The following is a 72,089-nucleotide window of genomic DNA, read 5'->3' as shown; positions in this document are numbered from 1 at the left end:
TTGCAACAAGATGCATTATTTTTATTATTTAAATTTTTTTTTTTCTTCATGTGCACACCTCTTGAGGTTGAAATGATCAATTGGGGAGTTCTCCAACATCAAAACACACTTCTAGAGACTTTTGAGGTGCATTGTACTTCAGTAGTATAATTTCCAATTGTTGATTACTTAAGCGAGTCAGCTCGGACTCACCCAAGTAACTCCAGCCAGCGAGTCCACGTATCTTCCCAATTTGGGTGCCGAACTCGGGGATTTTTAAAATATATATATATATATAAAAGAAATTTTTTGTAATAGGTTTTCTTATGTTTCCTAATTCCTACCATTTTGGCAACTATTGGAAAGTGATTTGGCTATAAATACTTATGTTTATATTTTCCTTTTTCTTTAGATTTTTTCTAAAATACCCCTATCACAATTTCACAAATTAATTTCTTCAAAATCTATTTTTTTTACTATTTTGTAACTTAGAAGTGTTTTATTTAATTTTACTTTAAACAGATTTTTCCTAATTTTTTGAATTTTTTATTGTTTATTTTTTTTTACTATTTTTAGCTTGGCCAGAACTCGGGCTCACTACTCGGTCCAAGTCGTTCATTCCAACCATGGTAATGCAGCCTTATATATATATATGGTTTTTCCTCTGTTAATAGCACGTGGGGAAGGAATTTTGCTGCGACGAAGATAACTCTTTTAAGTTTCTAAGCGCTTCGGCACAAAGGATTTTTTAACATTCCTTGTCCATAGGGCTGAGGGTTCAAGCCAGACCAGCCTAGGTCCGAGCCCTACCCAAACCAATATAAGTTAGACTAGGGTCGGTCAGGACCATGCCCAGGGCAGCCCAGAATTCATGATAACGAAGCCCAACCTTGGTCCTACCCAAAAAACTTGCATCGGCCCCACTAAATATGGAAGAATATTACTTAATGGATGCGGTTTTTATAACGTTGCAACCTTAAACAATCCAATTAAGACGCACCTCCAAATTTTATCATAACATGTAATTTTGGCGTAAAACATTTTTAGGATTATCTAAAAATTTATTTTCATATCTACTTATAAAATTTTAAACTCCAAAAATATTTAAAATCAAGTAGATCTATAAACATATGAAAATTTGCAAAATGGGCGGTCCAAATAATGTGTGGCAAGATGCACTATTTTTGGAACTCAAAATCTTTTTTTTTTTTTTTCATATTTATACATATCGACGTCAAGATGATTAATTAGAGGGTTTTTAAAATTAAAATAATCTTTTCCAATGCAATTTTTAGGTGCATCTTTAATTTTACAGTTTAAGGTTACAACCTTATATAAACTTTTTCCTTAATACATGTAAAGTATATTTCAAAATATTCAGCCCGTGTTAGGATTTAAGAACCCTTCTAGATGCGGAAACATGCATCCCAAAAGTTGGATCACATTAAGATCGTATACTTATCCAGTTAGAAACAAAATAAGAGAGAGCATGAGCTATAATACGAAAAATAAAACATGAAACACACACGCCACAAGAACACAAAGATTTACGTGGTTCACCCCAAGAGGGCACAAAGAACACAAAGATTTATATGGCTCACCCCAAGAGGGCTACATCTACAGGCATGGCAAACTGAAATCCATTATACCAATGAAAGTTACATCATAGATTTTAGGACATAGAATTATCACTTTAACCCTCAACAAAACCCAGTCAAGCAAACCCTTTTAGACCCGCTCTCCTGATCGGCATGACTTGTTGATCCTTATCTCTATTCCACAGCTAAACTATTGTCCAGGAATAAACACATATCTATTCCATAGTTAAACCGTTGTCCAGGAAAAGACCCTTGAAAGCAACCGAGACTCTCTCACTAAAAAGAAAAACCATCCAAAATCTTTATGGGAACTGATTCTCTATAAAAAAAACTAGCCTCTCAATTTACAGGAGGTACATTCGTCTATGGTGTTTCCCTCCATGGGAAGCTCTATTATCTCCATGGTAGCCTCTCAATCTACAGGAAGTACATCCATCCATGGTATTTCAATCCATAAGAAGCTCTATTCTATTCGTGGTAGCCTCTCAATCTACACGAGGCACATCCATCCGTGGTGTCGTGGTGTTTCCTCCATAGGAAACTCTATTCTCTCTAACTATTCTCTCTAAGGGCAAGCCTCTGATGCAGAAGAGGGCCTGCTTCTCTCTTCTAAGGAAACCACATTTTCCAGTAACCCAAATAGGATACGCATAGTCTTTTATCTTTCATCCTATATATATAAAGTTAGGAGTCCACATTAAATAGGAAACTTCCTATTATATCTCAAGAGCCAACAGATATATATTAGAGACCTAATCTTTTTGGATTTGTATTTTTTTCGGGAAACTTATCAATATCAATCTTAATTTCAATCTGACACAATATGGGATTTTTTTATGTGGGTGATTTTGGATATCACCACATCCAACAGTTGGGTCCAAGCCAATGCAAACCCAGCCCCTACCTTAAGATATTTTGGGCCTACCAAGTTAAACCCACAGCCTTTACAATGTGGCCCAAATGCTTGACCTGGAAGCCCATGGGCCTGAAACTTCGAACGTGGACTCATTTGCATTTATTGAAAATTTGAAACCATTATCTCGTACGCACGCGCACTCACCCAACCACACCCATACCCAGGCCCACGCACACACGCACTCAAGTATGGCTCTGCCTGTGAGCTATTGCTTAAGATGGGTCCTAAACTTTGCAATTCTTCATTAAATTCCTCCTCAAATTTACTGCATTAACAAAAGACAAGATCCAATAAAATAAAAGGTAAGAGAAGAGAAAGGTATACATATTCAATGACTTCGTCCAATGGAATACAGTCTACAGTTCTCCAATGCTACATCCACATACTGTTACCTCTTATCAATGGTCGAAGATTCAATGTAGTATGTCATGCAGGGCCTTTGCCCAAACACAATAAGGGAAATTTATGAAAATGCATTTAAGAGATGAACTATTTAACATTTTTCCTATTTGTTTTATCTTAATTTCAAATCAAAATACACGTAATCATGAGCTGGAATAGCTGAAAATGGGTGAAATGTTAAATAGTTGATTAGTTATATTTTTATAAATTTACCATACATTTAATCTCCAGCCATCGTTAGTTTGGAAGGGACGGTGGATGAGGCATTAAGTACCATATACCATAGTCCATTGGGTTATCATTAGCTCTGCGAATGACAGGCTCTCAGCCGATGACTTTTGAGGCCAGGAATTTACTCTTTGATCTCCTGAGCTTAGATTTTCCAATACCGAATGAGCTTTCATTGCCATCCTCAGATATATATGGTAATGGCAACAACCATTGGAATGATGAGGCATATAGGAGACATATCAATTTCGGGTTTCCATCTTCTGCATTGAGACCATCAAATGTAAGACCATGGTGATGCAGCAAGAAATAAAGTAAAATAAAATAGAAAACATGTTTCACAATCGTATAGCCATCTTCGTGAAAACAAGCATCAGTAGGATTTGTTGGTCAAAAGATACAGACAGATCCTGAACATTAAGGAATAGTAAACCTTCAAATATGTTGGTCTTGTATTTCTTTATTTGCTCCTAATCAAGGAAGCAAAGAAACATGCAAACTCTTCTTTTGTTTCAAAAAAAAAAAGTTTCAAACTCTGCTGAGATCGATTTCCATTTTATATATAACTTATTTAGATCAGCACATGACACGAATTCATGTCAAATACACAAAATATACAAACAATATGTCCAGAACTACGAATATGAAACTGACCTTCAATTGGAAAGTCACACTAATGAGAAGTGAGAACAATAGTAACTGCGTGATGGCTTTCAAACTTTTCATTATACATGGAAAATATTATCAAAGCAGGTACCCATGATTATCTACTAACTCAAAAGTTAGATAATGTAGAAGGCTGTTTATGAATTTGATCATGCTGCAGCAGAGCACAGCAGATTACGATATGGCTGCTCCAAATGTGTTCAACATGCGAACCCCCTGTCGATGTCAAATAAATAACAGGCATTTAAGTGAAGCACTGCAAGACCCAAGACTAAGAAAATCATTGAGCACAAAACTACCTGATGAGCTTGCCATGCCCCACAAAGTTGGCAGTTGACATGAAAATTAATTGATATTCAAAATGATTTAGTTACCACGCAGCAGGTCAAGTCCTCATGGCAAGGATCAGATGCAGCAACTGCTGTGTGCAAAGCAGAGACTGTCAGGTTGCAGGGTATGAGCGATACAAACTGGTGCTCCCATCTTTCATAAGATCATAAATATTCCCCCCAAAAAAGAAAGAGCAAAAAAAACAGAAGACGAAGGAAACAAATGCTACATGGTTCATAGAAGTGCATGATAAGCCATTGAGAAAATAGGAGAACACTGAACCTGCAGCTTTTCTACAGAAATTGTATCTGGCTTTTTGGCTAACGCATCCTGAGCTCTGTCCATGAAATGATCCTAGAAATCACCTTGCATAAGAACAGAGTATGTTAAACAGCATAGTCAAAAACTGACAAGCATGTCACATAAAATCAGCGAAGCCAGAACACTAAACTCCATTGTTTAGAATTTGGATGGGGTTTCTCTTAGCCAGCTAACTCATACTGTACAAATGCAGACCCCACTTTAAACCATCTTAAAAATGGATTTTTAATCTCAAATTCTAGGGATTCATGATCTAGGTTAAGATGATCATGAACATCAAATATAAAGTAAAATTTTTTATATTTAAAATTTGATTTTTTTTTAAAAAAAAATTCTATACCGTATGGCACACAGAGTCAACTTTTCCAGCAAAGATCTCCTGAATTATCACCAGCAATTGCAAACAGAAATAAAATTAGCAGAACCATCTAACTTCTTCTCCAATGGTCAAGTTGCTTTTTCATAAAAGCACAAGACATGCAAGCAGCAACTGTTTTCATCAACAACTTTTGAACAGTACAAAAGCATTCTTACCTTCACAAAAAACAGATGCATTTTTTCTGTAAGCTACTCCCAAGTATTGAAAACCCCAAACTGATTCAAGGAAAATATGAACCTGGCAAAAGAACCTTAATCCTTGAATAGACAGTGGTCCTAGTCTGAATTGGTGTTTCAACTGAGCCACCAGAGTCTGGTAATCATGTAATTTGGAAAGATCCAAACAAAAAGGGTTTTACCTCCAAATTCAAACAAAATCAATGAACAAAAAATATAGGTGTTCTAAACAAAAAAAAAAAAAAGAGATAAAAAATTAGAAAGACAGGTAATTGGTAATTTTTAATGATACAACTTACAAAAAAAAGAAGTTTCACTTTTGCATTTTATGTTTTCAAATTTCTCATCAGGATCCAGGGAAATGTTTTTCTATTTATAATTTGCATTGGAAGCAATGTTTGCGAATAACAATATCACACTTCAGCACCTTATAAAGGCCTTCCAAGGCCCAACTTACTCTACTACAGGAAAACCAGTATTTGCTCAAAATGTATCAGCATACAAAATTAACAAGCCATCAATTCTTTTAGATTTGTTTGCAAAGTGAATCAGAGATGATGCAAAAATTTACACACAAAATATCCTTTTTATGTTCTTAGGAGAAATTTGCATAAGATGTTAACCTTAAACTATAAAAGTATGGGGCACCTCAAAACCACCAGAAAAGGTTGCTCCACTGGAAGAAACCTCCAAATGTACCTATGCATCTCAACATCAAGATGTACGGATATGACAAAAAGGGAGGGGGGGGCATCTTGTAATTGTAACACATATCAGTCGTCATTTTCAAGAGTTTCTAGAGTTTATAGATATGTTTGATCTACACTATTTTTAGAGCTTTAAATTTCATATTTAATGGTAAAAATAGATTTCTATGCCATAGCAAGAGTTTTCGGCATAAAATTACATCTTTTGGCAGGGTTTGGAGGTATTTCTTGCTTTGATTGTTTAAGATTAACGCCTTGTACAAGCCACAACCATATTTGTATGGGCCTAAACAACCAAATTAGGTGGTATAGTTGCATCCATATAAGGAAATAAATATTACTTAAAACTAATTCCCACTAAAAGAATTAGTTTCAACTAATCTTATTCACTTTGTGAACAAATCTAAAAGAATTAATGGCTTGTTAATTTTGTATGCTGATACATTTTGAGCAAACACTGGTTTTCCTGTAGTAGAAGTAAGTTGGTCCTTGGAAGGCCTTTATAAGGTGCTGAAGTGTGATATTGTTATTCACAAACATTGCTTCGAATGCAAATTATAAATAGAAAAACATTGCTCCGGACCTTGATGAGAAATTTGAAAACATAAAATGCAAAAGTGAAACTTCTTTTTTTTTGTAAGTTGTATCATTAAAAATTACCAATTACCTTTCTTTCTAATTTTTTATCTCTTTTTTTTTTTTTTTTTTAGAACACCTATATTTTTTGTTCACTGATTTTGTTTGAATTTGTTGGTAAAACCCTTTTTATTTGGATCTTTCCAAATTAAGCCCATACTCATAGCATCCAAGCCCATAACATCCAACACCAATCATAGCCGTCTTCGTGAAGGTCACCTTCAAGCCCATAATCACTTCACAACAAGTCAAAAAACTACCAATATTATTAACTTGAAAACTGTAAGAAAGAAATCATAAACTAATCCTTTTAAGAAAGAAATCATAAACTAATTCTTTTAGTGTCAGAAAACTTTGTGATAGCCTAAAAAATTGTTTTTGCTACTAATTGTGAAATTTTAAAGCTTTAAAAATAGTGCAAATTGAGTAAATCTATAAAACGTGTGGTTCGTAAAAGGCTGGGCCCTAAACCATCAAAGTAATGTGTACCATCAAATAGTACTGAAATATGTTGTTTTAGCATCGAAAATCTTATTGATGACTTGAAAATTTATTTTCATCTCTAATTATAAAATTTAGCTATTCAAATATAGTGTAGATCGAGTAGATTTATGAACACTTGAATAACTTGAAAATTCACGATCTAGATAATACATTACAAGATGCATTATTTCCAATACTTGAAATCTATTTTTTCTCATATCCATAAATCTTGAGGTTGAGATGATCGAATTGAAGGTTTTTCTTAATCAGAACAACCTCTTCTTGTGAATTTTTCAATGCATGCTTTAATTTGACTATTTAGGGCCTCACCCTTATATAAACTTTTTCCATCTATAAATACTTGATAATCTTGAAAATAGACAGTCGAGATGATACTCTAGTAGGTATATTATTTGCAAGACTTGAAATCAATTTTTTTTTTCATGTTCATACATCTTGCAGTCAAGATGATCAATTGGATGATTTTATAATGTCAGAACAATATGTTTTAGTGAATTTTTGAGGTGTGTCTTACTTTGTAGTATAAAGTTAACACCTTAAATAAACTCTTTTCATAATTGAATAATGAGAAATACGAGCACCTAAAAATACAATTATTAATAGAGAAAATTACACAAACATATATATATATATATATATATATATATATTTCATTGTTACATAATTACCTGAAAAATTTTGTTATTACATATGTACCCGTTCCCTCCCCTTCATAATAATATTTTTAAAAAATGATGAACTACCTTTTTCAACTTTTCAATAACCAAAGAATTCAAATTTTTGGATATTGAAGAACCAAAATTAATATATTTTTTACTTTTAAATAACGGAAATTTTCATATATTAGGTATTTCATGAATCGAAATTTTTTTTGGTAATTCAAGTACTGAAAATCTCTATCTTCCTCCACCCTCCCAAAACCCCTCTTCCCTGTGCTTTTATCCTGATGCAATCATAAAACAAACTATTAGATACCAATGGACCATAAACAAATTATATTGTTAGTACCATTTAGTGATTGCTGATGATGGTGAGAACGGATAATTGGGTGTTGAAAACTATGGTGTTAACTTGTGCAATAAAATGATTGATAATGATGGAAGATTGAACCCCCTAAAAATATGACATGACCTCAAGGTGCATTCACCTGTCTCCCCATTGGTGTCCATCATTTCATTATGTGTTCATAACAGTATGGGCCTTCAAAGTCTATTCGATTATGGTAAGAGGCGTTTCGGGCGGGAGGAGCAAGACAGAGATTTTCGGTACTTGAAGCGCCGAAAACAATTTTGGTTTTTGAAATATTGAATATATGATTTTTAAAAATTGAAAATGTAATAATTTTGGTTCTTCAATATTCAGAAATTTGAATTTTTTTTATTATTGAAAAACTGAAAATGATAATTGTGTTACTTTTTTACAATATTATTATGAAGGGAAAAAAAGGGTATAGATGTAATACCAAATATTTTATGATAATTTTGTAATTTGGTTTGTATAAAGCCGAGGCTCTAAACAATCAAAGTAAAGCGCACCTTCAAATAGTGTCGAGAAATGTGGTTTCAATACAAGAAATATTTGTGATAGCCTTAAAATATATTGTTTCTTTAATTATAAAATTTAAAGCTTCAAAAATAATGTAGATCGAGCATATCTATGAAAACTTGAAAATCTTGAAAATTGAAAGTCTAAAAATGCGTTACAAGATGTATTATTTCTAATACTTGAAATCCCTTTTTTTCTCATGTCCATGCATCTTGATGTTGAGATGAATTGTTTAGAGCCTCGGCTCTCTCTCTCTCTCTCTCTCTCTCATATATATATATATATATATATATATATATATATATATATATATATCTCTTTTAAATGAAGGATGTGGTTTATATAAGGTTGTAACCTTAAACAATTCAATTAAGGCGTACCTCCTAATTTTATTATGTAATTTTGGCATAAAAAATTCTTAGGATTGTCTACAAATCTATTTTTATATCTAATTATAAAATTTTAAACTCCAAAAATGGTTAAAATCAAGTAGATCTATAATTATATGAAAATTTTGAAAATGTACGGTCTAGATAATATGTTGGAAGATACAATATTATTGGAACTCAAAATCGTTTTTTGTTTTTTTTTCAAACTCATACATATCGATGTGGAAATGATCAATTAGAGGGCTTTTCAACATTAAAACAGCCTTTTCCAATGGATTTTTGAGGTGCATCTTTGATTCTACAGTTTAAAGTTGCAAACTTAGTTAAAATATTTCCGTAAATAAACCATAGATGTATTTTTGCCTTTACTTTTAAATTCTTAAATGAAAAACTAAAAAATACAGTTTAAAGTTGCAAACTTAGTTAAAATATTTCCGTAAATAAACCATAGATGTATTTTTGCCTTTACTTTTAAATTCTTAAATGAAAAACTAAAAAAAATCCTGTGGGCGTTAAAAGCCCCAGACCACTAGTACACAATGTGAAGTCTATGTTAAATGTTGCCTAATCAATTGGTTTGACTAAGACTTTTTTGTATTATAAAACATAATCCTTTTTTTTAACAACAATTATAAAATATAATCTTCCCAGATTCTTTTGGTCTCGTCATTACTTACCTTCACTAAGCCCTCCATATGTAGTTAATTAATCTTGCCTTTCCAAATACAATTATTGAGCTCGGACGGGGTCCTTTAAAAAGTGCTCGAGTATCTTTGTCATCCATCATTATCATTAGAGTTTTTTTTTTAATTATTTGGTATCGGTTCATCCAACAGCAAAAAAATCAATTTGGTTTTTGTTTTTAATTTTTATTTAAAACAATTTTAAGCTAAAATTTGGATTCTAGCTTTTTTTTATATAAGCATAATTGAATAAACAAATACAAAAATATTTTTGAATAAAAAATATTGATCAAAATAAATTTAGGTGTATTTTCGTTAATTTTTATTTTAATTATTTTAATTTAGCTATCTTGATAAAAATAAATCTATACCCCCAAAATTTAGATAAAATATAATATGTGAAAATAGTTTTTTGCCATTAGATTTGGCCTTATCAAATTTTAACCATTGGAAAGGTGCTTGTGCTCCTTTCCATCCAACTACATGATGCAAACTATAAGCTTACTCCCGCAGGAAAAAGAGGTACTTTGAAGGATTTTTATTTTAGTGCTCCACTTTGGAATAACGATATGGGTATTTAAAAAAAAAAAAACAAAAGGTCTTGAAGTTTTGAACACTTAGATGCGACCAATATTTCTAATATATGGATCAAGTGGCGGAATTTGTGGCCCGTTGGATCAATTTGGATTGCTGATTTGATCTAGATCAAACTGATTCTTCAGTGTGAGCATTTTGGTCCAAAACTTTTAAATAATGCTTTTGAACTTAAAAATAAGAAACTAAAAATAAATAAAAAATAAAATGTGTGGGAATCCGGCAATTCAGCTGGTCCGGACTGCCTATTTCCCTAGGAAAAATCACCTCATTTTCTGATAAACACGAGGAAGTAAGGCATTAAGTTTTTTCTTTGTTCTTTTTTTTTTTTTGGCTACATGATTTTTAAAATTTTTTGTTGAGATTGGTCTCTATCACTGTTATATTCCAAAATTTAGGATCTAAAATACCGGTAGATATAAAACTTTAGGATTAACATTTATTTCTTGGTTTAAAGCAAGTTTAAAGCAATGGAATGAATGGCGAATTTGCTCCTGCCGAGAGCATACAATTTTTTTTTTGGCTAGTATATTATATAGGTCTTTAATTCAAAACAGTGTGGTTTCCACAGGTTGCAACCTTAAACAATCCAATTAAGGCGTGCTTCTAAATTTTATCATGACATTTAATTTTGGTGTAAAAAATTATTAAGATTATTTGAAAATCTATTTTTATCTCTAATTATAAATTCTTAAACTCCAAAAATGATTAAAATCAAGTAGATCTATAAACATATGAAAATCTTAAAAATGGACGGTCTAGATAATATGTTGTAAGATGCATTATTTATGGAACTCAAAATCTTTTTTTTTTTTTTCCATATTCATACATTTGAATATCGAGATACTCAATTAGAGGGTTTTTCAACATTAAAACAATCTTTTTCGATGGAGTTTTGAGGTGCATCTTTATTTCTACATTTTAAGGTTGCAACCTATATAAACTTTTTCTAATTCAAAAACATTTAAAGGAAAAAGTTTATGTAAGGGTGAGGCCTTAAACAATCAAATTAAAACGCATCTTAAAAATTCATTGTTTTGATACCCAAAAATCCTCAAATCAATCATCTTGACTTCAAGATGTCTAGACATGAGAGAAAATTGATTTCAAGTCTTGAAAATAGTGTATGTTGTATATATTTTTTGGACCATCAATTTTCAAGATTTTCACGTATTCCCTTGATATACACTATTTGTCAACCTTTCAATTTTATAATTAGAAATAGAAATAAATGTTTTTGCCATCACAAAGATTTCAAGTACTAAAACAATATCTTTTGAAACTATTTGAAGGTGCCACTTACTTTGATTGTTTAAAGCCGCAGCCTTATACAACCACACCTCTTTATCTTATGTCATGGACTCCTTTTTTGGACCTCTAGCACTGAATCGCATCTCTTGCCAACCACTTCTCCATTTTTTATTCCCCATTTTTAGGTGGATGGTGGGAGATACAACACATCACTGCATAGTCTTTTAATTACTTATCTCTACAATATTTCTCAACTCTTCATTATTTTTTGATCTTTTTCATTTTCTTGCATTAGATGACTCACGAGGCTTTGAAGACTGAGCAAGAACACGCAATTAAACCACTTGCTACAATATTAAGCCATTTTTTAGTTTGTTATAAACATCTAACCAAGCTTTTAAAAATTAGTATATTGACTTTTTAAAGAAATGCTAATATGTATAAGTACCCTAATATAACCCAATATAAATACTGTACTATTTTTAAATTTTTTATAGTGTAAGTTGCAGTTCAAGATTGCAAAAAAGGGGTAGCATTATGAAATAATTTGTGAATTGCGTGCTTATCATTGTTTGAACTCTTTATTTTATTTTAATTCTTTTTTGGTTAAAGCCAGTGGGAAGAGAGGTCTCTACCATTGGAAGTTAACCTAAAATGTAATTTATAATTCGAAAGTGCTAACCAGTTAAGCCCGAGCTCTTTTTGCTTTCAAAGAGCCGCAAGTCCACGTTACCCTTCTAATGAATTCTTGATAATACATGTCAACTCAAACCTTGTGTATTGATGAGAGAGAGAGAAAGAGGAGGGAGAACTCTTGTTAAAGTTGTGGATTTTAGAGAGAGAGAAAGAGGAGGGAGGAGGAAGAATTGTTGTTGAAGTTGTGGATTTTACAGAAAGAAAGCGAGAAAGAGGAGCGAGGACGGAGAGTTGTTGTTGAAGTTGTGGATTTTACAGAGAGAAAAAGAGAAGGGAGGAGGGAGAATTGTTGTCGAAGTTGTGGATTTTACACACAGAGAGAGAAAGAGGGAGGAAGGAGAATTGTTGTTGTGGATTTTACAGAGAGAGAGAGAAAAAGAGGAGGGAGGAGGGAGAATTGTTGAAGTTGTGGATTTTAGAGAGCGAGAGATTGATTGGTGTTAAGGTGGCAATCCAAGGGAGTGACTAGGATATACTTGAAATGTTATATTTTTTATTTGAAAAATACTTTATGTTATTTTAAAATAATATCTTTTTTATTTAATAGTGTTTTGAAAAGTATAAAGCCTTAGAAATGGTAGTTTCTTATTTTATCCGATATTGAAGATGATGAAAAAAAAGTTTGTTTTTAATACGTGGGTATCATTTTCGCTTGTGTTCTAAGAACCAAATGTAGAAAAATGTGCAAAGACACGCTTGTGTTCTAAAAACCGAATAGAGAAAAATGCGCAAAGGCACTTATATTTTACCGGTATATAATACGTAGCAGTAACTTTATAGAACCCGACACCATGTGATTGTGGGCACACGCGTGAATATTAGGGTCGTTAGTTTCCTGAAACATGAAGGGTGGTCATACAAGAACTGTAGGACGTCATAGCAGTAGAGATTTGTATGACGCAAATCTTGCCTTGGACATCATCGCCGCTCAAATTTCGTGAGATGCAAATCTACTTCATCTTTTTAGAATAGAGACAAGTCCCGCATTCTAAGATCTTATAACATCAAAATAGAGGCAACTTTCATGCTCTAAATCTTGCAATACCTGTCGATTTATATTGCCCATATAGTTTCCTCAATGCTCTATTTTCAAGTTTCCCAATCACAAATTTGTTTGATAGAAACTTAGATGCACACTAATTTTTATCAATAAGGATAAATGTTGTCTTGAGAAAGCCATATATTGTGTATGGGATAGGAGAGATTGAAACATTATTTGTTTTTTGTTTCTTACTTGTGCCTGTTTCACCCACCATTTCTATCATGAAATCCGCAAACAAACAATATATATAGGGAAAAGATAGCTACAATGTCAAATCCAATCAAATGGTCACAACTTCATCTTGTATTTAAATTTTCATTATTTTTTATATAAATTCAAATTATTTGAAATTTTGAGCGTTTATTTTTAAAAAATATTAGAATATAATAAAAATATAAATAAATAATTTATAAAATAGAAATTGACCAAAATACCTCTAAAATTTCGAGGGTATTTTGGTTAATTTATATTTTATGATTTTTTTTATATATTTTTTTTATTAGGTACGCCTTGATGAGTAGAATGTATGTCTAAAGTTTCAAGTGATTTGGATTTGTAGAAAAAAAAATGAAAATTCAAATACAAAATAAAGTTGTGACCGTCAGATCGACCTAAATTCAATCTTGACCATTGACGGGCTGACAGCATCTATTCTTATATATATATATATATATATATATATATATATATATATATATATATATATATATATATATGGTTTGTCTAGAGTTAACAACTCCTCAAAATACAAAATGTTCTAAGTTAAAAGAAGTTGTGATGGGTGTATTTATCAAAACAAACCTATTTTTTTATTAAAAAATATTTAAATAGGTGACTTTACCATTAAGCAAAGGCAAATTTGAAATTTTCACAAAAATACAATGGCATTTTGGAAGTTAATGTCTTAAAATTTTATTTATAGAGTGTCGTTGCCTTTTAATTAAAATTTCAACTTTACCCCTTATGAAGATGATAAAAGTATTATTTGTCTTGTAGTAATATTTACAAAATTGTCCCACAAAAATAGCTTTTTTAAAATAATAGACTACAAAATTAATAAATCTACCCTTCACAGCTCTCTCTATCTTGAACCTTTGTAATTTGAAGGATTGTGAAGTTTATATATATATATATATATATATATATATATATATATATATATATATATATATATATATATATATATATATGGAAAAAGATTGGGTGAGCCCACTAGCTCACACGAAAAAATGAGCCCCCAACGGCCCAGATTAAATCTGGACCGATCTGACGATTACGAATGTCTGGTAGTATTTGAATTTTAATTTTTTTTCTACAAGTCCAAATTACTTGAAACTTTAGGTGTATGTTATTCTCATCAAGCCGCACTTAGTAAAAATATAAAAAAAATAATTTTCGAAAAATAAATTGGCCCAAATACCCCTGAAATACTTTGATGGTATTTTGGTTAATTTATTTCATGTAAAATATTTTTTTTGATACTTCTTGAGATTCACTTATTTTTATGTACACACACTCTAAATTTCAAGTGATTTGGATTTGTAGAAAAAATATTAAAATTCAAATACTACCGAACATCTTTGATCATCAAATCGGCTCAGATTCAATCTAGACCGTTGGACTCATTTTTCCCGTGAACTAGTGGGCTTACCCTAGCATCTCTCTCTCTATATATATATATATATAAAGAGAGAGAATTATTGAAGCTATTGGTTTCATCATCCTAGTCTTGCAATCCCAGGGCAACACATGCTTGAAAGTTTGAAATACAAAGAAACAATAGGAAAGGAGTACACATAAGAGTCCTTGCTCTTTACCTACCCAAAAGCAAATGGATATTCTCTTCTTATGTTTTAGACGTTTCCAAGTTGGTCCCACACTACCAAAAGGTGCTCCACAGGAAAAAAAAGACAATTTTATGACTTTGAAATTTTTGGATCATCTTTTTTTCTTTGTTTCGTGACTTTTGTCAAACAACTTACAAATAAAAAATAATAAATAAATAAATAAATAAAAAGCTGATTTTTTATGTTCATTAAATGGATTGTTTTGAATCAATCCAGAAAGAGATATCGATCTAAAGCATTTTTTGAGCTCCAAATCATTTTTTTATCTCGATTGATTTTAGAGAGGAATAAAAATAAGTCCAAATTTTGTAGATCGAAGGAAACGCGGGTTGTTTTGCCCATGGGACCAAGTGCAAAATTGGACCACTGGACCACAACATCTTTTCTCAAAACAAGTCATTGACCAGCTGCAGTTCCAAAATCCACCATAACATTGCGAGCCCCTACCTCATTATAATTTTATTGTTCTTTGTATAGTTTTGGATAATTTTTGGTTCTCAATGTTTTCTTAATAAAAAAGTGCAAGTGACAAGAATAAAAAAGGAAGCCATTGTAGAGGAAAATGTTTGACAGGGCTGCGGCCCTATTAAAATAAGTAAAGCCTCACTTCATAACTCAACAAAAAATGCAATTCAAGCATTGGAACCTGTTACATCGGTCATCTTGGCTTGAACACTATAGTTGTTGAAAAAAAAAAAGGGATTTTAAGTTTTAAATATAGTGTATATTGTAACAAATCATCTAGACCATCCATTTGCCTTAAAGCTAAGTTTTCATAAATCCGCAAGATTTGTACCATTTTTTGAATCCGTAAGATCTGTACTATTTTTTGAGTTTCAAATTCTATTGTCGGCATCAGAAATTGATTTTAGAGCCTCATGGAGATTTTTGTTGCCGAAAGTGCTTTGGGGAAGATGATTTAAGGTAGGGAAGTGGTCCTATATGTCCCCAACAACATATAAGTTATATGTGACCCTATTTCTTAGCCATTCGGTCTGAATCGAACGACTACGATTGTTCATACCCTAATGTCACGTCAAATACTATTTTATTTTTCATTTTGTTTCTACAAAATAATTTTGGATGAAATTTTGGTGTCCCATCATAAAATTAGAGCGAACCTGGGAAAACTAAAAAATAAATATTTTCTATAAAAATAAATATCCAAAATGCCCCTACAATTTCAAAGGTATTTTGGTAATCGTTCATCGCCAAAAATATTTTATTATTATTATTATCATGTGCGCCCCTCTCAGAACTATACATGCCCCAAATTTTGCTTTAAAATAATTTATATAATAAAAATTAAAAATAAGAAACTCTGAGCCATCCGATCAAGATTTGACAATTAAAAACCAATTTGTGACATGGTGACTCAATCCATCTTAGCCATCTACTTAGATATGATGGCTTAGACTAAGGATCACATATATAATATATATAGGCTCTACTATATTTTCATAAAGCCCAGCCCAGGCCTTATAAAAACTTCATCACGTTGTAAGACCAATAGATGTAAACCTATTTTCGCCCTATTTCTTCAATCGATGAGCACATATACTGTGTTTCTACAAGAGCACTTTCTAAATTTACTCCATCAAGAAAAAACCGCTTGGAATAATTTTTTAAAAATATGAGATTTTAGAATCCACCTAAGAATAAAAACAGATCATTATTTAAAGGGAAAAGTTTATATAGAGCCAAGGCTCTGGACAATCAAATTAGAGCCTACCTCAAAAATTCACTAGAAGAGGTTGTTTTGATGCCCAAATATCTTTAAATTGATCATCTTGACATCAAGATGCATGGATATGAGAAAAAAAAATGGATTCCCAGTTTTGAAAATGGTGTATTTTGTAACACATTTTTGGACCGTCAATTTTCAAGATTTTCAAGTTTCATAGATTTGTCAATTTACATTATTTTTGAAGATTTAAACTTTATAAATAAATATGAAAATATATTTTAAGGTTATCGCAAAGATTTTTATATTGGAACTACATTTCTCAACACTATTTGAAGGTAGGCTCTAATTTGATTGTTTAGAGCCTAGGCTCTATACAAACCACACGCTTATTTAACACAAATTAAATTTTTTAGGCACATTGTCCCATTTAATTCCCGAGGGCTCTTGAAATAGTCACCAGGTTGAAGAGATTAGTACCCAAAAATTGGGGTCCTAAAAATAATTCTAGATTGGGTTTTAAGTTTCTAACCAATAGAGTAAATGAACATAATGCACCCAGGGGAACACAAAATCTTTTGGCTATTTTGGATTATTCCACAAGTACTACAGTTTTTACATGTATTGGTGGTTTGAATTTGGACAAAATCTGAAAAATAGGAAGTACTCTTGGAAACAATGGCTGACCTTTTCATAACAATAGGGAAACTACCTACCAAATGAAAATAAAAGGTCAGATGACCAGCTGCAAGAAAAAAAGGTCACTAGATATAAATTACCTGGTATTCAAAATTGACACAACATAATATTAAGGGAAAGGTTTCTAAACTTCTCCTACAGCATAGAAGATTTATATTTTTCCTACCATCCAGCTGTTCAATTTTGATCAAGATAGTCACTCACCGTTTGATATTAGATCTGATGTCTTAAAATATTTTTTTTTTAGTTTTTTTTATACAAATTGTATGAATATGAAATTTGGTATGTACCATCTTCTCATTGGGACACACCTATAAAAAATATTAAAAATAATTATTTGATAAAATATAATGACCAAAATACCTTTTGAATCTTTTAGAGGTATTTTGGTTATTTTATTTTATTGGAAATATTTTTTTAAATATTTTTTGCTATTGCGAGTTTAGTAGAGGATTGGATGCTCAAAATTTGGTGTCAAAATAGTTTATCAAAAAAAAATTAAAAATAAAATAGTGTGGAGGCGTGACATTGTGATTGGAGCAATCTTAGCCCTCCATTCAGAATGGAGGGTTGAAAAAGGAGAAATATATAAGTTTTATGCTATAGGAGAAGCATAGATAGCTTGCCTATAATATAATAGTAGGAGAACTTTTATTTCATGGGATTGTGTGATTGAAGGAGAACTTTTATTTAATGGCAATATTCACTGTGACCATTTACTTTTGATATTGGTTGCCGAAACTATCCCTAATCTTTAGGATGTGAAAGGAGGGCTACTTTATTTTCTTTGCCCAGAGTTTGCGAAAAATCACTTGGACTTTAAGCATGGTCAATGACACACTCTCAGCCTATAGTTAAAAAACAAGAGCTAACGGGGCAATGCTTATCCAAATTGGGTTGTCGGTATGAATTGGTACAAAATTGGGTACTTACACTCCAAGTTGGTTGCCAGTTTTTGGGGAAAAAATCACAAGAAAAACATGAAACCAATTAATCTTGCCAAAAAAATATAAAAATAAAAAAATCACCCACCTGAGTCCCTATAGCGAACCAGGTGGTTTGTTATCATGAAATACCTAAATATGGGCAAATTGGGGTGATCCTGTAGTTTCGGACCAACCAGGGACTCCCAATTCCAAGCCAACTTGAATTGATCTTTAGTTCCAAGTTGATTCGATTAATTTGCAGTCAACTTGACTGCTTTTTTTAACCCCACTTCCAATTACACAATTTTATGTTTGATGGTCAAGGGGATTGTGAACTAAATGGACTTATTGTAATAATTTTCCATATTTAAAAATATGCTTTTGTTTTTACAAGTTTGGCAACTTAAATAGTCGAAGTCGCACCTCTAATTTGTGTTGAAAGATGCAGTTCCAATGTTAAAAAACTCTGAGATGGCATTAAGAAACTATTTTCACCTCTAATTATGAAATTCAAAACCTTGGCAATGGTTTAGATCAAGCAGGTATATAAACACTGGTGTAGACCAAGTAGGTATATAAACACTTGAAATGTTAAAAATAATCCAGATAATGAATTATTTTCAATACTTGAAAAATCAATTTTTTTTGAAAAAGTATATAAAAAACCATTTACTTTTGATAAAAGGTGGTCACAATTATTCTTGACCATTACATGTAAAATTGGGTGGCTGCATTCATTTTATTGACCAAACTCAAAGCTCAAAAACAATGTTCTCGAGTTTTGTTTGATATCAGATAGTTGTAAGTAATTGTGAAATCTATGTACCAAAAGTAAATGGTCTCATTATACACAATCACTTTTTTTTTTCGCATCCTTGCATCTCGAGGTAGAGATGACTAATTAGAGGGTTTTCCATAAGAGTTTCTGGTGGGCTTTTAAGATTCGATTTCCTCCTATAATACAAAATAGTACAAGGTTGACACCTTCTATAGCTTTTTTCCCTTAAAATTAGAACAATACTCTCGTATTTAGCTAAAAGTCCTGCAACACTACATATCAACAAAGTTTTGGCACCTCCGTAACAACCCTCTCTCTCTTTTTATATATATATATATATATATATATATATATTTCAACTTTGAAGAGAAGTTGAACTACCCTGCAAAGTGAACATAGTATAGCTGCAAACCCAATATTCCACCCAGGAAAAAGAAAAAAAATAAAAAGAAAAAGAAAACAGCTGCAAACTCTCTCCGTTTTGAGAAAGAGACGTAAACCTATGCGTTGACTAGTACTATAATGAGTAATCCACATTTGTCCATGAAAAAAAGGAAAAAGGTTTGTATAAAGTTGACACCATAAGACTAGTACTAAACGAGTAATCCACATTTGTCCATGAAAAAAAGGAAAAAGGTTTATATAAAGTTGACACCATAAATTTTAGAATTAAGTATGCCTCCAAACTCAAGATAAAGGCTATTTTGATATTAGAAAGCCATCTAATTGATCATCTCAACATCGAGATGTATGGTTATAGATATAACAAAAGATTAAGGTCCCAAAAATCATACATCTTGCAACATAATATTCAAGCCGTCAATTTAAGTGTTTATGATCCATGAGATCGGTACCATCTTTTGAGTTTGAATTTCATTGTCAGCATTGGAAATTGATTTTAGAGCCTCAGATTTTTATTGCCGACATAGCTTCAGTTTGTATAGAGCTGAGGCTTTAAACAATCAAAGTAAAACTCACCTTCGAATAGAGTCGAGACATGTGGTTTCAATACTAGAAATATTTGTGGTAGCCTTAAAATATATTTTCATTTTTAATTATAAAATTTAAAGCTTCAAAAATAGTGTGGATCGAGCAGATATATGAAAACTTGAAAATCTTGAAAATTGACGGTCTAAAAATGCATTACAAGATGCACTATCTCCGAAACTTGAAATCTAGTTTTTCTCATGTCCATGCATCTTGATGTTGAGATGATCAATTTGAGGATATTTGAGCATCAAAACAACCCCTTCTAATGAAAATTTTGAAGTGGGTTTTAATTTGATCGTTTAGAGCCTCAGCTCTATATAAACTTTTCTTGGCATTATAAACACCTCATCCTTATTTTAATGACCATGTGACCTACGTGGCTTTTAGTGGTTCCCTTGCCCCTATCAAACACCCGCCTAAATATCTCCGCCATAAATAACCAAACCCTAACTACCCACATGTCACCTAAGTTTGGCATTGGATCACCAACATTGCCACAAAAATCCAAGAAAAATTAAAACATATGTCTATGTTTCTCATCTATTTTATCGACAATATAAGCCAATCATGTTTCCTCTAGACTGATGTGAATTTATCTTCCTTTTGGAAAAGGAGCAGGGTTGAGGTGGTGCACACTGCATACCTTATTATTTTAGTAGCCCGTTGTGCTCTCCTATCCCACTGGTAGCTTAAAAAACTTAACTATTTAAAAAATAGGTAGGGGCTCAATTCCAGACTGAATTATCCAAAAAATATTCATGTTTGTTCCTAAATCAGACTGAATTAAGAAATAAAAATTTATATATATCATCTATACTCATGGATGTAATTAAATGAGAAAATGGTGTTGTTGGTTTTTAGTAATCAATGAAAGTAAGAGTTAACTATAAAATTTAAATTTAAATAGTAATTTGGTGACACAAAAAATTCAAATAAATTTGACTTCTGAGATTGACACTGTACCATCCATTTGGCACTCACACAGGTGAATACTTTTTTTTAAAACATTATGCCCGGTCAATGGCATATAATCTCAACTGTCATATTTCTTATCTAACAATTCAAGGTGATCATGATATCCTTGAATTAAAAGTAAATGGTATTTTTGTATGCTTTTTAAAATCTCAAAACCAAAATTTCTAATATTTTTTATAAGATATATAAAAAATAATCATAATATTCATTTGGAAAATCAATTTTGGTGCCACAAATAGCATCATGCCATGAAAATTCATTTTGAATTTGGAGCACGAGAGCAAATCTGACCAATTTATGAATATTCGAAATGTATTTTTCAAAAGAAAAGCCTTGTAAGATGGGCGATCTTTAAGGCTTAAACAAGATTAATTATTCAAGGAAAACATAAGATTGCAATCTTCTACTACAACGCACCGCAAAAATCCAGTAAAAAATAGTGTTTTGAGGTAGGGAAACCATTCAACTGAACATGTGGACCTCGAGATGTATAGATATAAAGAAATAGATTTTTCTTTTTTAATCTTAAAAATAATACATCTTGTAATAAGTTATTTGGACTATCTATTTTTAAGATTTTGAAGTATTTATAGATATACACGATCTGTATCATTTTGAGATATTTAGATTTTCATAATTAGATTTGAACATAATTTTTCAAGCCATCATAATGATTTCGATACCAGAGCTACATACTCCGACAAAATTTTGAAGTGTGCCTTATCTGTATAATATAAGGTAAGCACCTATATTCAAATATAAAAAAATATTCAATGTAATGGGTGCTAGGCCATGCGTACAAATTGGTCTCCCGGGATCATAATAAGAGCGGGACCACGCACTAGTGGCAAATATCGGGAGACCTCTAGATTTACCGGGACTATAGAGAAAGCGCCAATTTTCTTGGTATCAACTCTAAAGGAAGGAAAAAAATAATATAATATATATATATATATATATATATATATATATATATATATATATATATATATATATATATAAAGAAATAGATTTTTTTTAAAAAAATCTAAAAAATAATGCATGATGCAATGAACTATTTATTTTCAAGATTTTGAAATATTTATAGATATACAGATTTTTATCATTTTTAGATATTTGGATTTTTATAATTAGATTTGAACATAATTTTTCGAGCCATCATAATGATTTCTATACCAGAGCTACATATTCCGATAAAATTTAGAAGTATGCCTTATCTGGATAATATAAGGTAAGTACCTATATTCAAATATATAAAAAAATATTCAATGGGTGCCAGGCCATGTGTACAAATTGGTCTCCCGGGATCATAATGAGAGCGGGACCACGCACTAGTTCTAGTGGCAAATATCGGGAAACCTCTAGACTTACAGGGAATATAGAGAAACCGCCGATTATCTTGGTATCAACTCAAAGGAAAAAAAAAAAAAAAAAAAAAAAAAAAAAAAAAAAATATATATATATATATATATATATATATATATATATTATTATTATTTTTTCAAAATGGTTGGATAGGGCTGCAATGCTATTAAAATAAGTAAAACCATACTTAATAACTCAGCGAAAATTGTAATTCAAGCCTTGAAAAACCATTACATCCATCTTTTCCATTTGAACATTGTGGTTGTGAAAAAAAAATTATATTTCAAATTCTAAAAAAGAGTATATATTTTAATAAATCCATCTTCTCCATTCGAACATTGTGTTCGTTGTTGTGAAAAAAAATTATATTTTAAATTCTAAAAAATAATATATATTTTAATAAATTAACTAAATCATCTATTTTCCCCTAAGTGCTTCAAGGACCTTGAAGATTTTTTTTAGTTTCAAATTATATTATCAGGATTAGAAATTGATTTTAGAGCTACCTTGAATATTCCCGTTGCCGAAAGTATTTTTTAAACTAGGATTTGAGGTGATGCTTTATTTGGTTTTCATAAAGCCTAGGCCTTATAGAAGCTTCATCTTTCAATTTGGTCACCAAATTTAAAAGCCGGCATAAGTCGCAGAAGTTTCAGAGAATTGAATTTAATAAGCAATAATGAATTGTCGAACGGACAGCAAGCTTAGTGGATGGATCACCTATGGTCCCAAAAAAAATACCCGGTCCTCAAAGTTCCTTATTTTTCCCACTTGTTTCCTGACTTTTAGTTGAAAAATTAGGGTTTTTACAGAGCCTTTTTGTTCCTGACATGGTAGTAAGATCTCTGTGTTCACCCCTTCTTTGTTGGGTTTTAGGCTTATTCTTCATTTAATGGAATGGATGTAAAATCTCTGTGATATAAACTCATTTTTTGTTGGTTTTTCTATCTCTGATTTTTGTTGACGATGGTGTTACTGTAAATCCTAAGGTTTTTTTTTGGAGTCTTTTTCTTTGGGTTTTTTTCTGTATGGGTCTAGGGTTCATTTCTCACCATTTTTTATTTTTATTTTTTGCCATTTCTTTAGATTTAGAGAATTGACTGGTTTAGGCATTGATACCCGTGAAAACCCATCTAACATGTAAAATAACCATCTCTCCACTTGGTTTTTTAAATTCCTCATTAGAATTAACAGGATTTCATGGCTTTAGGGGTCTCTGCCTCAATTTAATTGTACTGTAGTTTTAATTTATAGTTAGATCTGTCTGTTAATCTGGTTGATGATCCTTCCAAAGTCCCCTTTTCTATTTGTGCTCCAAAATTTGATTTTGGTTTAGAGAGAACAAACATGGTGTGAAATCTCAGAGGAATAACAATGATAAGCTCAGGCATGAATCTGGTGATGACAGTCATCGGGTTCGCAGTGAGCACGATGTTCATAGTCTTCGTGTGCACCCGACTAATTTGTGCAAGGATTCAGTTGACTGCATCGAGAGGATCGCTCCCTACTGCTTCTCGATCTGATTTGGGACTTGTAAGTCTCTAGTTTCCTTAAATTGATTCATTTTGTTGAACGTTTAGTTCATTTCACTTGAAGCCCACTTTATTAGTTTTCAAATCAGAAGTTATGATTTTGGTTGAATAAGTATCTCGTTTTCCTCAATTTGACTCATTTGGTTGAATTTTGGGTTGTTTCACTTTGAACTACTGTTATTGTTTTCCAACTTAAAAGTTATGATTTTCGTTTGGGAAGTCTCTGGTTTTTCTCGATTTGAGTCATTTGGTTGAATTTTAGTTAATTTTACTTTTAGTTTCAACTTAAAGTTACAATTGTGGTTCATGTCTCTGTTTTCCCTCAGTTTGATTCATTTGGTTGAAGTTGGGGCCATTTCACTTTGAACTAAATTTACTAATTTTTCAACTTAAATGTTATGATTTTGGTTTAGTCTCTGGTTTTCCCGTGAATTCATTTGACTAAATTTTGAGTTGTTATGCTTTGAACCTATATTCCTGTTTTTTGGGCTAAAAAGTACTTATTGGGGCATAAAGTATCTGCTTTTAGTATCGATTCAGTTCGCTAAATTATGTTTATTTTTCATTTTGAACTGATTTTGTTGTTTTTCAACTGAAAAGTTTGGATTTCAGCTTGATAAATTTCGTATATTTTTATTTCATTTGGTTTAATTTTAGTTTGTTTCACTTCAACCAATTTTCGTTTTTGGGTTTCAACTGAAAACTTTGATTTGGGTCTAGTTAGAGTCTGATTTCTATTTGACTCAATTGGTCGAATTCTAATTTATTTTAATTTCAATAAATTATCAACTAATAATTTCTGACTTGGGTCTGTTAGCTAGTAAGACTTTGGTTCCAATGGACTCATTTGGTTGAGATTTAGTTTTCCTTGCAATTTCAACTTATTTTGTTGTTTTCCAACTGAAAAAATCTGATTCTGGTTTTACTGTTTATTCATTTGTTTGAATTTTAATCTATTTCACTCTCAATTGATTTTACTAGTTTTGGGCTGAAAAGTTCTGATTGTGTATATTTAAGTCTCTGGTTTTCCTATCAATACATCTGGTTGAATTTTTAGTTCATTACTCATTTAACCAGCTTTTTTTATTTATTTTTCAACTAAAATGTTCTGCTATTGGCTACTAATGGTCTGGTTTTCCTATTAACTTATTTGGTTGAATTTTAGTGTAGTTTTTGTTCATTTCAACTTTTTTGCTTATTTTGTTGTTTTTCCATTCTCTGATTCAATACTACTAACCTTCTGGTTTTCCTATTGATTCCTTTCGTTGAATTTCGGTTTGTTTCACTTTTCACCAATTCTAATGTTTTTTAATATAATGTTCTGGATTTGGGCTCAGTAAGGTTCTAGCTCTTCTATCGATTGATTTAGTTGAATCTAGTGATTACCAACTTTATTGTTTTTCGATTTCAAATTTCTGATTCGGGCTAGCAAGTACCTGGCTTTCCCTTTGATTGAATTTTGGTTTATTTGATTTTTAGTCATTTTTGTTGATTTTCAACTAAAAGGTTTTGATAATGGTGCGTAGGGATTCTCTGGTTTTAATACGGTCGATTTCACTTTGAAACAATTTTATTATTCGTCAACATAGAAGTTCCTATTTGCGCTTGCCACTGGTTTCCCTATTGATCCGTTTGGTTAAATTTAGTTGATTTACGTTTGACCAATTTTATTTTAATTTTACAACTGAGAAGTTTTGTTTTGGGCCTATTAAACCTCAAATTTCCCTTGGGTTCATTTGGTTGAATTTTTATCAACTATCCTGATGTTATTTCTACTAAAAAGTGGATTTGCTGGCGGGAAATTCAGATACTTGCGAGTAGGGGTGGCAATGGACCCGACTAGACCCGGGACCCGATGAGTATACCCGACCTCTGTTCCGGGTATAGTTCCAAATTTTGGACCCATTACTATTCTGGTCTTGGTTCATGTCCAGCTGGACCCGACCCGTAAACATAGTCATAGGGTATATGATGGCAATCGTGTCTTTAGGCACGTGCCAGGTGTTCATATTGTCACAATATTGGGAAAAAAAAAGCAGCTCATAGTCATAGGGTATATGATGGTAAAAGAAAGGGCAAAAAACGAAAAAAAAAAAAAAAAAAACGAAAGAAAAGAAAAGCCTCATAGTTGTAAGGTGGCAATGGATCTGACCAGCCTGGGACCCGACGGGTTCGAGTATGGGTCGAAATTTTGGACCCAAATACTATTCGTGTCTGGATCCGGGTCCACCTGGACCCGACCCGTACTTGATCCATTGCCACCCCTACTTGTGCTGTACTAGTCCTGTTCATTCTGTTGTTTTGGATCTATGTGATTTTTTTATCTTTTTGTCATTTTTAGATGGTTTCTCATTTTTCTGGGTGAATTTTTTATGTCCTTTTGGACATGAAATGGGAATCATATTTACTTATTTGGTAACTGTACCTTTACGGGTCCTCTTGCTTTAATGTTTGTCATGGTTCTTTGATGCCTATTACTGTACAAATTCTATTCTAATCATTAAAACTGTCTGGTCAAGGACTTCAGTTGAGCATATAGAATTTTCAGTGTGCTAAAATTAGTCCTTGATATAGGTATATAAATTTGTCTTGCTTTTCCCTTTATTGTTTCACTGATATAATATATGATTTTGATTCATTAAGTGCAATAGAGAAATTTGTCTTGCTATAAACTCACTATAGCTTTTCACGTTGCTAGGCTATAAATTTGTCTTGCTTTTCCCTTCATTGTATCCTTGTTGGATGTATATGAGATTTCTTAGTTTATAGACTTAGCTTGGTCCAGTAAGGGTGAGTACCTTAAACTTTCCCTTAACCCATCCCAAGCCTTGGTAAAGGAGGTGCATTACGTTAGGTGGAGAGCCAGTGTAAAACTTTGATACATCTTATCACAAATCCTGAACCTATACTATATGGATGAACAAGATTCATGTAGCTGACGCAAAATAATTAGGATAATGCTTGGATGATGATGATGATAAACTTAGCTGGCCTTTAATGCTTATTATCACTGTTATTTGTTCCTCTGTATTGGTCCCATTCAATTTTCATTGCTTTCATTTCACTCACAAATTGAGCAATTTTTGGCCCCTATCTTCTAAGAGGCGTTGAAGTTCTGTTCTTTTTTTTGTTTAATTTGGGAACAGCTAGAACGTGGACTACATGGCCTGGAACCAGTAGTCATTGCAACCTTTCCTACAAAGAAGTACAGTGATGGTGTTTTCTCCTCAGGGGAAGATTCCCAGTAAGTTTTCTTTCCCTTTATGGACTTACTGTGGTGTTCTTTTCTCTATTTCTTAATCTTTTCCTAATTTCTCTCCTTTCCCCTTCTCTCCTATTGCTCTCTCTTCCTATCTATTACTCTCTATATTGTATCATATCCTTCTGCCAATTTAGCTAGTGTTTCAATCTTGATGGTGCTCTCTTGGGGTTGTCTTCCATTTGTTGCATCTTGATGTTCTGTGAATAATGGGACTTAGGTGGACATGGCTGTGTCATATTTATGGTGTGAGAAGCCCATTTTGATAATTTAAAGATCCCATCAAAATAAAGTTCACCTTTGGGTTTAGCAAGGGATGTACGAGTCTCAATATGGAAGAATGCTGACTTCTTATAATATATGTTTTGTTTCATTAAAGTGCAAGCAACATTGAAATTTTTGTACACTATCCTTGATTCTTTTAGCACATCATGATATAGTTTTCGCTGGCTAATATTTTTGCAAGTCAGTAACATGTGAGGGTTCTTGTGAACCATGGATGAGATGTAGCTTTATTTCTTAAACAATTGCTGCCATTATTTCCTGTTACTGCTGCTTTATTTCATCTAATGTTTTTGGTGAAACAATGTTGAGTAGACCTTGTACTTTGTGCAGTAAACTGCAAATTCTAGCACATGATTTTTGACATGAAACTATCAATTTAACATATTTAGAGTTGCTGAGACAGTACAATATTTCATTTGCTTCTTTTGCTCTATGCTCCTCTTTTATCAGTTTCTTGTTGTTTGTTTGTTTAATTTCTTTTTATAATTTTCATGGGATATGGTATATACTTAAATTGGTTTGGTCTTTGGGCAATGGTTGATTGTTATTTCTCGAGTGGCTTTTTGATAGATCCTTTTTGTGCATGTGGCATCGCATTGTCTCAGTCACTATGTTCCCTTCTCTGTTACCTTTAAATAAGTTGTTGGTTCCTAGAAGAAATGGGATATGACGGGTTAAAATGTCTACACTTATTTTTATCACATCTATTTCATGAATCCTGATCCTATCCCCATAGAACGGTTGTAAGATCAGCCATGCTTCATGGGATGGAATGTTGGGCGGTCAAGAAACAATATCTCCGTAGAATGAATGTGGCTGGGATGAAGATGTTGATATGGATGAGTGGCAAGACAAAAAAGGATAGAATTTGGAATGAATACATTTAAGGAAACTTAAGGGTATCTGCAATAGGCAATAAGATGAGGGAAAGTAGACTGAGGTGGTCTGGCAATCTGCAACGTCGACTTAGAATAACACTGGTTAGGAGTGGTGGTTTAGTTCAAGTGGAAGGCTCTAAATGGCCAAGGAGAAGGCTCAAAAGGACATGGATGGAAGTAGTGAAAAGACATATGGTGCCTTATGGTCTAACTGAGGGTATTGACTCTTGCTAGAGCAGAATGGTGGAATGAGATTCATGTAGCTGATTGCAATAGTTGAGATAAGGCTCGAATGAGATGTGTATATTAAACCATCAGACTTGTGGCTAGTAATATGGAAAAACTGTCTAGTGTTGATTAGTGATTTAAACCATTAAGCGTGTGGTTAGTGATGCCTATCAGAAAAGAAATTGTCTGGTAATGATCCCTTGCACAAAGTACTAAAGGGGTCAATGTAGCACATACAACATTTCATTATGAAAGTTCTTATAAGAAATATGACATTTTAACTAGTATCCAAATAAAATAAAATAAAATATTTTAGCTAGTAATCTAAAAAGATAAGTTAGATGATTTTTTTTTTGTTTTTGTTTTTTGAGAAATGTATAAGTCAGATGAATTTCAACCCTCATCATCATCATAGCCTCTTCCCAATTAAATAGGGTCGGCTACACGAATCTTGGTCCACCATTCTACTCTATTAAAGACCATACCCTCAGTGAGGCCATAAGTCCTCATATCTTTTCGGACTACTTCCAACCACATCCTTTTGGGCCTACTCCTTGCCGTTTTAGTCCTTCCACTTGAACTTACTTGCACCTCCTAATATATGTACTTGGCGTGTGCCACACATGGCCAACCTACCTAAGTTTACTCTCTCTCATCTTATCGCCTATTGGTGCTGCGCCAAAATTCTCTCGAATGGATTCGTTCGAATTTTATCCCTTCTCGTCTTGCCACTCATCCATCTCAATATCGTGATCTCTGTCACACTCATTCTATGGGTATATTGTTTTTTGTCCGCCCAACATTCTGCCCCATAGAGCAAAGCTGGTCTCACAGCTGTCCTATAAAACTTGCTCTTCAGCTTCATTGGTATGCAGCTTTCACATAAAATTCCAGTTGCACATCTCCACTTCGCTACCCACCTTAATTATGTGTGCGACTTCTTCCCCAATCTCTCCATTTTCTTGGATTATCGACCCTAGATATTGAATGTGCGGTCTTTTTTGTACTTCATGGCTGTCAATCTTAACTATTTCTTCATCTCTACTTCTATTATTACTAAACTTGCATTCCATATACTCTATCTTAGTCCGACTAATTTTAAAACCTTTGGATTGTAGGGCATCCCTCCAAAGTTCTAACTTTGTGTTGGCGTTGTTTTGGGTCTTATCAATCAAAATTATGTCATCTGTGAACAACGTGCACCACAATATCTCATCATATAGGTGCTTAGTTAAGTCGTCCATAATTAAGACAAAGCGGTACGGGCTCAATGCTGACCCTTGATGTAGACCTATTGTCACTTAAAACTCATTTGTCTGTCCTATTAAGTTAAATGAATTTCAATAATTTTGAAAAATGACAAGGCCAATGTGTTAATATAGTAATACAACTCAAGCAGGAACAATATTTAGCGATCTTACTACCAATAGGGAGCAACTTGAGTTCATGTGCTTGATGGGTTGTTAATCTCCTGTGTCATGGTGATTACTTTGATGAGCTCCACTACTCTTGAATCAAGCGATGAGTGAGTAACTTGATCTTTGGTTAAATGCACTCGCTCTGGAGTGGAAACCATCACCCTTTGCTACCATTATGTTATGAATAACAATCAATATCTAGTTGGATTCCTTTTGAAAAGATGCCTGTGAATTGGGTCAAGAAACGCTGGATACTCATGTGCTTGAATTTTAGGATTTCAATTGAAGGAAATTGCTCAATGGAATTCTTTAAACAGAACATAAATCTCTATCGAAGATGAATTGTAAAAGAACCTTTTATTTATAAGATAAATCGAAGTATGCTTGTTACTTGTCAAAAAAGTGTCGAAGTATGCTAAGAATGCATAATGGAAACAACGTAATATTCAAAGATAGAATTAGGCAAACAGAAGGCCTGGTAATGGAGGATCAAACTGTTTTCCACTTGCAACGTAATTTCCTTGGTTGTGCCAAATTTTTGGCACAATGTCCATTTTCCTTACATGTATAGCATGACTCTTTCTTTGTTCTATTGACTTTACGAGACTCACCTTGATCGTTATTGGCAGGCTGTGGTTGGGGATTCTTTATTATTTTGTGGCCTTCACAAGCCACAATGCCTTCCTCTAGTACTAGACCTCCCATGAGAGTTCGTAAAAAAGGCCTCATTACGGTCTTCCACTTTCTTAGAACCACTATATGACTCCAATTTTCTTCTTTCGAAAGTGCTTCCTCTTAAAGTAATAGGCTTATAGCCTCTTTCATGGGTGGCTTGAATTTTTGAATCACCAACGCACGACATCAAACTCAACCCCTTCATTTTCAGATGTGATGGCAACTCGTGTGTTATTCTTCATCTTAATGCTTTAGCCTTCTAATTGGAAGCAGAGTTGCAAGCATGTAAGCACCGCAATGGTTCCATCTCTTAGTTTTCACTCAATCCTTGCATTGTGTTGCTTACATGCTTGCAACTCGGCTTCCAATAATGCCTTTCTAGCACTGCTCGCCTGTTCGTGCATAGTGGCCAGCTGATTCCAAGTTACTTTTATCATTTCTGCATTCCTCATATGAGTGAACATCCCTGGTCCACACGAGATTTGGATATGTGTAGAGCCTTACAATTCTGCTTTTTCCATTCCACAAGCATGTCTTGGGCAGTTGTTCTAGGTTATGTCCCATCGTCTACATCCTATTTATCTTGCCCTATAGAATAGGCTGAAAGCCATACCTTGTAATTTCTATAGTTCTTATCTTTGGGAACTTCAAGAACTATGGCACTCAACATACACATGTCAGAGTTTCTATCAGTTTGAAGAGATCTCTTTTCGTGAAAACCTAACCTTGCATTTGAGAGATAGAGAACCAAGTTTCCATGACAACAAGGTCAAAGTTATTGTTTCAAACTCAAGGCATTCTCTAAACAGCTACTATAGTTCAAAAACTTGGTTAGTGAAACACCTATAAATTGGAGTGGAAGTCTCAACAAATGTGAGAAGGTCACACAAAGGCAATATTTACCCATAAATCGAACCTCAAAATTGAGGGAAGTCCCAATTGATGTGAAAAATTCACATGGAGGCGATCTTCACTCATAAAATGAACCTCCAAGTTCAATATCCTGGCTCTAATAACATGTTTAGAAAAATTGTGGTTGCTTTGGATGTAGATGAGCCTGATATGTCATGCATACACACAAGGAAAGAGACGAAAGAACAACGTACTTTTGCATTGTTTTTTTTTTGCAATGAAAGAGGAGAGAGAAACACATACCTTTTATTCAATAAAAGTTGGCCTTGAGGAGCTTTACACATTCGAAACTTTCTCTTTACAACTCTCTCTCTAGGCTGTCGCCTCTCTCAACACTTCTATCTCTCTTTGAGGCTTGGTGGCCTCTCTTTTCTCGCTCCTTTTGCTCTCTAACTTTCTTCATGGTGCCTCATGTCAGACCTCTCTTTACGTCTTTACCACCCATGTCTCATGTCCCACCCTTTACCTATTTAGAGACTTACAAGATAGACACATTTGAATTTACATCATCATAATGCTATGACACCTCCAAGTTTATCACCTATGTGCTTCACCTTTATCAATATCCTACATTGACTGAATCCATGAGGACCTTTTAGGTTTACCAGAAATGAAGATCCTCATCCTTACCTATTAGATTAAACCACCAATTTTCCTAGATAAAAAAGATTTGCTCATGTCAGGTATTTTTTTGCAATATTCATCTTTAACATCAGTTCAGTCCACTTGCTCAAGGAGTTTGAAGAAGCCATGCCAATTCATAGTGACAACATCATTCAATCATATTGGCATCAAATCCAGTCTTTCATGCATGTAGAAGTACATCGAGGTACACTATTACTTTCTTCGTGAGAAGGTGTTGAGCAAGGATGTTAACTTGATAAACCTTCCAACCAACGAACAAAAGGGCTGATATCTTCAACTACGCGCTGAACCCATAGAAGACGATTAATTTCAAGGGAGCCTTGGGCATGAAAGATGTTGGAACGACTTAGCAATGAAAATGGGTGTTAAAAGCTAGGTGTTGCTAAGCAACCTTATAACTTATTGATAAGATAGTATGGACCGATGGAGGTTAGATGTGGTTCAAGTTTTTGAGTAACGAGAAGGCATAGAGGTAGAGAAGGGTGATGTGAGGTTATTGAGAGGGTGAGAGAAAGAGAGAACCGTGCCATTTAGAGAGAGAAGAGGGGCCACAAAGCCTTGTAAAGATAGAGGAATGAGTGCATGAAAGAGGGCACCGAGCCTAGAGAGAGAGAATTATAAAGAAAGGAAATTCAAGAGTGTGTAAAGCCCATTGGGGCCAAAGGTTTTTTGATGAAGTTAACTGTTGTATTAAGAATGGAGAGCAGTACAAAATCGAGTTTCCAAAAGGTGGAGACTAAATACAGACAAGAATGGCAAACTCTCTTAGAGGGAGTGCTATGCAAAGGCTTCCGATGGTGCGAAAATATCAAAGGGGAGAGAAAGTGTCGAAGACTACACAACAATGGAGTGAGCTTGCAAAAAATTCTCAGTCACTGATGTTTATAGCACCCGCCTTACCGAAAGAATCAGCATGGGCATTACTTTCTTGCCAAGCGTTCTCCAACCAATTGTGATGTCACTGCACAAGTGATTAATCTCTTCAAAGATCGAAGCCAGAGCCAGGGACAATAAGTCGAACCTGAGGCCCAGGTAAGGATGTTACTAGAGTTGCCTTCTGCTAACAGTCCTGTGCCCCATGAGCGATCGAAAAGGCCTTCGAGCAGAGCAAGAGCCTCAGCAGTCTGGGAATCTGAGTGGTTGATATGTCTAGAGAATGAGGCTAGGACTGTAACTTCATGGTTCCTGAATAGGCTGTCAATTCCAGCAGGCCTGGGTTACCTAGGGAGCAACCGTCGAATTTCAATTTGACCCAGCCAGGGTCAGGTGGATGCCACCGAGAAGCTTGGGGAATTCAATGCCTGTTGAGGTTGAGCATGGCCACCCAGTCCATGCGGAAGGCCGAGGGAGGGAAGCCTTTGAAGGTCTTGTGATTGGAAGCCTAGAAAATCACATCGGACTTGATCTTTTCAAATAAGGCTGATGGGGATGAACTCTCTACACGAAAAATACGTTGATTGCATTCAAATCCAAGTGGTCCAAAGAAGAGCAGCTACTGCCGCTTTCCGAAGTACGATACCTGATTTGGGCCAGTTAAGGTGCGAGAGAGATGGAAAAAGTTGGGGGATTGAGCTGGGGTTATCCATTGCCTTCATCAAAAATAGCATTTGCATTTTGTTTTTCATCAGTTTGGTTGTAGAGCCATCTACCTAAGGCCTTCACCAAAAAAATCAAGTTAGTAGCCATCCCTTGCTTGTATCGTTGTAGAGCAGCCCTCCTATGGGCTTACCCAACAAACAAGTCCAAGTGGTATTAAACAGTAGTCAAGGTAGTAAAAACTGTCCATACTTATTCTCTTCCCAACTATTTTACTTGTATGGTGCATATGAGGAAAATAACCCTTTGTAGGTTGTACTCGAAAGTCATGTGGCCGACATGGATAAACTTTGGTTTTGGACGGGGGGAATGGATACGTCATGGGTGTTTGAGTGAGGGATGGTCATGATAGATAAGAGGGGAAATTCCATGGTGAATGATAATAAGGGATTTGCTAGAAAGGAAAGAAAAATTTTGGAATTTCACACAGTCAAAGGGTCGCATTGTTTGTTTTAGAGAGGGATGGATTGTGATGCTGTAGGAAAAACATGACAGGTTATAGGTCTGTGGGAGCTTGAAATGAATTTTGTGAACGTTGTTGATCCGTCAACCTAAAAGAAAAGTTAACTTATTTAATGGATAACATGGTTGAGGGCCATGGTCATTTGATACATTTCTTAATAGTAGAATTGTGAATGTTGCAGTCAACTTCACCCTCTAACAAAGTTTCTTGACTGGCTTAATGGATTTCATTCCCTTTGTGCACACCTAGGATATGTATTTGGGACTTACTAGGTTTGTAATTAGTGTCTCGGGCAACAGAATGCAATTTTTATGGAAGATGGCTGGGATGGCATTATGGGTACACTTAGGACTCCTAACTTATTTGATCAGGTCATTGGGTTGGTACAAACAGTGACCATAAATCTGTGGTGGACTTGGTTGAATGATCTGTACAACTTATGAGTACAGCATGCTTTTAGAAGGGTGATGATTGATGGTGAACTAGCAAGTACCAGGTTTAGGGTATTGTAGAATTACTAACTGAAAAGGTCTGCTGTCAAAAATTGATATTCTGAAAGCTTTAGGCCATATCTATCAGCCTCTTCTTCATTCTAACAATAATTATTTAAGGGTGCGGTTTGTATAGAGCTGAGGCTCTAAACAATCGTATTAGAGCTCACCTTCAAATAGTGTCGAGAAATGTTGTTTCAATACTAGAAATCTTTAACTAGCCTTAAAATATATTTGCATCTTTAATTATAAAATTTAAAGCTTCAAAAATAGTGTAGATCGAGCAAATCTATAAAAACTTGAATAGCTTAAAAATAGACGGTTCAAATATGCATTATAAGATGCACTATTTTCAAAACTTGAAATCTGTTTTTTTTCTCAAGTCCATGCATCTTGATGTCGAGATGATCAATTTGAGGATATTTGGGCATCAAAACAACCTCTTCTAGTGAAATTTTTGAGGTAGGCTCTAACCTCTAATTTGATTGTTTAGAGCCTAGGCTCTATATAAACTTTTCCCATTATTTAAATGGGATCACTAGACCCATCAAACCCTACTCGACGCTATCCATTTTATTTGTCTACCAAAGGCTTTTAAACATGTTATTTTTGTGATGTCAATTATTTCAACTACCAAAGTCTGATGCAATCTCACACATTCATATGATGAAGCAGAGATTATCTAATATTCTGTGATTTATATGCGCTTTCTTCTGTTATGTTCTAGTGTAATATGATATAATTAGCAATTGCAACAGTGTTGAGAGTCCATAAAAGAATCCCTTTTGGATAAAGAAAATTTATAATAAATTATTACCTTCTTGAACCATAGTATGTTTTCAGGCAGCCATGCTGCTTTTACCTAGACCTTTATACTTAACTGATGCATGTTGCAATCTAAATGATTACTCAAGATACAAGTGCACTTAGGGAGCTAGGAATTTTCATTCTCCCAAAGCCTTAGTGTTATAGTCTTTGGGGCTTTAAATTATGAGGAATTAGAAGTGTAGAGGAAAGGTTACATTAGTATTCTTTTGGGAAATCTTGTGTTGGGTAAGGAAGAACCTAGTGATCTTTGGGTCTGGGTGGTGATATCTGGTATACCAAAAGGCTATGCTCAAATGGCCAAAAAGGTGGATGCATATGATTCGTTCCAGCATATGTGCCAGTTTGCCGGATATCTCAGCATATAGGATGCCAAATTGGTGTCACATGTTCCAGCGATGGAGTCCACTTTAATAAGTGTAATGGTTGAGTAATTAGCTGTTGCTAAATGACATTTGATTTTCTTGCTGATGAAAAGTCATCTCACTTCGGTTCAATTTAGAACCCACTAACCCAACTAGCAAATTCTTTCTTTTGTAATCTTTAACCCAACTAGCTATTACTAAAAGGAAAAAAGATCTAACCCAACTGCCAAATGCTAAAAAATAGAACCAATTTCCCAACTAATTATTACTTGAAAAAATCATAATGGACTAACCCAACTACCAATTACTTGGAAAAAATGATCCCCTAGCCCAGCTACCAATTACTAACATGATAAGAACCAACTAATTCCAACTACCAATTAATTACTGAAAAACAAAGTAACCCAACCACTGATCAAACATTTCTCTGATGTCTTGCTTTCTTTCTCTCACCGATTACCTAATTCATTGGCAGGTGCACTGTATGCCTCAGCGAATACCAAGAGAAGGATACTTTACGTATTCTTCCATATTGTGGCCATGCCTTCCATGTCTCGTGCATCGACACATGGTTGCAACAACACTCGACTTGCCCTGTTTGCCGAATATCTCTACGTGACTCATCTGAAGGGAAACGTTTGATGCCCCCAATGTTCAGCACTGCCTTTCGATCAGCTTATGGTCTCCACACAGTGGCAGCTCACTCTTACCACTGTCTATATAGTGGTCATGTCTATTCGAATGAGACTGGCAATGAGAGGAGAATGGGCTCCATTGAAGAAGAGCACTTTGGGTCAGAGTTCGAAGCTCCTGATTCTGGTCATAGTGTCTCAGTGTTAATTGATCATGCTAGCTATATGAGCACCAATCATCATCATATCTCTGAAAGTAGTGCAAAGCCTGGGCCTGAACTCATTCAAAGTGACAACATGGGGGTGGAGAAGGGAAAGGAGGGAAAAGTAGGAGGTGATGGTTTTAACAGAAAATGTGATGGGATTCAGAGCACTGAAGGCTGCCATTTACAGGGCTGCTCAACTCTTGACTGATATCAATAGTGAGAGGAATGTTCAAAATATGTTCAAGAAGCCATATGGTAGACACAGGCATTGTTTGGAAGAAGCAGCAAAATCAGGTTTTCAGTATTATTTCCGGGATTGGTTGGCTTCTTTCAGCATGGTCTGGTTTATGTGTAACTTTGGATTTGAATAGGTGAAGACAATCAGAAAGAGGAAGCTGTTTGGTTCATGAACTTGACGAAATAGGCTGATGCTTAAACACTATTTGTGTTTATGTGATGGTCTTTGTTTCATTAGCTGAGGCAGTGCTCTGTTGAGAAAGTGCGATGTTTCTTTGTAGCAGTTCGATCTATGTTGCTTCGATAGGAGAATTCCCGGTCGGGTATTTGGAACTGCAAAGTGGTGGTTTGCTGGTTCATGCACTTGAAATGGTTCGAAATCTCGAGATTATGTAAATTGTATCGGAAGGCTTGATTGTCACGGAGTTCGTGAACTTGTTTTCTTACTGAAATTTGGTTGAAAACACGCGAAATTCCTTGGGACATGTAGGTTGTATTGCTCTGCATTTTCAAGGAAAATTCACATGAACAAAAACACACACCAAAACAACTTTGACACACCAGGCTTGCTATTTACCATGAACTGTGAAACTAACCATGTTTAATGAGGCGTTAAAACATTGACAGCGTGTTTGGATTCGGCTTTGTTTATCCGATTTTATGAAATCCCCATTTCCTTCAAAACAGGGAATTTGGGCAGCTTGTTTTTCACCCAAGACTGAGGTTTTGACAAAATCCCATAATTGATCATTTCCTGGCGAGTAGTGGTGGCATTGGGCCTGGTCGTGGCTGGACCTGGACCTGAAAAATGATATGGGACCCGGACCCGAATTCAATGGACCCGACTTGGAAAGATAAGGTGGTTTCTTTGAAAGATTTCTTTTTTTCAAGTTCAGGGGAAAGTGCAATTTGAAAATTTTTTTTATTGATGTTAGTGTGTGGTTGAAGAATTCACATCCCCGAGATTTTGGGGTCGTAATGTTACTCCTGGATTGACTTTTGCTCGAGGGAGCAAATAAACAATATACTCCCACGGGAGTGAGTGATCTAATGATATAGGATTGTACTTAAAAAAGTTTTCTAAAGGTCAAATTACATCATAACTCATCACGAGCATTAGATGAACGTACGTTTGAGATGGACATTTGCCAAAGGTGAGGAGTAGCTAACAATGGATAGTTATTGGATGAGTAGTTTATAAATTTGGCACCGTCTTAAAAACCGGATGGGACTATACTGTTCAACAAGTGGAACTGGAACTAAATAAGTTTGTGGCTGAATTAGTTAAAAAGCTGATATTAATGATGCTATTCAAGATGAACGAAGTGGTTGATTTGCATGCTTTAGGAATAAAATATGAAATTATTATTTACCTTGAATCTCTTTCCATGGTTGTCTCTCACATGAATTTCATTCTAAGCTTACTGAGAAATATCTCCATGGAAGAGCAATTTTTGTTTTTGTTTTTATTTTTTGTGAATAGTTGAATAGAAGAATTGAACTTGGGTCATAGCGTTAACGGCCCTTAGCCCAGGTGAGGGATTTCAACTTGAAATGTAGTGTTGTTAATGTTAAAAATTAGGTGGATGATACGGGCGGAGTACTATTGTCATAGAGGAATAAATAAAAGTTAGATGTGGGAGGGGAGGGTTTTTTTTTTTTTTTCAAGTCATGCAAAGGGTTGTCTGAAGATTATATTTGGCCCCTTACCATACAAAATGGTGAATTGAGCAAATTAGTGGTTGGGATATCTAATAACAGAAGATCTCTAATAATAGATGGCCTTTAAAGCGCACCAATAAGGCAACTTTGTTGCTTCAACAAGCTCGCCATTTTAGTACTAAGTTACCCGGGCTCGTCATTTTGGATCTGGACTTGGGTCGGGTCCAAGTGACTTGGACCTGTACCTGGCTTGAGCTCGTCATTTTGGACCCAGATCAGGACCGGGATTTAGAAATTAAAAAAATATAAAAAATTATTATTATTTTTTGTATAATGTATGTTTTAATATTTGTACTGGGTCGGGTCGACCCTGACCCGGACGGTCCCCATCCAATAGGGTCCAAGCCAGATTTGGGTCAGGTCCAAGTCATTTGGACTCGAACCCGGTTTGGGGTTAACCTTTTGGGTGACCCGAGTGCTACCCCTAAGTTCACCTCACGGATTTCTCATCCACGGTCTTATGATTCATATATAGACCTTGTAGAATTAAAGATGCACATCACAAATCCATCGGAAAATGTTGTTTTAGGGTTGAAAACCCTCTAATTTATTATCTCGACATCGATATTTATGAATATAACGAAAATAAGATTTTGAGTCCTAAAAATAGTGTATCTTACAACACATTATCTAGACTGTCCATTTTTAAGATTTTTAAATCTTTATAGATCTACTTGATTTTAACTATTTTTGCTAGACCGTCCATTTTCAAGATATTCATATGTTTATAGATCTACTTAACTTTAACTATTTTTGAAGTTTAAAATTTAATAATTGGCTATGAAAATAGATTTTCAAAATAATTTTAAAAAACATTTAGACCAAAATTACATGATAAAATTTGGAGGTGCGCCTTAATTGGATTGTTTAAGGTTGCAGCCTTATTATAGAAACACACCCAAATGTAAAAGATACCCTTTCACACTTCTCAATTATCAAAGCCATTTCCCGCTAATGTAAAGCTCTCTGCACTATGAAGTAAGCAACCATGGCTCCAAAGCCAAAGAAGTCACCAAAAACCTCATCTGTTTCTTCTACTAAACGCTCCACACCGGACCAGAAAACCTCCATTATCAGTGTTAATCAAAGCCCTGAAACTCCTTCACTTTCTTATGATGATGAAAGCTTTGATTTGGCTTTAATGGAGGCCAGTTTCAGGTTTCCTGGCTTCATATATAGAAATTCTTTTCAAGGTCGAGTTACAGAGGTCGAGGCCAAGATGAATGGTCCTTTTACGACGATCTGGTTATCTGAAGCTGCCATGGCTGCTTCCTCTCTGTTGCCTGGTTCTTACGTATCGGTAATTTGCTTTCTGTTTAATCATTCAATATTATTTCTTTTTTTTTTTTTTTTTTTTTTTGAATCTCTCACTGTTACTGTGAATTTTCCTCTATTTCAAAGTTCATTGAAGGACATTGCAGTCTCATGCTCAACTTTGTCTCCGTTTCTTTTAATATATGGATGAAACAGGCTTTCCCTGTCTATAAATTTTCTTCTTCGTTGAAATTGGGTGGATTTTAATTTCAAATTTCAGGATTTTTTTTTGAAGAGATTTCATTCTTATGCTTAATTGTGAGCTCCATGTTCTTTTGATATCTTTATGAAACTTGTTTGACCTAACTGTACATTCTCTTCATCCTTCACTCGCTGAAGCTTTTTATCTTGCATTTCTACATGCTTCGAGATGATGGAATGTGTGTTCATTGATTATAGAGCTTTTTGAGAGTTGGTAACTTTGTATCACTTATTTTTTCTTAGACAGAGTTTTTGCTTTGTTATCAGGTCTCACTTGCCTCCTCTAAAGGTTCTCCCCTTGAATCTCTAGCCATTACATACTCTGAAAAGTTCAGTATCAACATGGCTGATTCAATTGGTGCTTTCTTCGCAGTTGCAGTTGTGTGGCCTTCTCGAAAGGTAAGGTCTGAACAGCTTCTAATTGTGACCTGTAGTTGAAAATATCAACCCCATAACTTTTCATTCTACTCATTATTTGTTATGATTTCTTCTTATGTGTAGGTTCTGAAGAATGATGTGAGATTGTCATGGAATCTCTCATGTACCATGGGTAATCCTTCACTGGGTAGAACTGTATTTGTTTCCACTCTTGAATGCTATTCAATATCTCTTCATTTGAAGAGCGCCCAAAACCCAGTTGATGATAAACTTCAATGGGCCTCACTAAGAAAATGCAAAGACATTTATTTAAAGTTACTTCCTTTGAAAGAAAATAGAACCCAAAATTCCTTTTCAACTCCAACAAAGACAGGGTCTGATGGTTCTGATCCATCTAAAAATGAAAAGCTTGATTACACAGAAGTAAGATTAGCCCTAGAAGATGAAAAGATATGTGAACTTTTGAAGAATTATGCTGCTCGATGGCTTTGTGGTCGAAGCCTATTCCATGGTAATGTAGTGATGCTTCCAATATGTGGTCATGACTCTGCTTTTCAAGTGGTAGCCGGAAAGAGTTTTCATGATTCAGGAAAAAACAGTGATGCTCCCTTCTTGATTAACACAAAAACTGAGGTACATTTATTGTCATCCACGCGATCAAATTTGGAATCTGATAAGATAGGAGCTCTCCCTCTAATTGGCTTTGAGATCCCTGGAAATAACAAGGATAGTGGCTCTGAAGTTTCAAAGTTGGGTGGCCTATCTGAAGAAGCTGGTTTTCTAGATGAAATAATCTACTTCTCATTGATAAATAGAGACACTTTGGCAAGGTTTTCATTCAACTTGTCATCAGTTATTATCATGGTCAACTTCCCAGTATGTTGTGAAGTTGTTTAATTGAAAAGTCATATGTCTAACTTGCTTGACCTTTTCTCGTTGTTTGAGTATATATGGTCTATGTGTTCAGTGTCTTGAAGATCTCTATGACATTATAAAATGAACAAAACAGTCTCTATCTATTTGATTCTTCTTTCCATTGCATTTGCCAATGGCTATATCAGAGTGGGATTTAAGAACAATATTTCTTATTGTTTTTTTTACTCTTCTACAGGCTAGGAGTGCAACCAACAAAAGGTGTGCTTCTTCATGGGCCACCTGGAACAGGGAAGACGTCTTTGGCTTGTGCTTGTGTTCATGATGCTGGTGTCAATCTTTTCTCTATTAATGGGCCAGAGATTGTTAGTCAATATTATGGAGAAAGCGAGCAGGCACTGCATGAAGTTTTCAAGTCAGCAACTGAAGCCTCCCCTTCTGTGGTATGCTCCCCTCTTTCTATCCATGAAAAGGTTCTTTCACATTAGATATATGAAAATAAAGAAACAATGGCATTTTGTAATTCAGGTCTTTATAGATGAATTAGATGCCATTGCCCCTGCTCGAAAGGATGGAAGTGAAGAGCTTTCTCAGAGAATGGTGGCTGCATTATTAACCTTAATGGATGGTACTAGTAGAAATGATGGTATATTAGTTATTGCCGCCACGAATCGTCCTGATTCTATTGATCCTGCTTTGAGGCGGCCTGGAAGATTTGATAGAGAAATAGAAATTGGTATGATATGGATTCTTTTCCTTAACCATTTGTTTTCTTTTCTAATCCATTTTCTAAGACTAAGTTTCATTGTTGAGTATATGATTATATATTCATTTTATTTAGCTCACTATCTAGATAGAATTTGTTAAGTTGAAAGCAAGGGTCTTGTACTGTGGATCATTAAGTGATCTCCACAAATAAAGTAGCTGGTGTGTTCTACATTTCTGCCTTGTGCTCCCCCCCCTTTTCTCTTCTTCTCTCTTTCCTTCGGACCTTCTTACTAATGTATGATCCTTGAATATTTAGTCATTCTCCTGTGGACAAGCTGTGGGTTTAAGGCTTGGTGTCATCAGTTTTTAACTGCTACTTTTTTTGGTGGGTTCTTTGCAGAATTAAACCACATCTTTCTGCACATTACCTCCTGTCTCTTTTTTGTCCCTCGCATTAATATCTCCTCATTTTATTTGCATCCCTGGTGCAACTTTTGCAGCTTAGATGAGATAGTCTGACAGCTCTTGGCTGTTCAGTCACCCAATCAGATTCATTATATCTCCTGGTACCTAACAAACAGAACTATTTCAGGTGTGCCATCTCCTGGCCAACGGTTTGAAATTCTGCAGAAGATACTTCGGGGGATGAGCCACTCCCTTATTGATACAGAAATTCAGTATCTGGCTTCAAGCACGCATGGATTCGTTGGTGCTGATCTCACTGCTCTCTGCAACGAGGCAGCACTAATTTCTCTTCGACGTTATATAGAATGTGGAAACTCTATTGAATCTCCTATGAATTTTGAGGATGATTCAATAGAGTCTGTGTCATCATTACTCTTGGATTTATCTATATCCTCTGAGCATGTTCATCTTTGTGGTGAAAGAAATGACCTGTCAGAAACTGATACTGCCAAAAATATGAATCTTACCAACACTTGTGGAGGAAAGAACATTTCTTCTTGTGGTGGGAGAACAGACTCTTTGTTGAGAGTGACTCCAGAAGATTTTGAGAAAGCCAAAACGAAAGTTAGGCCTAGTGCTATGAGAGAGGTATTGGGGTTGTCAACTTTCAGTTTTCATGTTTGTTTAGCAAGTCTTTTTTCCCTTCCAAATTGTTGCTGCCATGATTTTCGTTTGTCAGTCATTCACTCTTGTCCCAGTGATCTAGTGGTAACGTCTTTTGTCATAAAAAGTCAGTTTCTAATTCTTAGGACTTGTATCTCTCTTGCATAGATGTCAATGTCCAAATCTTGTTCCTTTTATAGCGCTTCTACTGGATTTATAGCCTCCTGTTTGTAGTATTTTGATTATATTAGATGATTTTAATAACCAGAAACTGGCTTTGGTAATTTCTTTGGTTCTTGAGTAAAGAAGAAAAAAAAAAGGTTTCTAGTTTTTTTCTTTTTTGGATAATTGTTGGATTTGCAGTTTATATCTTAGTTCACCAACCACACAGTACCCACCTTCCTCTCCATCCTCTTTTACAAAGACAAAAAAGGGAAAAAGAAAAAAAAAGGAAAGTCAAGTTCACTCATTTGCAGAGTGCATAACCATCCTCAAAAGCAATGGGAATTAGTCCATTTCTGAAATGGTGGTTTCTTTTCTCGGTTTTTCTTGTTCTTCACATGGGGAAGCTAAGCTTGACATGATTTTCATTCGTAGGTTATGCTCGAGGTTCCAAAAGTTGGTTGGAAAGATATTGGTGGTCAACATGAGGTTAAACAACAACTTAGAGAAGCTGTAGAATGGCCACAAAAGCATCAGGATGCTTTTAAACGTATAGGGACAAATCCGCCAAGAGGCATTTTAATGTTTGGGCCTCCTGGTTGCAGTAAAACATTAATGGCTCGTGCAGTGGCTTCTGAAGCAGGGCTTAATTTTCTTGCAGTGAAAGGCCCTGAACTTTTTAGCAAATGGGTTGGAGAATCTGAAAAGGCAGTAAAGTCCTTGTTTGCTAAGGCAAGGGGTTCTGCTCCTTCAATAATTTTTTTTGATGAAATAGATGGACTAGCTGTGGCTCGTGGAAATGATGGTCGTGGAGCTTCTGTTGGAGATAGGGTTATCAGTCAGCTGCTTGTTGAATTGGATGGTAAAAATACTTTCTGTTTCTTGTGCCATGTGCCACAGATATTGATGTTTTTGGATGTTTTTCTTATTATGTCTATGATTAGGATTCTTCATGAATGGGTAAAAGAATTTTTTTTTTTCCTTGATGAAGGGGGAGGGAAAATAGCTGGATAGCACCAACTATTGCTTATTAATAATCATGAATGGTGGGATATAAGAACAGAATTACTTAGTATAATTCGTGTGTCCAAACTGGTCCTTGGAATAGTAATAAATTCGTAAAAATGATTCCCAAGATTCTTCGAATTAGGATCACCTGTAAACGGACACACTCACACACATGTATTGTGTCTGCGGATGTGTTTGTTTATGTGTTGCAATAGACGTGTTTCAGTGTGCTGTAATGTGTGTTTTCTGCATTTGTTTGGAACATGCCATAAGGTGATGCCCATATGGCTTGATAAAGGTTTAGCTGAATCGTAGTTAAACATTTGGGCAGTGCTAGCTAAGCAGCACCAGAACTACTATTTGGAAGGGGAAAAAGCTTAATAGGTGTTGAGTGAGTATGGAATATACTTGAACTCTACTAAAATGACACTTATAGCAAGCTGGCTTCTGTCCCTTTCTGGTGCATTCCATTTTATAACTTCTAGATTATATTGATCTATCTACCAGCCTGTATCTTCCTCATTTTTCAGGCTTTCAAGTTGCAGCAAATTATAAATGAGTTCCCTCTCCTGAGCTAAGGCATTGCTATGGCCTAACTGTGAACCCGGTTTCTTCAGGTTTGAACCAAAGAGTAGGTGTAACTGTGATTGCAGCTACAAATCGTCCAGACAAGATTGATCAGGCCCTTCTACGACCAGGTCCTGTTCAAATATTCTCATTATGTTATGTTCTGATTTTTTATAAGTTTTGAAAAACATCTAGCATATTATACATTCAATTTACAATATTCACTACAGGGCGCTTTGACCGACTTTTGTATGTGGGACCCCCAAACCATAGAGACAGAGAAGACATCTTTCGCATTCACTTGAACAAAATCCCTTGTGGTTCTGATGTCAACCTGTCAGAGCTTGCGAGCCTTACTGAAGGTTGTACAGGGGCAGATGTTTCCTTAATATGTCGTGAAGCTGCTCTTGCAGCATTGGAGGTTTGAAGTTGGATGCTGCTTTGCTTCTTATTATTTTGAACTGATCTTTTGACCTGTTATTTTGAAAGCCCTTTCTTTTTTTTTAATTGTTTCAGGAAAGCCTTGATATGATGGAAGTCTCAATGAGGCATTTTAATCTTGCAATAGGAAGAGTGCAGCCTTCAGGGGTTCGGAATTATCAAGAGTTATCAATTAAATTTCAGAGGCTTGTATCTAGCAGTTCCTGAGCTTACGGTTAGTCATCTTTGTTCCTAAAACAATAAATGTGCCATTAAATTTGGAGCATTTTCTGAATCTTGTGGCCACAAAACTCTGTGGGCTAGCATTTGGTTTAAATCTTGCCCCATCTCCAAGATTGTTTGAAAATATAATATGATGTTCTTTTTGTTCATGCGACCTTCGCACCCCAAAAAGAAAAAAAGCAAACAAGTAAAAGAAACTAGTATTATGTGTAATAATCACTTTTGCTAGATTTTGGTTGTAACTAGCTACTGTTCCTGTGAGAACTAAATGTCTGCATGGAAGTTGGGTTAAAGCACATGCGGTCCTTGTGTGTTTTTATCTTTTTCTGTAAAAATTTGCAATAGTAGGATTTTCATTGCTTCCGAGAAATATGTGCTTTGACATGTTTAATTCTGATTTTCTTGTGGTTTCAATAATTGGTTTCAATCATCATAAATATTTACTTGGCATTGGCTGATATACTTTTAGTGAACAGTTGAATGGAAAAAGGACTGGAAGGGATTATAAGACAAAATTAGCTTTGAAATATTTATTCTAATTGGATGACATTCTAGATTTTGAACACAATTTTCATGTCTTCAAGAACTGAAATTACAGAATCTTTGCGGTCTCTTGCAGGGATTAAAAGTAAGCATCATCTTTAGGGTTAAGGCCATTGTGATGGATTGCTTTACAGGAGAAAAAATAGAAATCTGGTCATAATACAATGCTATTTTGGATAGTGAGGCTTCTTGAATTAGGGTTAGCTAGATGCCAAAGCACAATCCTGAGCAAAAATCCAGAGCTTAACTTCAATAGGAGGTCCACTTGTAATCTTGAACTGCTAGTAGTATGTCAGGAGATTAATTCTGAAAACACCATCCATAATCCAAAAGGGGTTTGTGAGTTCTATTGGGTTTTCACAATTTTTGGAAGCTGAGGCCTACTGTTCTTAAGGTATTTGAAACCTCTCTGTCTGGGCTGCTTGGGAACCCAATTTGAAAAGTTCATATACCTTGCTTAGACTCATTACCAAAATTTATCAGTGTTTCTTTGTACTCTTCCATATCGTGATTTAGTAAATGGGTTACTGGAGTCTAGCTTGTACCTATAGAAAGAAAGATAAAAAAGAAAAGGCTTAATTGCTAATCTACTAAGTGATACAAGAGCTATATATTGAAGAGCAAAGAAAGGGTACTTCAAGTTAGATGTCTTAGTAGTGGTATTTAATTCCATCTAAGTGTCTCTTGATGCAGCCATGCATCAGTGTCTTGTTGATGTTTTATTCCATTTCTGCAGCATCTAAGCTGTTTTTTATTGCACAAACCTGTAACTTTAAACCTTCCTGATTTTCTTGGGCCTTAAATCTACCAGTTGATTAAACACGAGGTCCTTAATCAGCTAATGCACTACATATAGTTTTTTTCTGCAGGTTTGAACCAAGAGAATCAAAGTAAGAAATCATGCAGACAAGATTGCTTATCCACTTGTATGACCAGGTCCTCTTGAAAATTTTATTGCTCCTTCAGAAAGCAAAAAAATCTGAAGATTTTTTTATATGATTTTGATTTACTGCATTCCTAGGGTGTTGATGTTAAGTTCCTATAGAATACAAGAACATTACATGTATAAAAAAGTAAAGGCTATTATGTACTCAGCTTATAAGTTCACTGCAGGATGCTTTGCTGAAAGTTGAGGGTGCAGATGTCTACTTAGTATGCTTTGAGGTAGTCATTTGAGTTTTGCAGTTTGTTGTGCCTTCACTTCTTACATATTACTTCGGAGCCTATATTTGAGGTTGTACAATGAAACCCGTCTTCGGGAAAAACTTTGCAGAACAGCTGACATTTTAGATGGTTGAATGTGTCATTTCAACATCATGGTCAGAATGTTGGAGGTTGGGGCTTCTCAAGAGCTCAAAAGAAATTCAAGAGGCTAGTATATGAATGTGCGCAAGCATCATGGGTAGTTCTTCCTTTTTCTAATTATAAAGTATGATACAAAATGGGGAATATTTTTTAAAATATTTTGGCTGTGGATGTGAATAAATACTGTGACATAATATTTGTTCTCAAGAGACTTCTATTCTACCTTCATGTCTCCCTGGAGACTTCCATAATAGCAATTATTCTATGTGAGAAATGAACTAAATAAAATGAACAAGGTTTTGTTACAGACATCTTTTATATAAATTATGATGCATTGCGTGTACAATGTCAAGTTATGGTCTTGGCTATGCGGAACAATGATTCCCCTGTGCTCTCACTTTTTGAACTGCAAAATTAATATCCTAGAGCTGGATCTTAACTTCAGTGGAAAGGTTCTGGCTTCTAAGGTTTAAGTTTTGGACGATCTTAGTTTAAGAATGATGGTTTTGTCCATGGTGATGTGTCTGGCACAAAATATGTAATTTACATGCATTTGGTTATGGACACTTGAACAGAAGGCGGTATACGTATATTCCTCTCTCTCTCTCTCTCTCTCTCTCACTCACTCACTCACATGCGAGCACCCACTCATATGTATCTACACTTTAATTGCATGTGTACAAGTAAGTGATAAAAGTCTGCGACCTATTAAGAACTAATTTTCACATGACATAATGGATAGAATAATTTTTTAATTTTTGTTGTGCACTATGCAGCAAGAGGTTTCAGATATTGATATGCTGTGTATCTTATTGGATTTACATCCATGAAATATGCCCCTCTATTTGAATTTGTATAGCTAGAGAAAAAAGTGCTTGAACATCATAAGCTATAATACTGATACAGCATATATAGATACAATATAATATGTTCTGATGTAATGTTACATATGTGTTTTTGTGATTTTAGCTTTACCAGGTCTTTGTCCTTGAGAAACTGTTAGTATAATGAGCTATGTTTTCTTCTCTTTGTTTGTGGATATTGATTTGTCTACCAAATACTATTGGAGCTATTCCTTCAACCATCTTGTGTTTTTTATCTTCCTCTCACCTTTCCAAATTTGGTTTTGAGCTGTGACATTCCACCAACCAATGACAAAGGCATAAGCATCCCCATCATATTGGGAAGAATGATTAGCCTCATGCTTCTTGAGATATTTCGGTGAAAAAGTAAGAACAACTCTCAGTATTTAATTATATTTCATATAAAAAAATTGTAGATGGTTGGAAGAAGTGAGAAAAGATATGGAGATTCATGGCATCACTGAGGATATGACCTTTAATAGAGCAGAATGGCGGAACGGGATTTGTTTAGCCAACCCTAATTAGTTGGGAAAAGACAGTAAAAAAAATTGTAGAATGTTTTCCATGTATTTTGTTTATGAAGTAAATACTTTTTCATCGAAATATCCCACTGAGTTGGTGATTCTAACATGGCATCTCTCTGATTTCCTGTACCCATGTCATAACTAGAAGAGGCCTACTTTTGGATGTTTCTTCTCCACCAATAAAATACTTCTCGACAAAAAAGAACGAATAAACTATTTGAAAATATTGGTTTAAAATGCTGATGCTAAACTTACATCCTACATTGAATGAGATGATGTTGCGTATGCATGTCTCAAATAGGTGATTTTCTTAAAATTCAAAGCATGATTTTTGAGTTATCAAAAAAAATTAAAATTAAAATATATGTATATAAGTACATACAAAATCTTACCTGGATCTGTAATTGAAATTTGATTTCACCTTTTAGGCTAACGTATTGTGAATGATTCAATATTGGAGATTTTTTGTCCATATATGTTCGTTTGTACATAGATTGTATTTATCACAATAACAACACTTGTGGTAAGAAGAAAAAATTATACTAAATGAGAAATATACCTAATTTAGTTTAGAAAGGCTAATGAGAAAAGGAGAATGAATGATTAGAGAGTACACCAGGTCTTTCTTTAATCCGGGATAGAGGGACTTGAACCCTCATGATTTATAAAGTCGGCGGATTTTCTAACATTTGGAAACTAGTTCCTAAACAGGCAGAGATTTTCTGATGGAGGGGTAATGCCTCTCCTTATTTTTGACACAAGATACATATAACACTTTTTTCTATGAGAAATTAGATGCGGAAAATGGTTTGACAGGACTGTAGCCCTATCAAATTAAGTAAAGCCTCACCTCATAACTTATTGAAAATTGTAAATCGATCATCTTGGTTTGAACATTATGGTTGTGAAGAAAAGTAAGATTTCAAGTTCGAAAAATGTCATATATTGTAAAAAATTATCTAGACCGTCTATTTTTCCCTAATAATAAGTGTTCATAGATTTGCAAGATCTATACATTTTCTAGTTTCAAATTTTAATGCTGGTGTTGAAAATTGATTTTATAGCCATCATGAAGATATCCGCTGCTGAAAGTGCTTTCCGGATGAGGATTTGAGATGAGGCTTTATTTTGTTTTCATAAAACCTAGGCTTTATAAAAACTTCATCCATTACATGCACGCAGTGTAAAGTTTGCATGGTTTCTTTGAGGGAAAAAACCTTTGAAAGATATAAATTATTGTGGAAGTGAGTAATGGATCATTTAAATTGCTTTTATCGGGTCATCACATAGTGATATCCATTTTCAAATCAAATAAATATTATAGCGATTATATATTATAAAATCATTTAATTTTAGTACAAAGAGGTCAAAATAACTTTTAGCTATTTGATGTAAAATCTGATAACTTAAATGCGTCACATAGTTTGAAAAATTTTATTTCAAAATTTATGCGTTGGAGTCAATGACGCAGCCCTGGCCACCCAATTTTAGATCTAGGGGTCGGGAATGATTGTGACTTTTTTATTTTAAAAGTAAATAGTTTTATTTATACCTTTCCATATCTTTGTGAAAAATGCTGTTGGTTTCTAATTGTACATCTATTTTTTGACTACGTAGTGATTACAATGTTAAGGATACACCACTCATTTTCATAACAATATATCTATCTGCCATGTTATAATGAGGTAGCTATCCTTTATGAAAAAAGTTTATATAAGGGTGAGGCTCTAAACAATTAAATTAAGGCACACCTCAACAATTCCCTAGAAGAGGTTATTTCGATGCCCCAAAAATCTTTAAATCGATCATCTCGATCTCAATATGTATGGACATGAGAAAAAATGGATTTCAAGTCTTGAAAATAGTGCATCCTGTAATACATTTAATGGACCGTTGATTTTCAAGATTTCCAAGTGGTCATAGATATACTGATCTATACTATTTTTGAAGTTTTAAATTTTATGATTAGAAATAAAAACAAATTTTTAGGCCATAACAAAGATTTTCGGTACAGAAACAATATCTTCCGACACTATTTAAAGGAGCGACTAACTTTCATTGTTTAGGGCCTTAGCCTTATACAAATCACTCAAGTCTTTTAATGGTCACAATTATTCTCACTCATTAGATGTCAAATTGGATGGTTTGAGGTGAATCACGAGGTCCGAGAAGTTTTTGTTTGAAAGTTTGTGTGTATTCAATGACACTCTTACAACTACCCATTTTGAAATTTAAGGGGCAAGAATGATTGTGACCTTCATGTACAAAAGATAAATGGTCTTTTTGCAGGCAATCCCATATATTTATATGTAAGGAAAAGTTTTGTGTAGTCCACATACTCGTGCATCTGTCTTATTTTTGAAGGGTTTTAGGATCCAGAACGCGTTCTAAATTACTGTAAATCCATTTCTCTCTTAGACATGATTTGGAGTAAGAATCAAAATAAATTGTCCAAAACATAAAATACAAAATGGACCATTTTTAAGTTCATTATTGATCATTTCTTTACAGAATTATGATTTGATGGTCAAGATGATAGACCTGTAAATCTTTAGATCATCAATTTATCTCTTAGATAGATTTTGGAAGGTGGATGCACTGAAATAGGTGTGTCTGGGGACACACTAAAGCTGCCCCTATTGGAATAATCGTAAGTTGCAATATTTGTTACCGGTTAACATTCCCGAGGACTATTTTGACATTTACTTATTGATGAGTGTTTTTTATAGATGTGGCAGTGGCCTTGTACCTAGACCCGACCCGGGACTTTAATGACCGGACCTGACCTTGGTCCGGGTATGGGTTTAAAAATTTGACCCAACTGGTCGGGTCCGAGTTCAGGATCAGGTCCATGTAGAACCTCCCCGGACCTGACTCGAATAGTGTTAATATTTAAATAATATTTTAATTTTATTTAAATAAATATAACTTAGTTATAATAGTTAACTAATGAAAAAGTTTATATAGAGAGGCTCTAAACAATCAAACAAGAGCCCAACTAATAAATTTCGTTAGAAGAGGTTGTTTTGATACGCAAATATCGTCAAATTGATCATCTCGACATCAAGATGCATAGACATGAGAAAACAATGGATTTCAAGTTTTGAAAATAGTGCATCTTGTAATGCATTTTGGAATGCCAATTTTTCAAGATTTTTAAGTTTTCATAGATCAGCTCGATCTACACTATTTTTGAAGCTTTGAATTTTATAATTAAAGATGAAAATATATGATAAGGCTATCACATAAATTTCTAATATTGAAACTATATTTCTCGATACTATTTGAAAGCATGCTTCATGTTGATTGTTTAGAGCCTAGGCTCTATACAAACCGCACCCTTTAAATAATACATGTATATATTTAACATAATATATATATATATATATATATATATATATATATATATATATATATATATATATATATATATATATATATATATATATAATTTTTTTTTGGAAGATTTGTGCTCATTTAATATAAATCAATGAAAATTTTGGTTTTCTGTTTTAAAATTTGGAAAGTATAAAATCAATTTATTGAACCATTTTTCGACCAGGGGACCATGCAAGAATCCAATGCTATGTTTAATTATTCTCGTTAGAAATAATGCCCAAAGAGACCATCTCCAGTATAGAAACACACGTTGTGTCCCGGAGAGAGAGAGAGATTGTTTCAATTTGCAGTGGAATCAGAGAACCCGACACCGGCAAATTCTGTGAGGACAGGCAAAAAGCCAAAAGTTTGAAGAGAGAAAAAAGGGGACGAACCCGACACCGGCAAATTCTGTGAGGACAGGCAAAAAGCCAAGAGTTTGAAGAGAGAGAAAAGGGGGAAGCATCTTGATGACACTTCTGAAAATGTAAGAGAAAAAGGTCAATTATTTTCCAACATATCATGACACACCTTATGATTATCATTTATTTGAAATTGTTTTAGTAAAAATTCTTTCTCAAATTAACTGGTGGGCTCTACGTCTACTTTGAAGATGGAGCTGCCGGACCACAGCCCACCCAGAAAACTGATTTTGTATAGTAAATACAGCCGCACAAAGCCGACAGAAACCTCTTGTTTCTGGTAAGAAACTTCAGCATTGTCCTCAATTTTTTTATTCAGGATGAGATCACATGTGAAGTGAACTCGTTATATGCAAGTTATCCATGTTTCATACATTGTCAAAGTATTGCATGGGTGATTCATAGTTATGAGTAAGAAGAAGTCTCCCAGACATTTGGCGAGAGATATGTACGATAGAACGCTAATTAATATACAAACAATTAATAGAGAGACGAGTGTGTTTTCAGTGACAATAAGTCTACATCAGGGTCAACATTGAGCACATATCTCTTTGTCTTAGTTATAGACGATTTAATTAGGCACCTACAAGATGAGGTATGGTAGTGCATGTTGCTTGCAGATGATATAGTTTTGATCAATGAGATCCGAAACGACATCAACACAAAGTTAGAACATTGAAAGGATGCTCTAGAATCTAAAGGTCTTAAAATTAGCCGGATTAAGACATAGTATATGGAATGCAAATTTAGTAATAATAAAAATAGAGACAATGAAGTAGTTAATATTAATAGTTAAAAAATATAAAAAAGACCGCAATTTTGACATCTTGGATCAATAATCTAGAAAATTAGAAATATTGAGAAAGATGTAGTACACAAAATTAGAGCTGAGTGGGCGAAGTGGTGATGTGTAACCAGAGTTTTATATGATTGTTGCATACTAATGAAGTTGAAGAGCAAGTTCTATGCGACGGCTGTGAGACTAGCTTTGTTTTATGACGCAGAATGTTAGGCAGTCAAATATAATATACCCATAGAATGAATATAACTGAGATGAGGATGTTGAGATGGATGACAAGATAAAAAGGGATAGAATTTGAAATGAATCCATTTAGAAAAATTAGGTGTGGTACCAATAGACGATAATATGAAAGATAGTAGACTTAAATGAGTTGGCCATATGTGGTGTAGACCCAGTACAACAATTGTTAGGAGGTGCGAGTTAGTTTAAATAGAAGTATAAAAAAAAGCAAGGGTTGACTCAAAAGGATATGGTAGACAAGTTCTATAGAACAATTGTAAGACCGATTTTACTTATGGAGCGGAATGCTGAGCGGTTAATAAGCAATATACTTCTAGGATGGGTGTATTTGAGATGAGGAGTTGAGATGGATGCGTGACAAAACAAAGAAATGATATAATTTGAAATGATTACGTTCGGAGGAACTTAGTTGTGACACTAATAGGCCATAAAAAAAGAGAAAGTAGATTTAGGTGGGCTGACCATGTATAGCATAGATCCAGTATGGCACATGTTAAGAAATGTGAGTCGATTCAAGTGGAAGGTTAAAAAAAAAAAAAAAAAAGATAGCCCCCAAAAGATGTAGTTGGAAGTAGTAAAAAAATATATGATAACTTATCACAAGGTAAGATATTTAATAGAGTAAGATGAAAGATCAAGATTTATGTAACTGATTCCAAACAACTTGAAAAAAATTTATGACGAAGTACGCATACAAATACGTAAGCGTAAATGTTGTACGATCTTATCCCGATCCTGGCAAAGGCATGTGCGATGCATTTCATATTGTTTTGATTATGGTAAAAGACAAAAATACTAGTGCTCCAAAAACCGAATCCCTAAAGTTTAGGGACGGTCGATTAGGTTTCGGAAAAAGACAAAAGATAATCTTTTTTTATGTGATATAAAAAAGAGTATTTAATTATAAGTTTGGACAAAGATGAATTTACTCATCAAAAAGAGTGTCTCCATTTCCAATGGGATTTCCAATTTAATTTCCAATAATACTTATCAAATGAAGAGATAGAGATTGAATTGATTTCTCCCTCTATCCATGAGGTCCTACTTTAGTTTGATTATATGTGTCCATACTCTTACCTGTAATTTAATATATGGAGAATAGATTATATTTGTAGTTATGGCGATTTTCATCGTCAATTTTCAACGGCTAAAGATCGAGGCAACTGCTTCTCATTGTCCACTTTAGCGGATAGACAGACCATCTTCACCATCCATCATGGAGAACTAATAGTAGAGACCACACATAGTATATAAGTAGTATACTACATGTTTTTTTAGGGTAAGTAGTATACTACCTATATAAATACTATACTATATGTTTTTTTTAGGGTAAATAGTATACTACCTGTTGTTGACCAAAAGATCTAACTTTTATTCTATTGCATACGGCCTTTTTCTTCTAATTTCTAAATCAATTCAAATGAAAACTGAAACAAGAGACATCGCTTGTCCACACGTATGTGGACCTACGTGCAAATCAGGGCACTATATCTATATATGGACTTTGGGAACACCTCGTACCATACACGTGTGAATGAGATTTGTTTGCTTGTGGATCATTATTTATTTGGTTCTCACATGTGAGAAAAAGATAGACAAGTGAAAAGTGGCAGTCCTTGGCATCTTGGATGAGTTGGGTGGACCCTACCTCTTGGGCCATGCCATCCTTTTTTAATTCCAATGAATCGAGACCGTTCAAATTAGATGATAATATGGACGCCTCACACGTGTAGGATGCTCCTGGAGCATATTATATACCTACTCCTAGGTAGAATTTTACATGAGGGAGTAGATGTGCAACATGCTCTCCTGTGACCAATAAACTTTAGAAGCTCATCGTATATTTGTAGTTTTTTTTATATAATTAATATATAAAGGTACGGTATGTATAGGGCCTAGGCTCTAAACAATCAAATTTGAGCCTACCTTCAAATACTGTCGAAAAATGTGGTTTCAATATTGAAAATCTTTGTGATAGGCTTAAATTGTATTTTCATCTTTATTTATAAAATTTACAACTTAAAAAATAGTGTAGATCGAGAGATCTATGAAAACTTGAAAATCTTGAAATTGACGGTCCAAAAATACATTACAAAATATACTATTTAAAAAACTTGAAATCCATTTTTTTCTCATGTCCATGCATCTTGATGTCGAGATGAACAATTTGAAGACATTTCGGCATCAAAATAACTTCTTCTAATGAAAATTTTGAGGTAGGATCTAATTTGATTGTTTAGAGCCTCAACTCTATATAAACTTTTCCCGTATATATAAAAGTGAGATTGTCTACAAAAGAAACTATTTATCTTTATTATAAGAATTTATTACAAGGAAGTCACAACTATTCTCACTCATTAGATGTCAAATTGGATGATTTAAGATCAGTCACGAAGTTCAAATTTTTTTTGGAGAACTTTGTGTGTATTCCGTGATACTCTAACAACCACCCATTTTGAAATTTAAGGGATAAGAGTGATTGCAATCTCTTTGTACAAAAGATAAATGATATCTTTGTAGACGATTCCTATAAAAGCTATGCTAATCATGAGATTTAGACCCAAAACTTTATTCAAAGAAGTGGCACATGCTACTAACTTTAAAAGAATCTTTTTGTGACAAATAATCTAAAATTGATTTTCAATAATAACATGTTTATGTTTATTTAAATACCAATAAATCTTACTGACTTGTTCTAAGAGTATATCGCTCTATATGTATCAGTTAATGTAAAAATTTGAAAAAATTATTTATTAGATGACTTGTAGTGTTTCACAAAGTTTGAGATTTTATTTTTTTATTTTTTTTATTTCAACTTTGAATCTAACCAATTACACTTTTACGATCATTTATTTTGAAATTTTAAGAATAATAATGATTGTGACCTCTTTATATAAAAAATAAATTGTTTCTTTATATATTTTACCGTTTTAAGAAATTGAGATAAAAGAAGATGGATGCAAGGCCAAACCACATTCACATAATTGTATATAGGTACACTGTTTGGAAGGTCCAAAAGTTACTTTGCACTCAGTTGCTTTATTGGTAATGTAAATAATCCCCATAATGCAAGGTACAAAAAAGCTTGTTTTTCATCTCTCTCTCTCTCTCTCTCTCTCTCTCTTCTCTTTAGTGTGTAGAAGTGCATATGGGCAATTATTGAGAGTTGGATCCAGTTTCTATTTCAGTGAATCTCACCAAAATTTCAGTTTTGCCAAGCAAAATTTATTCCTATCATGAAATGAGTAGCGATGAAATGGCATCATTGATGTTTCTTCCTTTTATTGCCCATTTATTTTGAGGGCATCTTGGGGCTTAAAAAGTAAATCGCAATTCAGCAATTTCCGAAGTAACCCAGGGCATTTTTGTAAAAATCTCTCTACTTCCAACTGATAAATAGTGTATATATTTGTGAAGCTATTGAGGCAAAGAAGGGAAAGAAGTTTCGGAGAGATGGGTGGTGGTGATATGAAGCATTTGGTTTTGGTGAAGTTCAAAGAGGCCATCTCTGTTCAAGAAATTATTGAAGGCATGGAACGCCTGGCCTCTGAGGTGGAATATGTAAAGGCTTTTGAATGGTGAACCAATTAACTTCTTCTCTTGCCATTTTTAATAATATTGATTTTAGTTGAATGTTTTTTACTTGTTTTTTTGTTGCTCTTGTTGTGACTTTTACCCCCATTACTTATATGGCCAATTTATATTGTTCTTTCTCTATCTCTCTTTCTCTCTCTATATATATATATATGGGTGCAGTTAGCATACTGATGCATCTGTAGCTGTAGAGGTAAGGTGCACTTTCAAATTTTATCAAGGTATATAATTTTGATGTAAAATGTTCTTAGGATTATCTCAAAATCTATTTTTATATCTAATTATAAAAATTTAAATTTTAAAAATGGTTAAAATCAATTAGATCTATAAACATATGAAAAGCTTGAAAATGGACAGTGTAGATAATATGTTGTAAAATGCACTATCTCTAAGACTTAAAATCTTTTTATTTTTTATGGTCATACATCTCGATGTCGAGATGATCAATCAAAGGGTTTTTCAACATTAAAACTACCTTTTCCGATGGATTTTTGAGGTGCATCAATAGTTCTACATATAAGGTTGCAACATTATATAAACTTTTGAGGTGCATCATATATATATATATATATATATATATATATATATATATATATATATATATATATATATATATATATATATATATATATATATATATATATATATGCGAAAGCCAATTTCTTATAACGCACTGCGAAAGCAACTATGAATAAGAATAGATACTTATTTACTTGATTTTTTTCCTAAAACACGGGAAATATGAAAAAAAGAAAGTTTTTCAGTACTTATTCATACTTGGAGATTGAAAAAGCAAATTCCCCTGCTTCTGATCGAGCGGATGGATTCCTGTAGAGTTGGTAGAAAACACACACGCGAGACTTCCAAAATGTTTACTTTGAAAAGTTTATATAAACTTTTGAGGTGCATCATATATATATATATATATATGGGTGCGGTTTGTATAGAGCCTAGTATCTTAACAATCAAATTAGAGCCTACCTTCAAATATTGTTGAGAAGTGTGGTTTCAATATTGAAAATCTTTGTGATAGCCTTAAAATATATTTTCATATTTATTTATAAATTTTAAATTTTCAAAAATAAATTAGATCAACTGATTTATGAAAACTTGAAAATCTTGAAAATTGACGGTCCAAAAGTGCGTTGCAAAATACACTATTTCCAAAACATGAAATCCATTTTTTTTCTCATGTCCATGCATCTTGACATTGACATGACCAATTTGAAGGTATTTGGGCATCAAAACAATCTCTTCTAGTGAAATTCTTGAGGTAAGCTCAAATTTTTTTGTTTAGAGCCCTGGCTCTATATAAAATTTTTCCTATATATATATATATATATATATATATATATATATATAACTCTTTTTAACGCCCATAGGCCAAAGTGTATATGGAGCCGTTGCGGTGCCACATCCTTACTGTTTGCAAAAAATGGACAGCAGTGAGCCTATAGGCAAAATCACTGTACAATTTTGCTCATAAGCGTGTGTGTGTATATATATATATATATATATATTCAAAGGTTATGAATTCCAAATTATGTGTGTCTATGTGTGTCGATTTTATGGGCTGCCTGACTGTCTTATACTACATTATAGGCTAGACGGCCGAGATTGTATGATCTGGATGGCCTATGTTCACTGATACGGGCTGTTTTTTTTCTGTTGTTGTAAAAGGTTAAAATAAAGTTTAGGAATTATAGAAAAAAGTAAGATGGTTGTAAAAAACAAAAAAGGATTTCAAGCTCTAAAAGTAATATATATTGTAACACATGATCTAGATAGTCCATTTCAAGTATTCACAGATCTGCAAGATCTATACCATTTTTTAAGTTACATATTTCATAATCGGTAGTGTACATTGATTTTAGAGTTATCATAGAGATTTCCCATGCGAAAAGTGTTTCCTAGATTAGGTTTTGAAGTGATGCTTTACTTTTCTAGAAATGATGCATATAAAATGGATCGATAGGTCCCATCTAGAAATTCAAGGTGAGATTCACTAGTCCATCTAGATACGTTTACATCTGAAATGGCCGGTTGAGATCTTGGATAACAACTTCCATGCAAGTTACATAGAAAGATGGCATATCATCTCCTCTTAATAGAGTTTATAGTACTGGTATCCATAATTTATGCATGGGTATCCATTTTTAATCATTGTTAATAGTCACATAGTGGACACCTCAATTCATCTTTTCACGAATTGCTCTTGGTTAAATCTCTTTTACAGTCTCCTCACAAAAATTAGACAAAAAGATCCTGTATATAAGGATTTTTTAGACAATAGCTACTTACTAGACAAAAAGATCCTTTGGGGAAAATAGCTACTTATTAGGATTTTTTTCGATCTAAAATTTTAGGATCAACTCTAGAATAGTAGTGTTAAAATTAATAAAATGAGATTTTTTGTTTCTGATGCTTAAATTTGATAGTCGAAAAATTGGATGGTTTATGTTTTTCAATGTTTAATTGAGTCTGATATTTTTCTAGTATCAACTTTTTATGTTGTTGGCCAGGTTAATGAAGTTAAATCCCTCAAATTTGGTGTCCTAAAATAATCCAACATAAGTTTCTAAGGGAGGGGAATTATATGCTCCCCTAGGAGCATATAATCTTTTGACTTATAGAAATATTTTTTCCATGTTAATTATTTATTATTTCATCTCCTTTCTCTTGAATAGTACTAGCCCAATAGCTTTCTAAGAGGTTACTATTGACTGGAGTTCTTGGGGGCAAATTCCCCTACTGCATGTGAACTACACACAATTTTTGTATTTCTATCATTTTCCTTAGCTTCAGTGGCTGGCGTATAAGGGTTGTAGGATCATTGCTGCTAGAACTGGACCGGTCACCGAATTGAAAAAATATTTTATCGGGTTCAGCATTTTGACCATCATCAAACCGGTTGAACTGATGAAAATTAATCAAAACGATAAAATGCATCAGTTAGTTTAAATCACATGAAAATTCGGTTGTTCTCAAGTATTGGTGTATTATTGAAGTGAACCCGTTTATGGTCTTTGACGGTAGCTCACCAATGACCTGCTGTCCCGGTCTAGTTTTGATAACACTGCGAGGATTATGGACAAAAGTCTTAGTTTTACCAAAAGGAAGCACAAACTACAATGTAGGATCTCTTTACATTTCAATTCAATTCAATTCATTTTCTTTTTTGTATTTTCAAAATTTTGGCCATCCAAGTGGTAGAAATCGGACTTAGGATGTAGTCTTGCAATCATCAACAACCAATTAATCAAGTCGAAGCACGATTCCTACGACCTCATTTCATTTATTAAATACAAAAATCTATCAAAATATATTGCTGGTATAAATAAGTTTGTGATCAAATCAATGTGGTTTCACAGGGGACAAGATGTGGGTTCAGAGGAGCTCCTGAGGCAAGGTTTCACTCATGTGTTCATCTTGACATTTGGGAGCCATGAAGATTTTATGGCATATTCATCACATCCTTCTCACTTGGAATTTGCAGGAAAGTTCATGGCTACAATTGAGAAGGTCATAGTGTTTGATTATACTCCTGTTCTCATGAAATCAATGGACGAAAAGCTTGCGTGATTATGAATAAGTGTGTTTCTTATGTGCTTTGATGTTTTAAGAGAGTATAAGGTTGTGCATGTTGTCCTATTTTGTGATCTTGTATCGGGAAAGGCTAATGATATTGGGATTGGGCCTCTGGGCTTAATTGTCTATGGTCTTGAACATAGCGATATACATTTTTTTTTTTTTTAAGATAAAGTCTAATATAAGTGCAATATCACAAGACAATTTCAAGAGAGAATTGATATCAAAGTTTGAGAATTTTGAAGCTACATTTTGGATTCTGCAAAGAAGTTGTATATTTGGAGCTAAAGAAATGGATTGATTAGGGGTTCATTTTGGAGCTTTATTTGGACCCTAAGTGGGAAGTTACATGTCTAATTGATCAATTGTTTCCTTTAATAATGGGAGTACTTTGGTTGTATTTAAAATTCCTTGCTTCATTTCCCTCACTCTTTGGCTCTTATCTCTACTTATTATACTTATTAGTCCTAATTTATAGGAGTGGCTTTTCTAAGTGTCTCTAGAAACCACATAATTTACCTATGTTTGTAGCCATCTGATCCTAAAGAATGAATTAATGATTGCAATAGAGCCAACAACATCACAAAATACTGCTAGTTGTAATGCTGTTTTCGCCGTACTCTCAATTATCTCATCCTGATTGAAATGTTGCATGCATCAAGACCAGTGTTCGACAAATCGAACCGGATCCAGAAACCGGCCAAGGGCTGGGTCGGAGTAACTTGGAAACCGGCTGGAGGGCTGGGTCGGAGTAACTTGGAAACCGGCTGGTTCACCTGGCCTAATTGGACAGGTCCCAGTGGGCCAAAAAGTATTAAAAATTTAATAAATACAAACAAATCCCGAAAAAATATATTTAAAGTATAATTAAACAAAATGGGTAGTGATCTAATGCAATTGTTGTACAATAGTATAAGGCAATAATCTTCAGAACCCATGTTAGGGCCATTTGTTTGATCCAAAATTTGAAATATACACTCTTTTCATTCTAATGAACAATCAGAAAAAAGAAAAATTTAAAAATAAAACCTAGAAAGTATTTTTTAGCCCAATTAACATAGACCGTCTATTTTGATAAGATCCTTAGATCTAGGTCTTAGAAGGATTTTTTATTTTCCGTTTGTTTTAGATGGCTTTATTATCATTAGATGAACAATGATAAAAAAGAAAAAAATAATTTTGAGTTTGTAACGGCTAAGAACTTGAAATTCACCAAATGAATGGCCTAGATTCGTTGTTAGAGGGGACTAATTTTGACCATATCTAGGGTTCAAATTGAACTTTTTTCTTTATGAGATTGATTATTGAGATGAAGAGAGTGTGTGTGGAAAATTTTGGGTCATACAAATACTATAAACATGGTTATCTAGAAGTGTAGTTGCATTACACTATGGTACATATGTTGCATGAAATCACTTACCTAAACAAAACACATCCAAATGAAATTGAAAAGTAATGAAAAAAAATGAGTTTTAAAAAGTCGATTTGTGTATAAGAGTATTTTAGAAATAATCCAAAAAAGGAATTAGAAAAATAAGTATTTTTGGCCAAAACACATTCTAGTCTTTGTTGAAACCATTGTCCACAAAATCGCCCGATCTAACCGCTAACCGCCCAATTAGATCGGAACTGGCCACTGGCCGATTCCTGTTTTGGGCAGTTAGGGTGATCAATCACTATTTTTTTAAAAAATAAAATAAAATAAATGTATATAAATTCTCAAAAATAAAGAATTTGATTTGTAATGTATTTTTAAATATTCTTTACATTATGGTAAAGATTAAAAATTGTTTTGGACATTAATACTCACTTTTATATTTTCTCATCTATTTTAGAAAATTTAAAAAATAGCCCTTAAAAAATATAAAATGGGTTAAAATTCATTTTTTTCATTAATTTTTAACTTCATTTGAATTTGTTTTGTTTTAATCATTCTTTATATGCTTTTATATTTTAGTAAAAAAAAATTTGTATTTTTTCAACATTTTTTTGACGCTCGGGACTTGCCCAATTGGAGCGGTAGAATCATCCGGTTTACTGGCTAGGCCGGTTAAAGCGCTTCCACGCCCATGTCCGGTTAACCATCCCATTTTGATTTTGCGAACACTGGTGGAAACAATAAAAACAACACATTGCAAATAAATCCCTTATTCTTTGGGATTTTATACATGTATTTGAATTTTTTTTTAAATATCGGTTGGACTGGCTGATTTATCGAACTATGCTCAAGACAAGTATGAATTATATATTTATAAAGATTTAAAGACAAATAGACCGCTTGCAAAAAAAGGAAAAGAAAAAAGAGGGCTGATTTATTGAACTCTACTCAAGCCAAGTATAAATTATATATTTATAAAGATTTAAAGACAAATAGACCGCTTGCAAAAAAAAAGAAAAGAAAAAAGAGAGTAACTAGCACTATCACTAGGGGTGGCAACACGTCAGGTAATGCTGAACCCGTACTCGTACCCAAAATATTCTTATGGACTCATACTCGGACCCGTACCCGACTAGTCCAAAAATATTGTACCCAAACCTATACTCGAAAGAGTACTAAGGACCTGGACCTGGACCTGGACCCGAACCCAACATATTTCTCTTGTGTATTTGATTTAAAATTCCCGCACCCTTTTTATAGTTCTTAAATCCCTGTGAATTTATTCATCTCTTCAATGTGGGATTAATCCCACCCACACACTTTCTCTTTTTATCTCTCTCTCATTTTTCTTGAGGTACTTTTAATTTATTGAATGCCCATGCCAGCCTGCCACACACTTTCTCTCTCCCTTCTCACTCTTGTATATCATTGAATGCTCATGGTAGCCTACCTGCCATGCACTTAAAATTTGAATGCCCATGCCAGCCTCCTGCTACGGTCACACGTTAATTGCTTTATATATATATATATATACTACAAAACGCCTATAGGTGAAATTGAACAGTGATTTCGCCTACCCTCATCATCATCCAAACTTCATCGCACGGTCACAGTTGTCCGGTATTGTTTCAATTTTAATTTGTTTTTACTAATAATAATGATTTGAAATTTGGAACGTGTGTACATCTTAGTGATACACACTTAATAAAAATATAAAAAATATAAATCGTAAAAATATAAATTGATTAAAATAGCTCCATATAGTTTTGGGGGTATTTTGATCAATTTATATTTTGTGAATTATTTTTTTCATATTTTTATTAGGTGTGACTCACTAAGATGTACACATGCTCTAAATTTCAAGTAATTTGGATTTGTAGAAAATAATTAAAATTAAAATACCACCGGACAACTGTAACCATGCTATGAAGTTTGGATGGTGATGAGGGTAGGTGAAATCACTATTCATTTTTGCCTATAAACATTTTGTAGTATCTTCATATATATATATATATATTATTAACTGTAACTAGTTGAAATGAGCTTTTGTTAAAAATGGCACGAGATTTGATCTCGGCTACAGCTGAGGATTTGGCAGATAATAGGAACCCCCAACAATCTTCTTAACCATCAACATCACCCCAAAACCAGCAATGTTCAGGCCTTAATAGACACCATCTACTTTCCAAAAAAGAAAAGACGTCAAAAAAGAAAGAAATGGGGGGATCTTGATAATTCGTGAAGTTGAGTTTTGATATCAGATCAAGCTTTCGATCACATCTGAGGGTCATAACACTACTTGTATATGGTTTCGGATAAATGAGATGTGTTGGCTATAAAGGTCGATGGGAAAAACTATCCAGCTTCGTGCTTCCGTTTTCAATTTTTTGTTTAAGGAAAAGGCTTGTGGGGGTTTATTAATGGAACATAACCACAACCTGATCCATCAAATACTAAAGAAACCCAGTAATGGAAGATCAACTGTGCAAAAATTGTTTTCTGGATTCTCGGCTCCGTGGGTATGGATATTGGAAGGCCAATGAGAAGCTTCCACACTACGAAAGAAATGTGATAATATCTGGAAAATATTTATCAGCAATCAAATCTTATAAAGCGATTCCAAACCGAGTATGACATGTTTACATATGGACATGGGGAGAAAAACATCAAGGAATATTATGCTGGTCTACGAATTTGTGGACAGAATATGAATCTGTAAATATGACAACAATCACCAGTGCTTGTTGCATTAGTAGCTTAAAGGAGATAATTGATGAAAGAAAGCTGATACAGTTCCTAATGAATTTGCACTCAGAGTATGAAATCATTTGAGCCAATATTTTGAATTACGAAACATTACCCAATATGGATGTCATTCTGGGTGAGTTACTTTGTGAGGAGACGAGAATTGTAACACATGCTACCATTGAAGAAAATAACGATATAGAGTCTGTCTTTGTAGCTCAACGGGCCAAAGGAAAGCCATTACAAAAGAACACATCTTTGTTGCAATGTTATGACTGTAAGGAATATGATCATCTAGCATCCTATTGTAAGAAGAATTTTTTTTGTAATTATTACAAAAGTCTTGGACATATTATCAAGGAGTGTCGAGATCGTCCTCAGCGCAGCAGCTGGGCATCAGATATAAAGAAACCTTTTCACAAGGCATACCAAGCTGCTAATGGTGCATCAGAAGGACTAATGATATATACGAAGCCAAAGATCCCTCCAAATAATACTATTCATATCCCAAATACGACACGGTTCTAGACAATAGCTATATCAGATGATATTTGGCAATTGATACAAAACTCTATATCTACGGTTATCTCTTCTGTTTTCTCTGCTATGGGCTTGTTTGGTATGAACTCTTACTTATCCCCTAGTGTGAATCCTTTTGGGTTTCTTGACTCGTGTGCCTCTAATCATATGACTGGAGTGCACACAAATCTATCATCTACTAAATCATATAAAAGAAATAATCAGATTCTCACAACTAATGGGGAAATTGAAAATTACTGATACTGATAATCGTTAACTCTATTTTTCCCCTAGTGCACCTTTTCGTTTACCTAATGTTCTCTTGGTTCCTAAATTAATTGCTAATTTAATATCCGTAGGCTAACTTGTTGATGATGGTTACAATGTTCAATTTTCTCGTATGGTTGTGTAATGCAGGACCTGCGCACTGGGATAGTGAAAGGGAAGTGGTGTAGAATTAGTCATCTATTTGCTTTAGAGTTTGAGAAACCAGATTGTGATGGTTCTTTTTTTAATCCATTGGATTTCGATTTTTCTGTTTCTAATAAATGATGAATATGTGGCATTGAAGAGTTGGTCATCTGAATGTACGTAAATTAGATACTTTATTTTGTTTTGGTTCATTGCCCAATAAAACACTTGTTTTAAATTCTGTCAATAGATATTGTATTAGTTGTTCTTTGATTAAAAGTACCTGTTTGCATTTTCCTACTAGAGTAGATAAAGCAACTGTACCTTTTCATCTTATTCATAGTGATGTATGAGGTCATGCTCCAATTTTATCAAGAAAGGGATATATTTTGTTTTGTTTATTGATGATTATACAAGTTATACTTGGATATACTTTATGCGCTATAAATCTGAAGTGTTCTCCTATTATAAGACCTTTTTATCCATGGTTGCAACTCAGTTTGGTACAAAAATAAAAATCTTACGGCTAGACTCTTGAGGGGGGAGAATACTTATCACATGATTTTCAAGAATATTTGAAAACTCAGGGCATTCAATCACATAAAACATGTCCCTATACTCCACAACAAAATGTCATAGCTAAACGAAACAATCATCACATTCTGGAAGTTGTTAGGACCCTTACGTATGACTCTTGTGTTCCTCATAGTTTTTAGGTTCAAGCTGCATTAACAGCTGTTTATCTCATAAATCGACTCCTATCCTCAGTTTTGCATGAAAAACATTCATACTATTCATTATTTCATGTTCATCCTGGTTATTCTCTCTAGCATGTTTTTTAATGTGTCAGTTGTGTTCATCTTCCTGCGCATGAAAGAACACAATTTTTTGTTCAAGCTGCCACTTGTATATTTGTGGGTTACTGTCCCTGTGAGAAGGGATTTCTATGTTATGATCCAACGGCTTATCGTATACGTGTTTCTGGCAATGTCGTCTTCCTGGAAAGCCCATTTAATTATTATTCCATTGCTAAATCAACATGGTCCTCTACTCCTTTTTTACCAAATTTCTCATATGTCAACAGCACTGATAAATCACCACAGCTTTTGGTGCATCAACAGTAGGGCAAACAAAACCAATCCACACCTCCTCCATCTCATCGACCAGAGCAAGATCAGACCTCTGTACTACCTGCAAGTGATTCACTTCCCTCCTCATTTTCTATTAATCATGTTTCTTTTGATAACTCCATCCAGTTACAACGTTCTTCTCGTATAACTCACCCACCTGATTGATATGGCTTTTCCCTTGATGATTTTGAGTTTTCATTACAACCTAGAGTTTTGTTTTCTTCTCTTGATACTGTTGAGATTCCTTTCAAACACCTAAATATTTGTTTACTTTCTAGGTCATTTTTTGCCCTTTTAGATTCAGTTGATATTCCCTCTACTTACCAGCAAGCCTTGACTATGCTATGTTGGAATTAGGCCATGGATGCAAAAACCAAAACCTCGTTGGAAAATGATATTTGGGATCTTGTGTCATGCCCTCCTAACACCTCTATTATTGGCAGTAAATAGGTTTTTCTGTGAAGCTTAAATCTGATGGAGGGATTGAGCGATATAAAACATAACTAGTTGCTCAAGGTTACAAACAGGAGTATGGCATAGACCATGACGAAATATTTGCTCCAGTTACTAAAATGACCACTGTATGAACAGTAATTGACCTCTCAGCTATTTGTTAGTGGATTATTTCTTAAATGGATGTGAAAAGTACATTTCTTCATGGACATTTGAAAGAGGCAGTATATATGCGACTTCCTCTTGAGTATTCCAAGACACGTCTAAGGTATGTCATTTGAAGAAATCCTTCTATGGTTTAAAACAAGCTTCAAGAGCTTGGTTTAAATTGTTTCGACAGGTCATTCTGAATGCTGAGATGAAACAAAGTGCTCATTATTATTCACTATTTATCCACCATTGTTCTTTAGGGATAACAATTCTTCTCCTGTATGTTGATATTATCATCACACGAGACAACCTTGACAATATACAACACTTGAAAGAGCCTCTTAGTCACTCATTCAAAATGAAAGATATGAGTCCGTTGAATATATAAAGAATGATAGGGATAGACTTCTAGATCCCACTCTTTATAGACAACTGGTTGACAGTCTATTTTATGTCACTATGACTAGTCCTGATATATCCCATGCAATACAAGTCGTCAGCCAATTTGCTGCAGATCCCCGTCGCATCAACCTCTTGGCTATCCACTGTATCATTCGTTATTTGCGGGGTACATGCCATAGAGGCCTATTCTTTTCCTATAACTCTTCTATCTAGTTACGAGCCTATGCTGCTGTAGATTGGGCAGGTTGTTCAGATACTCGATGCTCGACCGCTGAATGATATATATTTCTTGGAGACTCTTTCATATCATGAAAATGGAAAAAACAACAAACTGCGTCGAAATCTTCTGCAGAAACCAAATACCGAGCAATGTCCTTAGCTTGTAGTGAAATTACTTGGTTAAGAGGTATTTTACATGACCTCACTGTTCTTCGTCGATCTCCTACGTCATTGTAGGCAGATAATATGAGAGCCATATGCATTGCCTCCAATCCAGTGTTTCACGATCGCATAAAGCATATGGAAGTTTATTGTCATTTTATTCGTAAAAAATTCCCGGTCGGAGAAGTTACATCCCCACATATTGGCTCTCAACAACAACTTGCACATATTTTTACCAAAGCAATGACTCATGCTCGTCATGACCATCTCATTGCCAAACTGATGTTGTTCAACCAACCTCAGTTTGAGGGGGAGTGTAGAGACAATTGAAGATATTTATTTGTTATATATAGAAATTGTATATTTCATTGGAATATTACCTATTGTAGTTAATCTTGTTGTGCAAGTTAACTTGCAGTACAAGGTATATCTCTCCGGTTGTATTATATATGCATGTTGATAATAGTCAATACATACAAGTTTTTCCTCTGCCTCTTTTTGTGTTTGACAAGGACTAACCCTCTCTAGTGGGTGTTTTAGGTGCACCTTACTCATATAGTATAAGGTTGATACCCCATATAAACTTTTTCTTTGAAATTAATGGTACAAATCTTTTTGCCATAAAAGACTATTTTTGAAATTTTAAATAATTTAGTTTTTCACATTCATAATCCCCCATTATAAGACTATACATCCCTAAAAATTTGAATTTAAAATCCATGTCTAAGACAAGTTATGTAGGGAGGACACATGTAAAGAAATGAGTCGGCCTTTTCAAAACCAGACCCAATAACTAAGAGTTTTGTTTCCACCTTTGGGAGTATATGTAGGTTAGGCTTAGCTTTCATCCATGAAATGCCTCAATGATTCTAGTGGGGGTAAATAGTAATTACATGACAACTTAATTTAAAAAACCACTTTTATGTCAATTAATTTTAAAAACTTTAAAGACATCAGTTGGGGTAGATAGTAATTGTATTTAAAATAACTTTAACGTTACCGTATAAAGATGAGACCAAAGATGAAGCACTTTTTGGGAGGTAATTGAACATGGCTGGGAGGAAAGGGGCTGGGGTCGTGGTGGTAGCATCCCCACACCTAGTTATCACATTGTGGTATCAATGTCACACCTTCAAAATGTAACTTTTTAATCTATTGAAAAAGTGGCTAGGAGCCTTCTTCTCCACAGAATTACCAAAAAAAAAATAAAAAAAATTGAACATGGCTGGAAAGAAAAAGAAAGGGGTACTATTTCAAAATCCGGATAAGTGGAGTGGATCTTTCATTCCATAAACACGTGCCAGATCGTTGGATTGTTGAATTGGGTGTCGATTTGAATGGGCAATCTAAAAATAAGAAAAATAGAAAACTAAAATAGGTTTTTTATTTTTTTCCTTGTCTTTTTTTTTGGGGGGAGGGGATAAGGATTCCAGGGGACATAAAAAAATTATTAAAAAAGCTTTAGAAAAAAGAAAAAAGTATGAAATAATAAAATTTAAGGGGCAAAACTAGTTGATACAGATGCATTCTAATAACTAATTCTATGTCAGCGTATTCCTCGCTTGAATTGGTGATTCGAATCACGAGTTTTGAAGCATTGCACTAAAAAAAAGGAAACGTTTCTATGCTTCCCCTACAGCATAGAAGTTCTATCATCTTCTATCATCCAGCCATCCAATTTTGATCAAGAGAGCCACTCACCATTTGATCTTAGATCTGATGTCTCCAATAATTTTATTTTTAGTTTGTTTTATACAAATTGTATGAATATGAAATTTAGTACGTGCCATCTTCTCATTGGGGCACACCTATAAAAAATATTAAAAATATTTATTTGATAAAATATAATGACCAAAATACCCCTTAAAACTTTCAAAGATATTTTGGTCATTTTATTTTATTGAAAATATTTTTTATAAGTGCGAGTTTAATAGAGGAATGGATGTCCAAAATAATAATTTATAAAAAAATTTAAAATAAAATAGTGTAAAGATGTGACATTGTGATTAGAACAATCTTAACCCCCATTCAGAATGGATGGTTGGTTAAGGGAGAGGATAGAATTTATGTGATAAAAAAAAAAAATAGTATGGAAAGTTTGTCCCTCAATAATCAAATAAAAATAAAACATAAAAACAAAAAAATAAAAAAATAAAAAGCAAGTGAGAATATGTACAATAATGAATTCCCGATAAAAAGATAGCTGCTCAAGGCAAAATAGTCATACTTTTTTAACGCAGGAATGATGATTCGATAAGAAAAAGTGAAAATTCCCTGGGGTCCAACACAAAAGTAAAGTCGTTGAGAAGATGGATAAGAACAGAAAAGAACCATCAGGAGAGAGAGAATCCATGTTAATTCAATCTTTTTACATTTCCCTCATTTGCTTGTCACACAGAGGGCACCAAGTTCATTCCCATCTCTCTCTAAAGATCTAGAGAGAGAGAGATCTAACTCAAATCCCATCTCTCTCTACAACCCTTACCTTCTTCTTCTCACCAAATGTCGAAAACCCAGTTCACGTTGTCTCTCCTCCTCCTCACCATCTTCACTTCGTCTCTCTCATCATCATCTTCAAAGCCAACCAATTTCATTAGTCCCACCTCCCTCAACTCCAAAGACCAGATCCCCACAAACCAGAAACAAGAAAACGCAAATCCCTCTCATTCAAACAACACAAAGCTTGTCTCTATACCTGACCACATTCCAAGGCTCTGCGATGAGTGCAGAAAGCCAAATGGTAACTGTGGAATTGGGCTCAGATGCTTGTGCTATCCTTCTCAGTGCAGTAAGTCCCCAAATCTCTATCTCTCCATTCTTATAATTTTTGGTTTCTGGATTCCTCTTCATGGTTTCTAATTTTTGGTTTATGGATTGTGGGTGTTTACAGAGCAGAGCGTCCTCTCTGGAGGAGCAGCTGTGAAACCAGTTGATGCTCTGTTTGTTGTGGTGTTTTGCATTTTTTGCGGTACGATTTCTCAATTGTGATATTTTCTCTCTCTTTTGAGCATACTCTCTCTCTCTCGTCCTTTCCACCTTGTTTGAATCCAAAATGAATGGTTGCTTGTGACTTTTGTATATATCAACGCTTTCTCCTCTCTCCCTGCGGGAGGGGTGGCTCGTGGGGTCCGAGTTTGGATCTCGGCTAGGGGTGGCAATGGTCCCAGATCCGACCAGGGACCTGAGGGCTAGATCCGATGTGTCTAGGCATGGGTTAAAAAATTGGACCCCAACACTACTTAGGTCTAATCAGGTCCGGGTCTGGGTTCAGCCCCTTGCCACCGGTAGTCCAGTTCAAGTTTTACATTGATTCAGACCTGGGTCAAGTCCAAGTGACCAGGCCGGACCCAATCCGAACATGGGTCTAGAAATTTAAAAAGCTAAAAAGTATACAATATATTTGTTATATAATTTTATATTGGGTCGAGCTGACCCGACCCAATAGGCTCAATACTCCATACCGCACCTGCACCCAAACCCAAACCCAAACCCAAACCCAAACCCAACCTAAGATTGGGTCCAAACATTTGGACCGGAACCTCTAGGTCCAAAATATAGACCCTACCACGGTGGGGGTCGACCCACCAACCACCCGACTTGATTGCCACCGCTATCTCTACAAAGATAGGGGGTTGGGGGCCCGC

The 72,089-nt window shown here is 34.3% G+C and overlaps 4 protein-coding genes and 1 long non-coding RNA gene across 45 annotated transcripts in view; 4 read left to right on the top strand and 1 right to left on the bottom strand.

Moving 5' to 3' along the window:
* Positions 1-3,777: 3,777 nt before the first annotated feature.
* On the bottom strand, positions 3,778-5,469 carry LOC148779668 (uncharacterized). Its single transcript, XR_016044966.1, has 3 exons — positions 4,402-5,469; positions 4,089-4,207; positions 3,778-4,005 (listed from the first exon to the last, which is right to left on the bottom strand). It is a non-coding gene; the product is annotated as an uncharacterized LOC148779668 (long non-coding RNA).
* A 17,475-nt stretch (positions 5,470-22,944) lies between these two features.
* Positions 22,945-37,488, top strand: LOC18441393 (uncharacterized). Of its 2 annotated transcripts, none has more exons than XM_011627676.3 (3): positions 22,945-23,139; positions 26,985-27,082; positions 36,354-37,488. In XM_011627676.3, exons 1-3 carry the CDS (start codon positions 23,137-23,139, stop codon positions 36,922-36,924), a joined length of 672 nt encoding a protein of 223 aa, XP_011625978.1. In that variant the 5' UTR covers positions 22,945-23,136; the 3' UTR covers positions 36,925-37,488. The 2 variants fall into 2 exon arrangements, with proteins under 2 accessions (XP_011625978.1, XP_006851574.1); XM_006851511.4 differs by having other exon boundaries at positions 22,945-23,839.
* Positions 37,489-39,540: 2,052 nt separating this feature from the next.
* CIP111 (Cam interacting protein 111) lies at positions 39,541-47,772 on the top strand. 35 transcript variants are annotated; one of them, XR_016044454.1, is made up of 13 exons: positions 39,541-39,975; positions 40,458-40,589; positions 40,692-40,740; positions 41,680-41,884; positions 41,970-42,177; positions 42,742-43,202; positions 43,815-44,241; positions 45,005-45,085; positions 45,185-45,316; positions 45,471-45,609; positions 47,030-47,086; positions 47,274-47,324; positions 47,434-47,772. XR_016044454.1 is itself a non-coding variant. In XM_088851936.1 (11 exons), exons 3-10 carry the CDS (start codon positions 40,718-40,720, stop codon positions 45,600-45,602), a joined length of 1,728 nt encoding a protein of 575 aa, XP_088708062.1. In that variant the 5' UTR covers positions 39,541-39,975; positions 40,458-40,589; positions 40,692-40,717; the 3' UTR covers positions 45,603-45,609; positions 47,030-47,772. The 35 variants fall into 35 exon arrangements, 3 of the variants coding, with proteins under 3 accessions (XP_088708062.1, XP_020527353.1, XP_020527350.1); XR_016044438.1 differs by having other exon boundaries at positions 45,185-45,375; positions 47,030-47,096; XR_016044428.1 differs by having other exon boundaries at positions 39,547-39,975; positions 40,692-41,398.
* Positions 47,773-57,146: 9,374 nt separating this feature from the next.
* LOC18441395 (stress-response A/B barrel domain-containing protein At5g22580) lies at positions 57,147-61,002 on the top strand. The gene is made up of 2 exons (XM_006851558.4): positions 57,147-57,272; positions 60,660-61,002. Exons 1-2 carry the CDS (start codon positions 57,148-57,150, stop codon positions 60,868-60,870), a joined length of 336 nt encoding a protein of 111 aa, XP_006851621.1. The 5' UTR covers position 57,147; the 3' UTR covers positions 60,871-61,002.
* Positions 61,003-70,658: 9,656 nt separating this feature from the next.
* LOC18441396 (uncharacterized) overlaps positions 70,659-72,089 on the top strand; it is a 26,480-nt gene continuing 25,049 nt past the window's right edge. For 3 of the 6 annotated variants that reach the window (XR_002282143.2, XM_088851935.1, XM_006851565.4), the window contains exons 1-2: positions 70,739-71,233; positions 71,336-71,413. Coding sequence is in view for 3 of the 6 variants with exons in the window: in XM_088851935.1 (XP_088708061.1) it covers positions 70,948-71,233; positions 71,336-71,413 (364 nt within the window). In the remaining 3 variants the exon portion in view is untranslated. Of the gene's footprint in view, positions 71,234-71,335 lie in introns of all 6 variants that reach the window. The other 3 variants (XR_016044421.1, XR_016044422.1, XM_020671673.2) reach the window with 2 other exon arrangements.

Source organism: Amborella trichopoda, chromosome 11, assembly GCF_054954075.1.
Source record: "Amborella trichopoda isolate Santa Cruz 75 chromosome 11, AtrichopodaSantaCruz75HAP2 v2.0, whole genome shotgun sequence".
Lineage (NCBI taxonomy): Eukaryota > Viridiplantae > Streptophyta > Magnoliopsida > Amborellales > Amborellaceae > Amborella > Amborella trichopoda.
This window is presented reverse-complemented; position numbering and strand designations above follow the sequence as displayed.

Coding starts and splice junctions, on each gene's coding strand:
- LOC18441393 (XM_006851511.4), top strand. CDS start 23,681: ATGATAAGCTCAGGCATGAATCTGGTGATGACAGTCATCGGGTTCGCA. Junction 23,840..26,984: donor CTCGATCTGATTTGGGACTT/GTAAGTCTCTAG, acceptor ATTTGGGAACAG/CTAGAACGTGGACTACATGG. Junction 27,083..36,353: donor TCCTCAGGGGAAGATTCCCA/GTAAGTTTTCTT, acceptor ATTCATTGGCAG/GTGCACTGTATGCCTCAGCG.
- CIP111 (XM_020671694.2), top strand. CDS start 39,664: ATGGCTCCAAAGCCAAAGAAGTCACCAAAAACCTCATCTGTTTCTTCT. Junction 39,976..40,457: donor TGCCTGGTTCTTACGTATCG/GTAATTTGCTTT, acceptor CTTTGTTATCAG/GTCTCACTTGCCTCCTCTAA. Junction 45,086..45,184: donor TCAGGCCCTTCTACGACCAG/GTCCTGTTCAAA, acceptor TATTCACTACAG/GGCGCTTTGACCGACTTTTG.
- LOC18441395 (XM_006851558.4), top strand. CDS start 57,148: ATGGGTGGTGGTGATATGAAGCATTTGGTTTTGGTGAAGTTCAAAGAG. Junction 57,273..60,659: donor TATGTAAAGGCTTTTGAATG/GTGAACCAATTA, acceptor GTGGTTTCACAG/GGGACAAGATGTGGGTTCAG.